The sequence below is a fragment of the Solanum stenotomum genome, chromosome 6 (genome assembly GCF_019186545.1).
Source record: "Solanum stenotomum isolate F172 chromosome 6, ASM1918654v1, whole genome shotgun sequence".
Taxonomy (NCBI): domain Eukaryota; kingdom Viridiplantae; phylum Streptophyta; class Magnoliopsida; order Solanales; family Solanaceae; genus Solanum; species Solanum stenotomum.
This window is the reverse complement of record NC_064287.1, coordinates 32,872,829-32,944,917: the sequence shown is the minus strand read 5'-3', so window position 1 is coordinate 32,944,917 and position 72,089 is coordinate 32,872,829. Positions and strand designations below refer to the sequence as shown.

The 72,089-nt window shown below is 36.5% G+C and overlaps 2 protein-coding genes across 2 annotated transcripts; one reads left to right on the top strand and one right to left on the bottom strand.

The window, feature by feature from the left end:
- The first annotated feature begins 12,357 nt into the window (after positions 1-12,357).
- LOC125868669 (uncharacterized) lies at positions 12,358-12,977 on the top strand. The gene is made up of 2 exons (XM_049549267.1): positions 12,358-12,602; positions 12,674-12,977. Exons 1-2 carry the CDS (start codon positions 12,358-12,360, stop codon positions 12,975-12,977), a joined length of 549 nt encoding a protein of 182 aa, XP_049405224.1.
- A 13,248-nt stretch (positions 12,978-26,225) lies between these two features.
- On the bottom strand, positions 26,226-41,295 carry LOC125868556 (NADH-cytochrome b5 reductase-like protein). Its single transcript, XM_049549191.1, has 13 exons — positions 41,125-41,295; positions 39,664-39,706; positions 39,012-39,087; positions 35,118-35,177; positions 34,894-34,944; positions 33,696-33,750; positions 33,509-33,579; positions 33,357-33,408; positions 31,830-31,907; positions 31,165-31,254; positions 30,967-31,080; positions 26,720-26,788; positions 26,226-26,626 (listed from the first exon to the last, which is right to left on the bottom strand). Exons 1-13 carry the CDS (start codon positions 41,278-41,280, stop codon positions 26,570-26,572), a joined length of 972 nt encoding a protein of 323 aa, XP_049405148.1. The 5' UTR covers positions 41,281-41,295; the 3' UTR covers positions 26,226-26,569.
- Positions 41,296-72,089: the final 30,794 nt, after the last annotated feature.

Below are 72,089 nucleotides of genomic sequence, written 5' to 3'. Positions count from 1 at the left end.
GTTTTGTTGAATTAAGTTGAATTCGAGCTCAAAAAATATTCAGTTTTGGTATCTAATTCGGAAGGAAATTACTTTTGAAATTTGAGGTGATTTCGTGAAGTATTGTAAATGTTTAAAATTTGTGAATTGATAATGTTCTTTATGTGTTCTTGGTGTTTTTAAGGAAGAAGAAACAAAAAAAAATATTTGATCTAAAAACTCTAATTGAAAAGTGTTAAAGTTGTGTGGGGTGTAAAAAGTAGTTTTGTAAAATCGGAGTTAAAAAAAACCATGGATGAGTGATGAGTCTTTTATTTAACAATAATGACATAAATAAACTAAATTTTTAACAGATGACATAAATTTTCAAAAGTTCAATGGCATATTTGAGCCTTTACCCACAATGATAGGAAATAATAGAAAATAGGATTGAAAGGATGTTTAGTAAAGTAATTTTTTTTTTAAAAAAAAAAATCTCTCTGAGAGAGCGAATAGGGGAAGTGGGGGAGTTGTGGTAGTTATCTAATCGTCTTCTATTTATTTTTTAATTGATTTTATTTTATTAATTTAATAATTAGTTTTTTTATTTTTTGCTTAGTAATTACATTATCCTATTTTTTAATTTTAATAATAAATAATTTTTTTATGATACTGACACGTTATAGTTTTTGTTTCTTTTTTTATACATAAAAGATATATAATAATTTGAATATTTTAAAACTAAAAGTTCAACAGTTTTTGTGGTATTGATACGTGACATTTTGGTCTTTCTTATTATATATAGATATAGATGCTACCACTTAACATATTTGTTTCTCTTGTTATATATAGATATACATATAGATTTTACGAAATCTATTTTTTTTATTAGTTAGCTGTTAATCAGTTATTGAGTGAGAATGTAATGGAAAATTTTATAATTGCCTATTTAAATTCTAATTGTAAGTAAAAACTTAATTTTGAAAAAAATAGTAATATTCAGTTAATAACTCAAGTTTTATATTCATGTTTTATTCAAATAAAGTATTTAAATTTTTTTAATTTTAAAAGAGAGAAGTATAAAAAAAACACCCCAGACTTAGACGCAGATTATTCGTTTCGTCTCCGAACTACTGGCGGGCTTAAAAACACCCTTACACTTGACGAACTAAGCTTAAATACACACTTATAACCAAACTTTTTTAATTAAATTAAAGAAATAGCAAAATTATATATATGCCACATCAGTAAAAAGAAAATCCACGTGTAGCGCGTGAATAACACATTTTGGTGTACGGAATGAGAGGGGTGTATTTAAGCTTAGTTCGTCAAGTATAGGTGTTATTTTAAGTCTATCAGATGAAACCAATAATCCACACCAAATTTAAGAGTGTTTTAAATATTTTTCTCATTTTAAAACAGATGATTCAAAATTTTAATTTCAAACTTTTTATGTTTATATAGATTTTAAAATTTCTGAATATTTGAAATGGTTAGTTTATACCTATGTAGTTATCCATTTTCTTAGAAAAATATAAATTTGAATTTTAAATTAATTATTTTCAAAAGTCTTATATTTACCTAAGAATATGTACTATTCATATTCATGATTGAATAATCCAATTAATTTACGAAATTTTAAATAAAACAAATTATTTATTTTGTGTATTTTTTAAAGCATTAATCTTAATTCAAATGTTTTCAATTTGAGTAGGAGTGAAATGAGAAGTTTTAAAACTGCCTATTTAGTTGGATACATGTTTTTTTTTTCAAAATAGATTAATTCATTTTATGAAATTTTTATCTTTATATAGATTTTTATTTTTAAAATTTAAAATGGTTATATTACTATTTTTTTTGTGATGTTGACATGTATTGCTATCATCTCTCCTATTATATACTAAGTGGTGTTGTCCGTATCAGCATGAGCCCAATATCATAAAAGTTAAAATTATTACTTTGTTTTGATATGAAATGATCGAGAAGTAAATCGATAACTCAAGCATGAGATCAATAATTGTGCACTTGATGACAATTGTTATAAGCTAAGCATGGTGAATTATATAAGAAATCAATGAGATTATCCAATTCTACAAGTATATGGCAAATAGTTTACAAGCTCAAAGTTATAGGTTCCATTCCTTAATACTATCAGATTGTTATTATTTCCACTACAATGGAATAATGATTCAAGTAACAAACAAAAATTGTCCACTACAAGTTGTGTAGAAACAAAAGAGAAATTTGCACTATTACATGTAATATTTGATGTGAGAATGTGCAGCTCATATTAATGGTATAGCTGAAAGATTTTATCTTGTGTCATCCAAGCAGACAACCATAATTGTTGATCTATGCCTACCCATTGATAATCAATTATTTGTAGCAATTGCATTTATCCACTATGTATAATTAGCATTCAATTATGCACACTCCTAAGATTCCTTTAATATTAGTGAAAACTTCTTTGTTCTAAGTTTGCTATTAACATCTTGTTAATCATCTCTAATATTTTAGTCAAAATCCCCACCCCCTCCAATTTACATATATGTCTAAAACGACTAAACCTACAAAATTCTAGTACTTAAGATTACATTATAAGGCGAATTCTTTTTTACCATTCCATGTGAGATCGACGCCAACTCTTCGTTGGGTTATATATTGCTAGCAACCGTTGATGTACCGCATATTTATGATACTTGTACAACTTTAAACTTGATATTTTACACATCGTTTAAGCACTTGCTAGTAGATTTGATGATGTTTTATAATAGGTTTCGGCAGTGTGAGTTGAAGAATATAGTGAAGCAACAAACTGTTTGGAGTCCTACGAGTCAACCTACTATCCGTAGACGTTTTTACGAGCCGTAGGAATGACCCATAGATGAGGACTAGAGTTTTTGGAGCTAAGTATGGGACCACGAGACTAGATTACGAACTGTAGGAACTTCTACAAGACATAGAAAAGATCAGTGATGTTGGGTTCCGGTACTTGGACTACGATCAACCAGAATAGGTCGTACAAAGTTCTATGAGTCGTAGAACATGTTCGTAGAAAAGTCTAGAGAAAAATTTAAGAAGTTGTATTCCATGAGATGTGTCTACGAGTCGTAGAACATGAACCGTAGAAATGAATGTCGAATCCTTCTTTTCCTATGTTTTTAATTTATTTTAATTAGGATTAGATGTCTATAAATATTTGTTTTTTATTTATTTTTTATGTGAGACAATTCGTACAGTTTGGAGCTTTGGTTTTGAGAATTAATTTGTGAAACATTTTTCCATTTTAATTCTTGAATCACTGGTTTATATTACATCTTTTGTTCATCAATTCAAGATTTTGGAAGTCAACTACTCTAATTGTAAGTGCATGATTTATCTTTTAAAATTAATATGAATCATGATCACCCAAGCATGAGTAGCTAAATCCACAATTAGGGTTGTGGAAACCATGAGAAATTAACAAAGTAGACTTAATAACTAGTCATTCTTGAATAGTGTTTATGCATGTATTGTTTTTCTCTTTGCTTTGATTGCTTTTTAACGGAGGCCTACACTAGAAATCACATTATTCCTACTTGTCTGACCAAGGGGGTAACAAATGGGAAAATGAATTATACTACAGAGATTTGAGGCTACCAACCCTCATCTAATAGCTTGAACAGACAAGGGATAGCTAATCTGGGGTCAAGGGTAAGAGATAGTAAAGCATACACCCGTAGACCAATCAAAGTTGTGTGGTCAAATTCACTTATTTAGGTGACCATCCACTTAGGTGATACCTAACTTACCGAATTTTCATGCTAGACACTAGTCAAGGTTACTACTATAAGGTTTACTACGTTAAAAATTTGTGGGGAACACAAATACCCTAGTCTTATTTTCTATTGATCTTACAAACATTCAATCATGTTGACTTGTTTACTTGCTACTACAATCCTTAATTCAAGCTTTTGTTTCACACCCTTCCTCTTTTTACGAAAATAACTTGACTAAAAGTACTACTAACAAACAATTAAGCTAACTCTAGATCTCATTTCTCGCGGGATCGACCCAAACCTCTGTTAGGTTCTTTATTTGAACGACTGCTTTACTTCTTGTGAGATTTGTAATTTGGGTGTATCAATTGCCTACACATTGATGTGTATGGTGTGTAGTTGAGCATTATCAGAGGCAACCCAAGTGTGTCGTTTTTCTTCTTTTTAATTGTCTCTTTCTAGATACATCATTAGCTTAGTATAGTATAGCTTAAAGTTGGGGAAAATACATGGTTAAACTAATGGTTGTAAACTGTGCACGAAATAGTAGAAAAAATTGGAAAAAATCAAGGTAAAGGAGTATCTTCGAGCAGGGTTTACGGATCATGATTCATTCCACGAGTTGTGAATCCTACTTGTAGAACTCAGAGAAAAATTACACCTTGCATGACTTTTTCTATGATCCCCATGCACGAGTCGTTGTTCACACTACGACCTGTAGATGGTGCTTGTAGAAATCAGAGCATATGACACTGCAGGTTTAGATCTATGAACCCCTCTCTACGAGCTCTATTATGGACTGTCGCGCTCCATTTTTCTCAAAACGGGTTTTGGTGCAAGACCTAACAACTCTTTTGGGCTTTGGGTGATTGAAGAGTCCCCATCTAACGAATTAAGGCGCGTTAGGGCACCTATATAACCTAGCTAATTTTAACTAAGGTCAACAAACTAGAGATCAGGGTAAGGGTTCAAATTACCTCGAGGGGAAGGTGTTAGGCATCCCTCGAGGTCCACAAATGTGGATCCCGACCGTATCTCATGCAATTTATGTGGGGGTTACAAGTAGCAATTATGGTCACTTCATTTATTATTTTATTTTAATTAACATGGTTACTAAGTGATAAATAATATTAAACAATTAGGGCCATTTCAATTATTTATTTAGTTAATTAAGCATGTGAAAAAATAGGTGATAACAATATTAAGCAATTAAGGGCACTTTAGTTATTTTTTTTATTAGTTAGGGCATGCAAGACTAAATGATAATATAATAACAAATAAATATTACGCAATTAATAAAAAGATGAGCGAGGGGACAGAAATTACACAAGTAAATAGAATAAACACTTTTATTTTTATTAAACTACCCCAAATAATTATAACAAATAAAGGGAGAAAAGGAAAGGGAGACTCTGAAGGACTTTAGGATCAGCACTCGACTTTTCTTATTTCGGTCGATTTCTCGTAGGGACAGACAAAACCAAGGTTTGTCATTTAGACCGAGTCGATGTCATCATCTCCATAGGGTCTAAACTACCCCTACCCCACCACCGTATGCTTTTCATCTCTAAAAGGTGTCTAGCGTCCCCACGTAAGGTCCAAGAGGCATTGGACTACTATTAGGATGAATTTAGACAAAGATAAAATATAATAGGCCCACCTAGACACCAAGTCAAACAATTTGGACGAGCATTTAGCACGTAGGGTTTCATATTGGCCTCTAGATTTTAATTTAAACATGTTAGCAAACACACATAAAGTGAAAGGTTTCATGCTTAGGTGTGTGACATACAAAACAATTAATATAACAGTAAAATTAATTAATTTAAGGGCAATAAATTATTACAAGACAAATCTTATTTAAATATTAGACATATTTAAATTAGCTAGAAAAATACGGGCAGAAACATGTTGAAGCAATGACAGGTTTGATTACTAATTCCAGAAATTTATATTTTTTGCAAAATGAAATTCGGGGCAGCAAGTAGCAGTTACAGAAAATTGACTTAGTAGCCGATTTTAACTGTCAAAACAGTATGCAAAAATAAGCAATTCAAACTGATATTACCTAGGGTAGAAAATAATTGAAGTTGCAGATCTTATGTAAGCATGCAGAAAAAGATTATTAGTTAATTTTAGACCACAAAATACAAGAAATATATATATTTATTTATTTTTACAAAGCATGTAGCAAATCAGAATGATTTATTAGCATATTTTTTTTAGTAGCAAATAGAGCAAAAATTAGTTATCTTAAGCCAGATTCAATTCAGGAAACAAATTTTATTTTAAAACAAAAATTCACTCTTTCATTTATAAATGCTGATTAACATCTCAACCTATTAATTATTTCCTATAGGCATGATTTCTAGATGTAAACATGCTGAAAACAGTTAGATTCATAAATTGCTATTCTAGAGCATGCTGAAAATTATTAGAAATTTATTCTAGTTGGCAGAAAACATGTATAATAATATTTTATTTCAGTTATTTAACATGCTAAAAAAATGACTTATAATCCTATATACATGATTTCTAAGTGATAGAAAGATTGAAATATTGTAACTCCTATAGGCATGATATCTACACACTAATGACATTAAGAAATATTTAAATCTTATAGGCATGCATTTTTTAGTACTGATTGTTCAAATAAACATATAGGCATGCTTTCCAAATGAAGTAAAAGGTGACAATTGTTCAACCTATTTGATTTCTACGCCAAGTAACATATGACGAGTAATTAATTAAAAATTTATTATTTTAGGGAAATGACTGAGTTAGAAATCAAGGAACAACCATGCAATATTTTAGTATAATTAATAGGATGATCCCACAAATCCAATAATTCATTATAATGATCAGTTAGGTATTTAAACTCATAAATAACTTCCAAATTATAATTAGGCAAGATAGAAATGAGTGATTAATGATGACGGTAACTTATTTTATATTTTTTTTTGGACAGATCTTGATTAAAAATTATTAGAAGGAACGATCAAAAACAAAATCACAATCCTATAAGCATGGTTTCTAACATAAATAAGTTATGATAAAAAAGTAAACAAGTAACACGTAAATCCCCTTCCCCCTTTAGACGATCCCCCAAATTATCATATATACATATAGGAGAGAGAGTTTACAAATTATTACACAACAATAATAAAATTCAATAGTATACAAAGACATAAATTAAAGGAACTCGATTCATCTATTGTTTCCCACTCATGGCGACTCTCCATATCTTGAACTTTTGTTCCAAACCTGCTAAAAGATAGCAAAAGATACAGACAAGTATATATAGGACGAGATTTGACAATTTCCAAGCCGCCTTAGTACGCATAAATTAAATCATGGGCATTCATACTAGAAATTAAACAAGTGAGGAACACACCCCATATAATGTCACACATAAAGAGTGAAGAGAATAATTAACCCGGATGCTTCCTTTTAATCATTTAAACACACGACGATAGTTAAACTAATGCAGAACGAGAAATAAACTAGGGGTGAAACAACTAACCACTTAAGCAGAGTATGTTTATCAGCAATGAAGTATTTAGCAAGACCTCTAAACCACAACAGCAACACAGCAAAAGAAAGCTCAAGTTTACCACAACATCAACACGGTAACAGAGGGTATATTTTTTTATTAAAGCCTGAAGTGAATTTTGAATTTAATTCAAGTGTCAGATGTGAGGAGAGAATGAGGGAAGGGGTCCTATTTATATTCACTAAAGTACGGGCAAACAAGGGAAGGAATAAAAGAGGGATCAATTAAAAATGGCTTCCTTATTTAAAAGAGCCCAAAATTAGATTTATTTTTATTTTATTTTTTACCAAATATAAAAAGCAAGAAATCTGCCTAATTTAGTTAAGGTAAAGGAATATCAATCAGAAGTGACCCGTAAATTTGCATCATACAAAATCAGTATCACAGCAATATCACACGCCTTACCTATTAATTCAAAGACTTACCATAAAGACACTAGCAAATCAATTTCAGCAATAGTAAAACTAATTCACAGTTTACACACTCAATCCAACAAATTAAGGAAATTAAAGATTTGATAAGTTTACTCTTTTTTAAGCAACGATTATGGCGAAGTCCGTACAGAATCACCCATATATTTCAACAATAATCAAGGAAATCCGTCTGACTAATTTGGGAAACAGAACAGAGTAATTCTCAATTAATTAAGGCTAAATTGATTTTACAAGTAAGAGATCAATCCAAAGAAATTCATCAAACAATGAAACTCACCAGCATGGTTTCAAACTTATTATAGCATGTATTATGAATAAACAAACTTAACACAAATATTATCACAGAAGCAAACGAGCACTAGTTTAGACAGAGAAAGTCATAACCTAGACTTGCTTTCTAAGAATCAACAAAAAGGATTAGTACTATGACTTTATACGATGCTATAATAACTCGTAATATTTTAAAAGTCACGAACAAAGTGTTGAATAAAATAAAACTTACCTGGACGGATCTGTTAAAGATCCGTCATTCATATACTCAAAACCTCGAGATGCTTGCCGAAATACGATGTTTGTCCTCGCAGAAAAATGAGAGGGACGTCAAATTGCTGCTGGTTGGCGATGGCTCTTGCGCTGGAGCTGCTGTTGGTTGCTGTCCGACTGGAGCTGCTATTGTTGCTGTCCGGCTGGAGCTGTTGCTGTTGTTGTTGGTTGCTGGCTGTTCGCCTGCTACTTGCTGGTAGAGACGGGAGGAGAAGCGGGGAGGGAGAAAGAGAGGTATCGCCGGAGCTCGCTGCTGCTGCTCCATCTCGCCAGAAAAATGTAGGGGATGAGCAAGTTGCTACTGCTGGTCGGAGAGAAGGAGAGGAAGAGGAGAGGTGGCTGCCTCCTCCTTGCTGGCTGGCGATTCTTGCCGGAAAACGAAGAGGACGAAGAGGAAGGGGAGGAGAAGAGGCGGCTGATTTTTTGAAAGGAAAGGAATGAAGAAAGTTTAGGGTTTTGGTTCTTTTAGGTGTAAAAATGGAAAAATATGAGGTTAGATATTGACCGTAGGATTAAATTGAGACGGAAGGCTAAGATTTGATCTAGGTTTTAACTTTAAGGATGAACGGTTGAGATTAGAATAAAATGGGTTTTGAGAGTTGAATTGGAATGGCCAAAATTGAAATAAAAATTTGCTAGAATTGAAATGAAAGGTGACTATAATTGAAATAAGATTGGGATTGAATAGGCTAAAATTGCAAGGAATTAGAATAAAAGTGGTTACAATTTAAATGATTTAGAGAAAATTTAAAAGAAATGCTATCCAATTTAAATACTACAAAATTATTATAATTAAAATTACTTAAATTTTAAATATTTGAAAAATATTTCGAGTTTTACTAATAATTTAAAATATTTTAATAGTATTTACGATAATTTTTATAACGCATGCATACTAAATATATAATTTTTTAGATAAAATCGATTAAAATTTTAAACTCGACATACTTCCAAAATTCGTATTTAATGGTATATCATTTTCAAAATTGCTAAAGGTCGATCAAAATTGGGTGTCAACATGGACCAATTTTGATCATGACATAAATATGTTCTTCCAAGGGTCTACAGTGCCTCACATTCACGTGTTACTATTGCAAAATAAATAACAACTACTGTAAAACCTCACTAAATTAGTACTCGGTTAATTAATAATCTCTCTAAGATAATAATTTCCTCCGGTCCCGACTTGGGCCAATGGAAAAAAATTGCTTATTTCAATAAGATAATATATTTTCAGAAGACCCTTATAGAAATATATGGTCCCATTAATATTATAAATTAATAATTCTTTAAAAGTACAAATATATCTAAGACAATTTAGTAAAATATGATTCTATTATGTTCTATTTTTTGTTAAAATTTGTAACATCTCAGATTCGAAAAGAGAGGAAAAATTTCAGTTTTTAGAAATCTGGTGCCAATTCCGACAGTGCCATCCACGGCCCGTAGTTCAGGTCCGTGGTTGGCCAGATAAGTCTTTCCAAAATGTCAAGTTTTCTGTAATTGTCAAGGTTCACTAGGACGGTCCATCGTCCAATGCACGAGTCGTAGATAGGTCTCGTAGGTGAGTTCCAGACTTAGTTGAATTCAGGATCAAACTGTTGTGACCTACGGTCGTGGTCCACAGTGCATCGTAAGACCCACAGTCTTTAGGTGGGGTCCATCGTTAGGAGTCCAAAAATCTTAGTTTCTGAACCAATCGACGGTGGACCTATACGTGGAACCACGGATTGTAGGTCCCCACCATCGATGGGATTGACAATTATTTTTAAGAGGGGCTTTTGGGAATTTTCCTAATTATTCTAGCCTAATACTATGTCGGTCAACCCTTCACCAAAACTCCTATATAAGTGTTTTTAACCCCAAAACTCCTCAATTGAGTTAGGATTTTTCTTCTATGTTATGAGTTCTTTTAATTATTGATGTAATTGATTGATCTATGTTCTTTTATGCATGAATTGAGTTAATCTCATGTTTTTATGATGATCCCCCATGAACCCATGTAATTCCCATGTTTTTCCAAGTTATGATCATATGATGTGGGTTTTGGATTATGAAAGAAGAGTTTATGAAATCAAGCATGTTCTCATGAAATTTATGTAAATGTTTTAAGGATGCTTTGAAAGTGAAGTATCAATGATGTTCTATTGTTGTGTTGTTGAAATGATTTCTCATATACACATGAAAGCTTGATTGTGAAAGGTTTTCTCACATAATAAGGGTTCTTAGGGTTGAAAGATCTTCTCACCTAAAATAAACCAATGTTAAGGAGCTATTCTAATGTTGAGGCAAGAGGCGATTACCCTGCTCTCTAATTGTAAGACAAGAGGTGATTACCCAAGTCTCATGATGTAAAGACAAGATGTGATTACCCATGTTCCCTGAAGAGCTAAGTTGAATATGATTAAGAACTATTCTGTGGAAATTAAGCTTAGTACCGAGTGGAAAAGTGGCGATTACCCGTGTCTCATAAACTATGTGCCAACATAGGATTGTCTAGATAGACATTAGCTAGTGGATCCACATAAGCTAGAAGTTCATGGTCCTTACCTTGGCAAGTAGGACACCCTTTCTCGGTGTGGGAGACACCAGATTCCACGTTGATAACTCACATGGTCTTATATGTCGGTTAAGGCTACTTCCCACAAGTAAGTTATGATGAACTGAGGTTACTTCAAGAAGTATCTTACATATGTTTTAAGATGATGTTCACTTGCATTAATCATGTTTAATGACTTGTGTTTTCTAACCTTTAAATTCATGTTTTAGCTTGATCATTGCATGTTCATGAAAATGTCCCTTTTTAGCATGACTTTATATGTTTTATGCATGGCTGTCATACTTGGTACATGTTTGTACTAACCCATACTCTTGCCTATATTTCCTTAAATGTAGGGTCCGACGGTCAGGGTTCCCAGTTTCGTGGCTAGAGTTCTTTGAGGAGCTTTTGAGCTTTAGTGAGTCCTCATGCTTCAAGGATCGGTCATTTATTGTTTTCAGTCTTTCCTTACTTTCAGTTTTGGAACATGATGTATGGGCTACATCCAGATTCATTCTTATGTACTAGATGGCTTTGATACGATGTTTAGACTTTTGTTTTTTTCTATAAAACTGTTATATGTTGAAACTATCTTTTAAATCTCTTTTATTTTACTATATTGTAAGATGAATGCTAAGTGGCTTGTATGGGACCTCTCGGGGTCTTATACGCCATGTTACGCCTAGGGGAATACCTTAGGTCATGAAAAACTTGGTAATCAGAGCACAAAGTTTAGAAAGGTCCTAGGAAGTCTCATAAGCCACGTCGAGTAGAGTCTTGTTCATGAGTGTGAAGCACGCCACACTATGAATGAGAGGCTACAAGATGTTTAGGAAACTCCATTTTTTTCACTACTTTAAAGTCATGCAATAGACTTTAACTCTATAAAGTATTTCTCCTAATCCTTATCCGATGCTCTACAGGGTATGACCACTCGAAGGGCTTATGCTAGAAGTAATATGAGGGAGAATGTGGAACAATAAGCTCCTTCTCAAGCTATCAAGCTCCGGTCGACCCTTTGGCCGAGCGAGTGACTAATGCGGAGTTCAGGGCTGCTTTTCAAGTATTGGCTCAAGCCATGTCGGTCCAAGACAATATGGAGGTTGTGGTCCCCGTGAACCCAAATGTGGGTACAACAACATCTAGTGTGAGGTACTTCACTAGAATGAATCCCCTGGAGTTTCATGATTCTAAGGTTGATGAAGATCCTCAAGAGTTCATTAGTGAGGTGTACAAGGTGTTGATGATCATGGGAGTGACGCCAGTGGAAAAAGCGGAGTTGGCCTCTTATCAACTTAAGGGTGTTGTTCAAGTTTGGTTTAACCAATGGAAAGAGGGGAGACCAGAAGATGCGGGTCCTCTCGATTGGGAAAAGTTCAAAGTTGCTTTCCTTATAGGTTCTTTCCCTTTGAGATGAGGGAGGCAAAGATTCTTAAGTTCATCAACCTTCGTCAAGGAAATATGAGTGTGAAGGAATATGCTTTGAAGTTCACACAATTTTCTCGATATTCTCTCACAATGGTTGCCGATCCTAAGGCAAAAATCAGTAAGTTCATTTCGGGCGTGTCCGAAATGGTGATTAAGGAAAGACGTACTGCCATGCTTATTAATGATATGGATATTCTCATCTCATGGTTCACGCTCAACAAATTGAAGAAGAGAAACTTAAGTAAACGTCTAGAGAGGCAAAGAGGGCTAAAACCGGTGATGGTAATTTCTCACATTCATGGTCCGATGGACATGGTCATTCCAAGTTATGACAAAGGTTTTTCGGTCAAGGTTCCTCCAATATGCGATCTAAGTTCAACAAAGAAAGGGTGTCTAACCCTAAGCCTCAAGGAGGAAGTGGTAGTGGGTCTTTATTGCCTACTTGTGCTATGTATGGAAGGAAGCATGAGGGCAAGTGTCTAGTGGGTTCCAATGCTTGCTTTGGTTGTGGTAAGATGGACCACAAGATAAGAGATTTTCCTTCTATTGCTAAGAATGATGGAGATAATCATCAACGGGCTCAACCTAATCCTTCATCCGGTCCTAGTGGTTCGGGTCCAAATGCTCCCAAGCAAAACAAATTTCATACACTTCATATTTGTCATGATCAAGAGGGTTCTCCAGATTTGGTTACCGGCATGTTGAAAGTCTTTCAACTTGATGTTTATGCTTTCTTGACCCCGGTGCTACCTTGTCTTTTGTGACACCATATGTGACTATGAGGTTTTATATTTATCCGGATCTGTTGTTAGATCCTTTTTATGTCTCTACTCCTGTTGGTGATCTATTGTGGCTAAGAGGCTCAATAGAAAGTGTCCCGTCTCCTTGTCCCATAGAGTTACTCTTGTTGATCTGGTAGAGCTTGATATGCTAGATTTTGATGTTATCCGTTGTATGGATTGACTGCATTCATGTTATGCTTCTATTGATTGTAGAACCCGTGTAGTCAAGTTTTAATTTCCGAATGAACCCATCCTAGAGTGGAAAGGGGGGAATTCTATGCCTAAGGGTCAGTTTGTTTTTTGTCTTAAAGCTAGAAGGATGATTTCTAAGGGTTGCATTTACCACTAGTTAGGGTGAGGGATATAGATTCGGAGACCCCTACTTTTGAGTCGGTCCCCGTTGTAAATGAGTTTCTAGAAGTGTTTCCAGATAATCTATCTAGTATTCCTCCCGAAAGAGAAATAGACTTCAGTATTGACCTTCTCCCAGATACGCAACCTATCTCTATTCCTCCTTACCGAATGGCTCTGGCAGAACTTAAGGAATTGAAAGAGTGATGAGTTCGAGATTTGGACTCATTTAGGGCTTTGTTTATATAGATTTAGTGTCCTCAAATGCTCATTTTGTGCCAATAACTTATGTAAAACCCTTGATTTTTAGGTTTATGGATTGGGGAACAAAGCAAGGACACTAACAAGCAAAAAGGAACAAAACAGGCTGAAAGGATGAATAAAGGCAGCCTAGTGATCGCCAAGTTGACTTGGCAAATCGCCAAATGGCTATCTGACCGCCTAAAGTTCCAGTGTGCCAAGCCTTGAGGGAAGAAATCAAGTCGGCGAGAGAAAGGAGCATTCGTTGGATCGCCAAGTAGTTTCGCGATGCAGTGCTAGATCGCCCAAAGTTATAGACCTTGAGGATGCTGAATACCAAGGCAGAAGGACGATGGAAGTGACCAAAGGGGGCTCGCCGAGCCCGACTTACTTCACCGAGTAACTCTTTGCAACACATTTTTGGCGGCTATAAATACATTTTTGAACATTTAGTTTAGTATCTTAGATCATATATTTTTAATATATTATTAAGTTTTTAGCTCTGGAGACAGTTTTCTCTAGTTTTTCCTAAGCTTTGAAGGATTGAAGTTTTTCACTTTTGAGAAATTGGAAGTGGGTCTTTGAGAATCTTCAAATTGGAGCATTGTAAGGCCGAAATCACTCTTACCCAGTTGATGGATAATCAATTTGGTAACGGCTTTTTACCTTTTTAAGATGTCTAGCTAAAACCCTAATTCTTGGGGTGTGATTATGGGCTGATTTAGTTGACGAGTATTGCTAATTGTTAGTTTAAATGCTATTTAGAAGTGAGTTCAATCATTAATTGTGGTTTAATTTAAGAATTGTAGTTGCAAATGTAATTCTAGCTTTGTGTTCGTGGCTTGCGAGAGAGAGAGGCTTTATAACTAAGGTGTTTGATCGATGGTTTGTGGGTATTGGGTTGACCTAGGTTCAGCTCGAGAGAGTGAATCCTAAACCCAATTCTACACATACAGCTCGAGAGAGTGAATGGACTAAGGTGTGGGCTATTCTTATTTTGCATGCTTTTTGATATTCGATAGAAATCAACTTGATTCAGGGTAAATTGTTCGAGAGAAAGTTTACCTCCACTATAGCCTAGCTTACTCACTAATATCTAGCTAATTACTAATAGTTGCAACTACCCATTTATCTATATTAGCCTATAATTGAATCACATCCCAAGAACCCGTCTCGTCTCATTATTGTTTGCCACTATTTGTAGTTGATAATCAAAACCAAAACCCTCTATTTGACATTCGTGTCACCCCCTGATTTTAATGATGTCTTTATTCGATAATTTTTATTCCTATGACTAATTTGATCATGTTCATACTTCCCAATTGACTCTTAAACATGTATCGCTCCCTGTAGGATTCGACCCCAACTAATTTAGTTGGGTTTTATACTGATTTACGATTGTTGAACACCTAGAATTGGATGAGGTGTGCTTGAAACGTTAAAATCAAAGAGAAATTGAAAGATTTGTTGGATAAGGGTTTCCTCCGACTGAGTATCCCCCCATGGCGTGCTCCAGTTTTGTTTGTTAGAAAGAAAGTTGGTTCTCTCCATATATGTATTGACTACCAGCAATTGAACAAGGTGACCATTAAGAATAAGTATCCCCTTCTAATGATAGATGATTTGTTTGACCAACTTCAAGGGGCAAGTTACTTTTCCAAGATTGACCTTCGGTCGGGTTATCACCAATTGAGGGTGAAAGAAGATGACATTCTGAAGATGGCTTTTCAAACTCGGTATGATTATTATGAGTTTTTGGTAATATCATTTGGTTTGACTAATGCTCTGGCGACATTTATAGATATGATGAATAGGGTGTTTAGACAATACCTTGACATGCTTGTGATTATGTTCATTGATGATATACTAATATATTCAAGGAGTGAGGATGAGCATATTAATCATTTGAGGGTTGTGTTGCAAATTCTCAAGGACCAACGACTCTTTGTGAAGTTTAATATATGCGAGTTTTGGTTAAGGTCCGTCGCTTTTCTTGGTCATATTATCTCAAGTAAGGGTATAGAGGTAGATCCTAAGAAGACGGATGCAATTAAGAGTTGGTCTAGACCTTTATCCCCTCCGTATATTAGAAGTTTCTTGGGTTTGGTTGGTTATTACAAAAGGTTTGTTGACAGCATTGACTCAAAAGAAGGCTAAGTTCATATGGTTCGAAACATGTGAAAAGAGTTTTCAGGAATTGAAGGATAGACTTACTTCTGCTCCGATGTTGACTTTACCGGAAGGGATTGATGGTTTTGTTGTTTATTGTGATGACTTGAGAATTGGTCTAGAATGTGTGCTTATGCAAAATGAGAAAGTCAATGCCTATGCTTCAAGGCAACTTAAGATTCATGAGAAGAATTATCCTACCCATGACCTCGAACTAGCGGCAATTTTGTTTGCTCTTAAGATCTGGAGACATTATTTGTATGGTGTTCATGTTGATGTTTTTACCAACCACAAGAGTTTGCAATATGTGTTTAATCAAAAGGATCTAAATCTTCGCCAAAGAAAGTGGCTTGAGTTACTGAAGGATTATGATATGAGTGTCCTCTATCACCCCGGTAAGGCGAATATGGTGGTGGATGCTCTTAGTCGGTTATCTATGGGTAATGTTGCTCACATCGAAGATGATAAAAAAAGAGTTGGTTCGAGATGTTCATAGATTGGCCTGATTGGGTATTCAGTTAGTGGACTACTAAAGGTGGCGTTATGGTTCACAATGGTTACGAATCATCTTTTGTGGCAGATGTGAAAGCCAAACAAGGTCTTGATCCGGCTTTGGTTGAATTAAAGGAAGCAATGCTTAAAAAGTTCGTTGAGGCTTTCTCTAAGGGGGAGATGGGGTGCTTTGATATCAAGGTTGTTTGTGTGTTCCCAATGTAAATGACTTGGGAGAGCAGATTTTAGCAGAAACCCATAGTTCTCAATAATCCATTCACCCGGGAGCCACCAAGATGTACCGTGATTTGCGGGAGATCTATTGGTGGAATATGATGAAAAAGGATATTACGAAATTTGTGGCTAAATGTCCCAATTGTCAACAAGTGAAAGTTAAGCATCAGAAATTGGGAGGTTTATCTCAAGATATTAGCATTCCTACTTGGAAGTGGGAAGATTTGAATATGGATTTCATCGCTGGCTTGCCTCGCACCCGGTGACAACGTTACTCGATTTGGTTTATAGTAGATCGAATGACGAAATCGGCTCATTTTATTCCCCTCAAGATTTCTTACTCGGTGGAGGACTATGCTAAGTTGTACTTGAGAGAAATGGTAAAGTTGCATGGAGTACCTTTATCCATTATCTCTGATCGTGGTACCCAATTCATCTCTCAGTTTTGGAAATCTTTCCAAAAGGACCTTCGTACTTGTGTTAAACTTAGTACAACCTTTTATCCACAAATCGATGGGCAAGCAGAGCGTACTATCCAAACTTTGGAAGATATGTTGAGAGCATGTGTAATTGACTTCAAGGGTAATTGTGATGATCATTTGGCTTTGATTGAGTTTGCCTACAACAATAGTTATCACTCAAGTATTGGTATGACTCCATTTGAGGCCATATATGGTAGGAGGTGTAGATCTTCAATAGGTTGGGTTGAGGTGGGTGAAGTTGCCCTAATAGGTCCTGAGTTGGTACATGAGGCTATAGAAAAAGTTTGGCTTATTAGAGAAAGGTTGAAAACAGCTCAAAGTCGACAATAGTCCTATGCCGATGTTAGAAGAATAGATCTCGAGTTTGATGTTAATGATTGAGTCTATTTGAAAATTTCACCCATGAAGGGTGTAATGAGATTTGGTAAGAAAGGGAAGCTTCGTCCCCGATATGTAGGCCCATATCAGATTTTGAGACGTATTGGTAAGGTTGCTTATGAACTTGAATTGGCATCGGTACATCTAATTTTCCATCTCTCCTTGTTGACGAAATGTGTTGGTGATACGACATTTATAGTTCCATTAGAAGGTTTGGGAGTTAAGGAGAATCTTTCTTATGAGGAAGTCCCGGTTGAGATTTTAGATCGGCAAGTCAAGAAGTTGAGAAAGAAAGAAGTTTCTTCCGTAAAAGTTTTATGGAAAAATCAGTTAGTTGAGGGTGCTACTTGGGAGGTCGAGGCGGATATGATGTCTCATTATCCTCATCTCTTTCCTTCTACCCCTACTCTAGCTTGAGGTATTGAGTTTCTCATGGTTTAGTCTTTTGGTGTCATGTGTCTTGGATATTTCCATGATTTCCTCATTTATACATGTTCATGAAAAAGCTTAAGTTTTGGGAAAATGAGTCAACTTGATTGACTTCTACATATTTATGTGCATTTGAATATGAGTTGCATATAGACTTCATGATATGATGTTTTGAACATGTTTTAACTTGAAATTGATGTTTCCTCCTCAGATATGTGCATTTACGTAATTGCATACATGTTGGGCTGTTAGGTTTAAGTTCCTACCCTCCTTATGATGTCTTGACTCTCATTCGTGGACGAATGATCCCAAGGGGAGATAATGTAACACCTCAGATTCAAAAAGATATGAAAAATTAAGTTCTTAGAAATCTGGTGCCAGTTTTGACAGTGTCATCCACGACCTGTGGAACGACCCCTAGACTGTAGGTCAGGTCTGTGGTTGGCTAGTTATAAGTCTTTCCAAAATGTCAAGTTTTCTATAAGTTTCAATGGTTCACCAGGACGGTCTGTCGTCCAATGCACGAGTCGTAGATATGTCTCATAGGTGAGTCCCAGACTTAGTTGAATTCAAGATCAAAATGTTGTGACCTACGGTCGTGGTCTACGGTCCATAGGTGAGGTTCGTAATTGGGAGTCCAAAAATCTTAGTTTATGAACTGATCGACGGTTCGTAGGTGGACCCACGGACCGTAGGTCCCCACTGTCGATAGGGTCGGCAATTATTTTTAAGAGGGGCTTTTGGGTATTTTTCTAATTATTCTAGCATAATATTATGTCGTTCTACCCTTCACCAAAAACCCCTATATAAGTGTTTTTAATCCCAAAATTCCCCAATTGAAATCATTCTCTCAAAATTCACAAAAGAAGAACAAGTCTTCCTCTCAAATATTTCTCTCTCTAGGAAGCTTGAAGAAGAAGGGTTCAACCTAGGGTTTCAAGTCAAGTCTCCTAATCCTCCATTGAAGTTAAGCATTTTCATTGAGGTATGATGGTTTTCATCCATGGATTCCTTTCCTCCATGGAGTTCCCAACTTCTCAAATTTTCAAAGTTAGAAATCCCCAATTGAGTTAGGGTTTTTCTTCTATGTTATGGGTTCTTTTAATTATTGATTTAATTGATTGATTTATGATCTTTTATGCATGAATTGAGTTAATATTATATTTTTATGATGATCCCCATGAACCCATGTAATTCCCATGTTTTTCCAAGTTACGATCATATGATGTGGGTTTTGGATTATGAAAGAAGAGTTTATGAAATCAAGCATGTTTTCATGAAATTTATGTAAATTCTTTAAGGATACTTTGAGAGTGAAGTATCAATGATGTTGTTATTGTTGTGTTGTTGAAAGTATTTATCATATACACACGAAAGCTTGATTGTGAAAGGTTTTCTCACATAGTAAGAGATCTTAGGGTTGAAAGGTCTTCTTACCTAAAATGAACCAATGTTAGGGAGCTATTCTAATGTTGAGGCAAGAGGCGATTACCCATGCCTACTAATTGTAAGACAAGAGGCGATTACCCATGTCACGTGATGTAAGGACATGAGACGGTTACCCATGTTCCTTTAAGAGGTAAGCTGAATATGATTAAGAACTATTCCGTGGAAGTTAAGCTTAGTACCGAGTGGATAAGTGGTGATTACCCATGTCCCATAAACTATGTGCCAACATAGGATTGTCTAGATAGACATTAGCTAGTGGATCCACATAAGCTAGAAGTTCATGGTCCTTACCTTGGCAAGTAGGACAACCTTTTTCGGTGTGGGAGACATTAGATTCCATGTTGATAGCTCACATGGTCTTATATGTCGATTAAGGCTACTTCCCACAAGTAAGTTATGATGAACTAAGGTTACTTCAAGAAAGTATCTTACATATGTTTTAAGATGTTGTTCACTTGCATTGATCATGTTTTATGACTTATGTTTTCTAACTCTTAAGTTCATGTTTTAGCTTGATCATTGCATACCCATGAAAATGTCCCTTTTAGTATGACTTTATATGTTTTATGCATGACTATCATACTTGGTACATGTTTGTACTAACGCATACTCTTGTATATATCTTTTATGGAAGAAGGATTTTGTACCTTTGGTAGGAGAGTGACATTTGTGCAATTGATTGCTCTAAACATCTTCTTCTGTTGAAATATTTCTTTCACTGCCCCTGTAATTTTCACCCCAATAGTCTTCCCGATCGTCTTCCAAGCTTTCTTGAAGAAATAAACATTGTATATGTCACATCCTGGAGCCTTAGTCATTGTACTCTAGACTTTTTTCGCATGATGCTTTCTTCCACCGGGACCCATTTTTCAAGCTTGAGTTTCATCCCTTTCTCTTTTCCAAATAGCTCAGCATCATCATAGTTATCCCTTAGTTTCATTTGAATCTCAGTGAGTCGTTTTCTAGCTAGTTGTATCTGAGCTTCAACCTTTGGGTAAGCATGCGTGCGTAGTTGTTTGAGCTTTATTTTAACATCTTCAGTCTTTTCCGTATTCTATTCATTTTGCCTCCTATTACTTGTTGTTTCCATATATGTCTTACTATCTCTTGGAAATCTTGGTGATCTGCCAAATGGTTGAAAAATTTGAATGGTCTGAGGCCATTCAATTGCTGAATTTCCATTCTGTCACACAACATGCAGTGATCTGAAAATTGTGGGTCAAGGATTTGTACATCCAAAAGAGGCCATTTGATCTTCTAGAGATGATTAATTACAACCCTGACAATTTTGAGTTGGTCCATGTGTAAGTCCTTCCACTTGTTCTCATCTCTATGAGCCCATTGTTGCTTAGGCATTGCTCAAAGTCCCTAGTTTCATTGTTTAGTACATGGCTGCCAATTCTGTCTTAACCTCTTAAAATAGCATTGAAGTCTCTCATCACAAGCCGTGGGTGTTTAACCATAGATGATAGTGTGTCAATCGCAGGCCACAATCCTTTTCTATCTTCTATTGTGTGTAGTCCATATGTTGTAATGAATTTGAACTCGGTACCATTCGATTCCACTAGGCAGTGTATCATTTGATTGTGGGTGTGTAGTACAATTATGTTGACTATACCTGGTTCCATAATATCCAGATTCTGCCTCTTTCAGTGCCCAAATAGTTCTGATGCAACAACTATCCAGGAGCAACCTTCTGTATTCTTTTAGTAGCATGTTTCCCACTAACTCTATGCTCAACAATAACAATAAGATCAATATGTTCCTTTTTATTATTTTGGGATATTCATTAGGGAAAATTGTGCAGAATAGCAAACATATAAATCATATTAAATGTTATAGTTATTGTTTAGGGAAATTCTAATTTGTAACCATAGTTTCCCTGATCTTGCTATTCGCCTGATTTGTATATATTTAGAACTTGTATAATTCAATTTCTGGTTGTATCTATTCAGAACTTTGTAAATATTTACCCTAGCTATTTGTATATGATTTATGAAAAAATCGTAATAAATTACTATGTTTGTATATAGGCAAGCGAAATATACAAACAGAGTTCTCAAAAATTCCTAAATATATAACTACAGAATTGTAGATACTCACCCTATTTTATATTCGCAAGTAAAATATACAAACACGCAAAAATATACAACCGCGACCTCTTTAGCTAACAAAACTATAGCTATAGAGCGCAATTATCGAAACTATAACTATAAAGTCTTATTATGTCTAATATATTTGCTATTTCTGAAATTTTCTCTCATTATTTATGCTTAAATAACTTATTGAATCCTCTTACATTCCATGTTGCAACCTTCATAAGGGATTGTTTGGTGGTTTGGGCTCTTCCCTTCACTATGTTGACCTCTATCAGCCTTATCAAAAGCTTGTTGAATGGCTTGTTGGAGAGTGTTATCCATAAGTGGATTAAATCCAGCTCGCGGGGCGCCTTACGATAAATACTATCGGGTGTCCCTTGTCCGAGGCTATTTCCGAGGCGGTTATTAAGGCCCAATTCCAAACGGAATTCAAAATCGAGGAAGCCCTTCGTTCGGACAGAGTGCAAGACACGTCTCTTTTTGAGAAAAGGCACCTGATTCGGGGGGAAGTCTTCTATCCCTTTCATTGTGGCAATATCCTCCTCATGTATAGCCTGTCTTTTCCCCTTCACAACTGATTTCCTTTTGTATTTGTCCATTTCGTCTCAGGCTTTATAGGGGTACAGACCTCTATGGGCACAACTTGTGAGCTTAGAAGGGGGGTTGTTGGTGTGCATGCTCCTTGTTGTCCTTGGCATTCCACACTTGTTTCACCTTCTTTTGTCCTGCCTTTGGGCCAGCTTGTTGAACTTTAGGTTGAGGTGGCTGGCATTTGTAGAGATGCCCAATTTGGCAGCAATTTGGGTAATACTGTGGTTTCCGGTCATAGCTAACCTTTTGTTTAAACATAGTATCGTTTAGATCCATTACTCTTACCACCTTTGGTAATAGTCCTATAACATTAATCTCCACCAGTACCCTAGCACAGGATATGTGTTCTAATTTCGTGGTGCATTCATCGACACATATGGGGTTTCTTAATACACTTGCGATCCTGCTAAGTGATTTAGGTCCCCAACAATTAAGAGGTAGATTAGGGAACCTTACCCATAGTGGGATTACCTTCAGTACCTCATATCTGAAGTTGAAACTAGTTGACCATGGTTTCACAATGACAAACTTGTAGTTTATCATTTGCGATCCCCCACCCCAACACCATGTTTCTAGTAGATTCTGTATGGAACTTCACTACAAAATAGTCTTCATTGTGATAGTAAAGCTTAGGCTTTCAGGTGTACTGGCCTTGCCCTTCCAAAAACCTTTTTACAACTGCAATGGTTGGTGAATCCCCAATTACATATAGTATGACAACATGCTATGTGTGCACCTTAGTGAAACGACTGTTAATGTGCGCCAAGAGAGTTCTAATAAAAAATTATTTACACATATGACTGTTTAATGTCAATTCTTTTAGACTTTTATTAACAAAATAATTATTTGGCTAAAACATGTCAATTCAATCTAAGAATTGCATGCATGTGTCAATTCCTCAATGGGTAAAGGGACAAATATACCCTGAACTTTTGTAAATGGTATGCATATACCCTTTGTTATATTTTTAGGACGTCAGTATCCTTGCCGTCCAAATTTTGGAGGATATATATCCTTTAAGTTAACGGTGGTACACGTGTCTCAATCTTAACCACGGACCTGATATTTGTTAAATTTCAGCCCAAAATTAAAAAAATCCATCTAAATTAATCTAGAAATCTGCCCCAATACATAATACCAGAACCCAAAAATATTAACCCAAATCCCCAAATCAATTCACTTAATTTCAAATTAAGCAACTTAAACACTTTTTAGCAGCATCTTTCCCCATCTTCATCCCCAATCAACATTTAATCCTCCAATTTCTTCTCAACTTTCTCATAGAAGAGGAAGACCCATCCAATCATCTTCATCCCCAGAATCATCCTCCATTTTCTCCTCAACGTCCTCACATGTGCCTTGACCCATTTAATCTTTCTTTTTAGCTAAATCAATTATTTACTCATCACCATCATTTACTTGATCAAATCTCATTGGAAGATCTGTCAAAAGACTTCACAAATTTTTGATATCTCAATGTAAATATCAAACATAAATAGAATAAGAAGAAGATATTAATGGCAAAGACATATGAATACTTATATGAGAACAAGAACAAAAAAGTCTCTTTCAAGAGATTATAAGAAAAACAGAGTAAAAAATTACATATAAGATATAGAAATACAGGAATATTCTCTATAATTTTTTAATTCTTGATTTTCATGTATCTGCTCATCTGTTGACTCATTTCTAGTTCCCTGCTTCAATTTTTGCATTGACAAACAGGCATATGCAAGTTAGTGGAAATTGCATTCGCAAATTGGGAAAATGTTGAAAAATCGGACAACGAGATTTCTATTAACGTATCACCTTCTCCGAGGATAGGGGGCATGAGCAGATGTCACCTAGGAAATTAAGTGAATTGATTTGGGGATTTGGGTTAATATTTTGAGCAACTTTTACATATAACAAACATAAAAATCATATTTGTATGTTATAACTATAGTTTGCATAATTGCGCCCATAACAAATTTTATGTTTGATATGGAGGTTTTGATTTGTATAATTCGCTACAAACATCTAATTTTATAAAAAATGTTCATTTTGTATAAATGCATTTATACATTGTAATTTGTATAATAAGATCTGTATTTGTATAATTATAAGTGTATAGGACGAAAATATATGTATTTGTATTTGTATATACACTTTTCTCTCGGTTTATACAAACACAAACGCATTTTATATATTTTATACCGAAATGTATAAAATTGTTAATTGTATACTGAAAATGGCTAATTGTATACCGAATCAGATGACAAAAAAAGGGGATGTTTGTTGCGAATTACAATTAAAATAAACTATAGCTATAACATTTAATTTGAATTAATAGTTTGCTATTTCATACAATTTTCCCTAATATTTTTGGGTTATGAGTATTATGTATTTAGGCGGGTTTGTAGATTAATTCGGGTGGACTTTTTTAATTTTGTGTAGAAATTTAACAAATATCAAGTCAATGATTAAGATCGAGACACGTGTACCACCGTTAACTTAAAGGGTATATATGCTTCAAAATTTGGACGACAAGGATACTGACGTCCTAAAAGTATAAAGAAGGGTATACGCATACCATTTACGAAAATTCGGGGGTATATTTGTCCTTTTTTCCTTCCTCAATCACTATTATTTTATGGAAAAAAAAATATACCCCTGAATTATCATAAATGGTATGCAGATACCCTCCGTCATACTTTTGGGACATTGGTGTCCCTGTCGTCCAAAAACTAGAGCATATATACCCTTTATACTAACAGACATACACGTATCATAATCTTATTCACCGATCTGACATTTATTAAATATCTGATAGAAGGATAAGATTGTGCCACATATCCCTATTTAGTCTTTTGTTACAGTGAAGGGCATATATGATCTAGTTTTTAGACGGCAGGGGCACCAATGTCCCAAAAGTTTGATGGAGGTATCTACATACCATTTACGATAGTTCGGGAGGTATACTTGTCCTTTTTCCCTTTAATATCCCCCAAGTTTTAGCCTATTTTTAATAGAGAAAATTTGTGGTTAAGTAAACTTATACTACTTAATTACTCATCATAGCTATAGTTTGCTATAATTATCACTCGCGACTAACATTATACATTAATTACGTGGGCTGACTTTGAGTTTGTATAATTAGCCACGTTTGTATATGTATAATTCGCCAGAATATACAAATACATATGTATAATATACAATTATCTAACCGATATACATATACAATTCATCTCTCTCCCACTCTCTGCCTTCTCTCGCTCGCCTCTCTCCTCCTTCTCCCAATCTCGCTTGTCATATATACAAATGCATATGTATAATGTACAATTATCTAACCGTTATGCATATACAATTCACTTCTCTCCCACTCTCTGCCCTCTCTCACTCACCTCTCTCCTCCCCCTCCCAATCTCGCTTGCCATATATACAAATACATATGTATAATATACAATTATCTAACCGATATACATATACAATTCACCTTTCTCCGACTCTTTTCCCTCTCTCTCCCAGTCTCACTCGCCTCTCTCCTCCCTATAACATGTAGTTACAAATTGTAATTATCAAACTGTAGCTATGAAGAGTAATTAGGCTATTTTTGAGTGGCTATATGTGAAAGTTCCTTTTTTTAATATTTATTTTATCCATAACTTAGTGGAATGTTTAGTCACCTTCCTCTATGTTAAGTAGAAACAATAAATTCATGAGAGAAAGGTGAAAAGAAGATTGATCATTGTCTTGTTCAGTCCAAACATCATCGTAGCTAAATCAAAATCTTTGTTTATTTTTCGAACTAAATCAATCTAATGAAAACAAATGACATTGCAAGAAAAGAATTTAATCTTGTCACATGTGAAATCGAACAAACTAAAAGATTGAAGACGAACCATAAACATGAAGGATTATTAGTGCTCCATGTAGAAAGAAGATTTTGAACGTAAACTCAAATATAAAGGATTATTTTGGACTTTTTCTCCTCATTATGGAGTGGAATCTGTACAACACACTAGAGTCGCACTAGAAGTTTTTATCAACCACCAACGAATGTAGTAGACATTGCTGAAGCTAATAAACTAGGACCACCAAGATAGAACTCTTTTGTTTACACATGTTTCTACTTTTGTAACTGCTCCCGCTAGTCTACTTCCCTTATCTAACACTACTAGTGAGATGAACTCGATGAAGTATCTTGATGACAGGAAAAAAAAACAGCTTGCGTCAATACAGAAAACATCAATCTGGTACTTTAAGTCCACCCATTTGTTCCTTTCAGCAGCTTTTCAAACCCAAAACAACAGAAAATGAAAGAGCATAATATGATCATACAGTATCAATAAGACGGTTTGTTGGAACATAAAACAGTACCATATTGCTTTCTGTCCACATGTTGCAATATAAATAATATAAAAGAGAAACTTACCTCCGCAAAATTCAGTTACTACTAGGTCAACAAGTGTGGACAGATATCAAGTTTTTCATTTTTTCCCAAGACGAGTATTTTCTAGAAGTTCCAAAAAATTTCTCACTTCACACAATCTATACAAGGACATACGGAAAACTTCATGAAGACTCATCCAAAGCCTTGCTTTATGTTGTAGTATTGTGCTTCTTCAAAACAAGCCTTTTATTCAATGAAAGGTAAGGGAACACAGAGTTAACAAACTGATTAAAATTTGTAAACCATGTTCTCTGTAAAGCCCACATCCTTGAGTAGTCCCGTTAGCTGTGACAAAGTAAACATAAATATCATTAGAGGCAACCACAGAATACTAACAAACAGAAAATTAAATTCTTTTCACTCTATGGAATAATGTACCTCGCCTTGCTCACGAGGATTTGGCTTTTCCCCAGATAAATGTCTTATCATCCCAGGAGGGCCACATACCTGGGAGATCAACAGAAAGTTCCAATTATTCCCATGATAAATCTCGAGTCATTTCAAAACAAATTCAGAAAATCAGTAATCCTTCTTGCACTGCATTATTCTTGTAGTGTACCACATATTGTTTGTCCTAATCCAGTTACTCAACGCCACCAACTATTCAATAGCAGTCCCCAACCCCACCCCGCAATTATCATGAACAGCAAAATGCTACAATACTAAACCAACTACCAGCTACAGTTATTCAAGTTACCACATATACTGGAGTACCTTGAGTGTTGCATGTGATTTCTGTTATAACAATCAAGCCACCAAATTAGTTTTTGAACATACAGTTTAGTTCAACCTTTATTTCTTCTTTGCATCAGCACCCTGTTTTAGTAGTTAGATATTACTGATGTCAGAATGTTAATTGCACGAGTCCTTTCCATAGAATTCTATGTTCTATATAATCTGTAATTAGTATCACTGGGAGTACAACAAAATGAATGAAATATCTATTTTCTCTTCATTCTTCTTTGCCAAATCCCTTCTTACTCTTCTCCATCTCTTCTGTAAGTTTAGCCCTGTTGAGGTGCAATCATGACAAATGGTATTAGTCGATGCACCTCAGCATTCACTCCGCTGCCCTGTACAATAAAGCTTCTGCTTCTAATTCTCTTCCTCTATTTCACCTTCATTGCTAGGCTTGGCAACAAATCGAGCCAACTTGGGGTTTGGCTCATCTCAGCTTACGTCAAAATTTGACTCGACTTGGCTCGGTTTGGTCAAAAGCTCGCTCTGATCAAGCTTAGGCTTGATTCAGCTCAGTTGGCTTGCTCTAGTCATATAATGATTATTTTAAAATAAAATATCATCCATTAAGCTTAAATAAATTAGCAATATGTCAATTTAATAATTATTAGTTAATTTAATAAATTTATAATTTTGTACTTCATTAATTCATTTTTATGCATATCGTTATATAAGCTACTATATGGGTGGTGCAAAGTGTAAAAAAAAATAGGAATTAAAATCAATGAGACTAAATATCATACAATTTTTTCTGAATTAATTGTTGCTTCTTTTTTTTTCTGCCTCAAAGTTCTATTCTATGTTCAATTTTTAAGTTAACCTCATTTGAATTTGAGTTCTAATTTAAACTAATAATGTACATAATTTAATGACACCTGAATGCAATTACCAATTTAAACTAGCTATATTATATTTCTTTTTTTTTTTTTAGAAAGTTAACATTTTATAGACAGCACTACACCAATGGTACAGCTCGGACTCAAGTGCAGGTATCCAAGACAGATGCGAATCCAAGAGTCGGATTCAGCAAAATCTAAATTTTAAGATTCGGGGGTACAAATCCGAGTATGGATACGGGTGCAGGGATTCGGCTAAAAGGATGTTATATATATATATATATATAAAAAAAAAACTGCATAAAATACCACTAAAAAAATTTGTGAAATATATATAATGATTAATTACATATTTTGGTACAATTGCATACAATATGAAAGGAGTGTAACTGTTAAAAGAAGAGAGAATATTTAGTGATTATTCAATTAATTTGGTTAATTAATGAAGTCAGTATTCTGCCGACCCAATTGTACACAGCTGTGGCATCTTTTATTTACTAATTAATCACAGTAGTTCTTTTTTTTTAAAGAAACCCTTCGTCTCTGAGTTCTTTTTCAAGAAAAAGCTCTGTACTTTTTCAACAAAAAACACCTCTTCCTCCTCTGTGCTTGAATCCTCTGTACTTTTTCAAGCTTCTCCTCTATACTTTTTCAAGAAGCTTCGCCAGCTCCACCTCCTCCAGATCTGAAGACGTTGCCGACAATTTTTTTCTCAACTCCGGTCAAAGTGTCCGAATCGGATTGACTGAATCCGACACCCCGCATCCGTCCCGGTGTCGCGTCGAGACGGGTTCGCCTCCGAAAATGAAGAGTCCGTGCAACTTAGCATGGGACTATACTTCCAATGTCCATACAACAACATACCCAGTGAAATTCCACTAAATGGTGTCTAGGGAGGGTAGAGTGTACGCATATCAAACAAGAGTCTTGGTTGATCACACCATCTTCTTGAATTCATCTAGTGGGTCTAGTTTTAGCTTTGAGGCATATGTGTACAACCAAATATAACCCTTAGCATATATAATTTTCTTAAGGTCTTAGCTCATTAGTCTATGAAAGATGTTGATGAAAACTTTGTGAATTATGAGAAAATTCTTATGTTTTCTATTGAACCTCTCTTGAATTTTTCAAATAATTCAAGTATGAGTTCAACATTTCTTCTCCCTTAGGTTGAATTGCTATTTCATAGGTCTAACGTTTGATACACTTGTGCTTGACTAGGAGCGATAGGATTAGGAGGATATCCGCCACTAGCCAAGATTCCGCCCCACACAACAAAACCGATTCAACCACCACTCTATAGAACTTACCTTTTAAGTTTTGATGGTACTCTCTTGTCACACAAGATGTCGGATGCAAGCCCCCATTTCATCCATGTTGCACCAATATGATCTGTGACATCATCAAATCTCCCCATTTCCTTGGATCAAGGAGCCCAGATACTAAAATCTTTCTCTCTTGGCGAGAATTTGTGTATCAAGTATCACTTCCACGCCTGCCTCATGCGTCACACTACTGAATTTACACTCCAAATACTGTCTTGTTCAACTCAACCTGAACTCTTTAAGACTCCAAAGTCTGTCTCCATAACTCATACAAGATCTTCATCAACAAAATCATCCCAAAAGGTAATGAACTAAAACCAAACGACTATGTATAGTAAGGGTTACATTGGGGTCTACAGAAATTACCCAAATTTCCCCCCAAAGCCAAACCTAGACATAAATAGAATTCAAGAAGATGATGCGAAAAGTCAAGGCTCTTGTGTGGTCGTCGTCTTCTCCTTTGGCAACCTACTTTACTCCTTTGTGCATATTTATTCTCTTAATTCTTGGTCTACTCATTGTATATATCCATTTAAGCATGTTAATGACTTTTGAAAGCTTTGTTCAATGCTCCTTTAATGCACTCCCAAGTTCTTGATGATCTATGTTGCGCAGACCCTTCAAAAATGTCAACCGGGGTATGTCAGATACTCCAAAAGTACTGCATTTTGAAGAATCTGACACAGGTGCGGCAAGAATTTTGGGATAGTCCAAGATAAGGCTGGGCACCAGACCGGGTTGTACCGATACCATTCCGGTCCAGTAGTGTTCAAGACGGAATGGGATACATTGAACCGGTACTCGGAACGGGACGGTATCATGATTTGGTACTGGTATGTTCATCCCGATTCTGGTCCGTGAAATTGGATTGGTTTTTTTAATTTTTGTCATTGTTTTATACTTTTATGAACATTTCTTTTTTGTTTATTTAATTTTTTAAAATTACAAACTTAATTCATCAACTTCAAATAATATAAATCTAAAAAACTTTAAAATTTATAAATTTAACAAATTACAAACTTAAGTATTTAAGTTACAAGTTATAACTTATAACTTATAACATATAAACTTCAAAAGATTCAAATCTTGAAAACTTATAATATAAACTCAAAAACTAAAAAACTTTATTAAACTCAACTTACAAACTATAAGTAAATTTTTTTAAAAAATATCTTAAAAATAAACTTAAGTAAAATTACAAATAAACATCATAAATTTCAAAACTTAAATACTTTATAAACTATTAAACTTAGAAAAATAAAAAAACATTCATATTTTCGTAATTCAAAATAACTCAAAAAAAATTATTATTTTTTGAAATAGCTATATGTGTCGCCCCGTTTATCCCTAACGGTCCATTCCGGTCCGTTCCGGTTCTATCCCGGTATATAGTGGGACGGGCCGGAACCGAGTTTCCATCCCTATAATTTCGGTCCGATTAATCCCGGTACCGGTCAACAACCCGGTTAAACCATTCCGGTCCGGTGCCCAGTCTTAGTCCAAGAAACATAGTTGATGATTAGAAGAAAGCTTCCAAGTCCATAATAGCCAGTTAGGGTGCAATCAATTGTGTTCTCAATGTTAAAGAAAAAAACTTGTTCAATCAGTACGTTGTCCTTGACCAGATAGCAAAAAAGCAAATGTCTAAGCATGAAAATGTCATACAAGAAATTGAACAGCTTGGCCTTAGAGGCACTGACAATTTAACCTCTTTCAGAAAACTTACAAGAATAAGTGTATCATCACCAGGCGGAGGTAATCCTTTCACAATCATGTCCTTTGATACGTAACCTATGCCGCCTCTCCAATCATTGGTTGGATTATCTACAGTGTAAAATACCTGGATATTCCATAGAGCACATGTTTGTTTAATCAGGAAAGAGAGGGTAGAAGAACAATATTTTGTATCAAACTTTGCAACTACCTTGAGATTCGGATGGGTGTCTGCAAGTACATCTAGTTTCTTCTTTAGCAGTATGTCATCAGGTGATAAATTAGCATAAACCAATGAGATCTGAAAAGTAAAAAAAGGTCCATGAGTGTTCGTTTACATGTTATTAAAGGAAAACTAGCTAAGACACATCAGGGGCAAATGCTTCCAGCAAAGTACATTTTGCCTGCTGGGTCGATTTTGGTCAGTTAAGTTAGATTTGGTCAGTTCAGTTGGCTTTCAATTAATCGAGTTCAATTTAATAAGGTCACTCAATAGATTACTGACCCGATATAGTATCGATTACTTTTCAGTTTGGCCTCTTTGGACATAATTGATTGCTTCATATTACAAACTTTATTTGCCTAAAATTTGTAGAAATTAACTGCCCCACCTTCACACTACTTAATTACAATATTTAAATGGTAGATCTAATAATTATTTAGAATATATAAATAGGAATGTTTTTGTAAAGCTAATGTTCTTCTCAAATTAGAACCCGAAAAATCAAAATCTTGAAAGTGAAAAATACAACAGAAACTGAAAGACTTTCAATCCGGTTGATTCACTTGGGTAAGTTCCAAAGTGATGCATAACCCTACCATACTGACTTGTGGTTGTGGATGACACAGCACAAAAATATTGGATCAAATCAATACCTGAGTATTATCATCGGGGTTTTTAAGAATGGCCTCTATCACCTGGAGCATAGGAGTGATGCCACTGCCCCCCGCAATCTGTCATTGGAAGAATGAGTTTCAATTCTATTATATTTAAGACCAAATACACATGAATAGATGCACAGAACAATTCCGCCCTAATCGATATCTGATAGAAATATCTACTGAGAATTGTAAGTAAACTGTACTAGGTAACCGAAATCTGATAAAGCTAAATAACACCTACATATTTCAATCAAAAGAACCTTAATGCTCATATTCATAACAAGAGCCTTATCAAGCAGAGATCCTAGATTTCTGGATATTGTCAAGTCATCAAACATGATGATTCACAGGTAAAGTTGAGTTCTGTTATCTACAAGCAGCGTATAACTAGACTTAACAAATAGTTCTTTAGAACAGGTTCTTACAAGCACCCCGTTGTCAAAAAAGATAAAAGGTTATTATCAGCAGGAATTGTTTTTTCTCAATTCTCATCAACAGCTCAATTTGTTAATAAGGTATAGTGATAACAAAATTAGCCCTTAAAGACATGATCTACCCAACCCGCCCAACTTTGGGCGGGTTAATGACCCACTAATTTATTAGCTTAGCCCATTGTGACCCGCTCAATTCAGCTGATCCAAACATTGGGCAGATACATAGCCTTGATCAACTGATGAGGAATCTGTCAACATTTTTATAGATTGTTCTTTTGTTTCATATGTTATATAAAGCCATAATAAAGGGGGGAAAAGATATTAAGCAAATAACAAGAAAACAAACAAAGAAATTAAAAAGCACAATGGATTACGACCCATTGTTCGGCCCATTTCAACCCAAGTAACCTTAGGGCGGGTTATTGACCAGCCCATTTATTAACTTAAGACCATTTGACCATGCCAAATTTAGCCCAATACATCCATTTGACACCCCTAATAAAGTAACATCACCAGTTAACAACTATGAGCAGATTAACTTGGTGTACATGTACCGTAGTTGCACCAAGCACATAAATCAATACGATCTAACCAATATAAAAGCTTCTGTTTCTTTTTTATTTTTTGGGTTTTATATTCACAGTTACGTTTTTCTGTTTGTATGGAAGATTAATTCCTCTTCTTCACAAGTTTCACATCTCTTGTAATCAGCATGAGTTCTATGTTTTGATGACATCATTTTTAATGAATGTGGCCTAAATGATGCCATTTATTCAAAGCTGGGCAGAATATGAACATGAACAATATGCCTTCCACCACTTTCAACTTTTATGAAGTACAGTATTTCTTTGGTGTTTTGCCTTTGTTAACAAGCATAATGAAGGGGAGGAAACAGCAGAAATGAGTGTTATCCAATTGAAAGCACTAAATCTGCCAAGTACTCTGCTTGCACAAAATTCATCCCAGCAAAGTGAGTTATATCTACATAACTTCCTAATTTTACCATGAATTAAGAGTTTCAACCTGATCATATTGTACTCTTTTTAAATAGCAGTGTCACAGAGAACACTTAGATGCAAGCTCTTACCATGCCTATATGTTTCTTCATGTTTGAACTGTAACGCAATTTCTCAATGGGCCTGCACAAATTAAACGCCATTATTGACTTGTAAACTACAAAGAACAATAAAGTAACAAAAGAAAGATCTCTGCTAGAATGTACTAAGTTGTATCACAGACCCTTTTACTTCAAGTACATCGCCCGGTTTTAGTCTAGCAAAATGCTGGCTCATTTTCCCTTCTGGATAAACCTACAATATTTACAAAGTTTCCAAAAAACATTGTAAAAGAAATGCAAGTTAATGAGCATGTTTTGCCAGTTAGATCAACAGTGAGGTAAACTAACGTAGAAAAACTAAAAGCATACCTTAATTAACAAATCAAAGTATCCCTTGGCTTCTGGATCAGATATAGGAGTATAACTGAAAACAGGAACATACTTCAGGAGATTTAGTACTGCTCAATTTAGAGCATCTTGTAATATTCCAAAAATATGAAGGGGCATTCAAGAGATGATTTTGCCCATTCAGGAGAAGAGATGAATTCTCTTGACACGGATTACTATGGAAAGTAGGTACACAAAAGAGGAGATAATGGAGTAGGGGAAAAGCATATGGATGTTTCTTTTTGGTTTTAATTAACTTGAAATTCATAATACACAAGGGTGGTGGCTTAGAAGTCAACAAAAAAGGAATTGATCATGGAAGACCAAGATTCAAATCCCAGCAGATGGAAAGAAGGCTTGGTGAATTTTTCCTATTTGTCTAACCCTTGGTGGTAAAAGTCACCCAGTACATCTATGGGTATAAGGTAGTAGATAATCAGTGAAACAGTGTAGGTGCAGGCAAGCTAGCCTAGACACTATTGCCATAGAAAGATTAAGTGGAAAGCATATTATCTGAACAGAGTTACTTCCTCTCCCAATCAAAGATGTAACCTTTTTCACTTTTTATTAGAGAAAAGGTATAATTTTGGTAATTAAAGTTATTATCCATATAAAAATGTAAGGAAGTAAAGACGGTTTTAAGTTCATACAGCTAAAAAGAAGTTAATTAGCATTCAAATGGATAAAATAGTAGAACTGTGAAAAGAAGAGAAAATGTTAGAAAAAACTGCTTGACTTTTCCCTCAAAAATTATTACGGTTTAAATAGTGGCGTCCACATGTTCTTTTTTCCTGATACTGTGGTGTGAGGGCCAGCTTGCGCGCACCTCGACTAATTCCACGGGATACCTACCACCAGCAACAAGAACCAGTTTACTCTATCCACCAATGCTAGCAAAAATGGGAAGAGATCACTTAGTGTTTTGTCTCTGCAGGGATTTGAACCTAAAGGCTAAAAACTCATGGTGCTCAACTCATTTCATTTACCACTAGGTCATACACTTGTGTGTTGACGTCCACATGTTCTAATTACATCATAATTACCGGAAGAGCAACAATCTAAATGATCCTAACTGATGTATACTATTACAAGATCCTAACCATATTCACAAGATGCTAACAAGAACTAAACATGAAAAGGAAAAAGGCTAAGAAAGAGAAATTATAAAAGTGAAACTTACGGCCGAATGGCATATTTTGGTTTTCCTTCAGCATTTTCACCCATTGGTGCCCTAAATGAAAAAGTGTATCAGTATGATAGAATGTCAGAGTAATGATAAGAAACCATATTCTCATAATTCTTTTGATGAAGCCTATATTCTCACAATTCTTGTAACACAGCTTCCAAACTTTCTTACGTTACAAGCACACGATGGAAATGATATTTAAATATAATGGAACTTACCTCGTAAGAATGCAAGATGCAATATCAAGACCTAACTTTGAAGAAGGATCAAATGAAAACCTAAAATATTGGAGGAAAGAAAGAATAGATCAATATCGTAATCAAACAATGCAGCATTGACTGCTCTCTGTATACCTGAAAATTACAAAACTTAAAAGGGGATTCTTAGTAATATAACCAAATAACAGACTCAACTTTGGAGGCTTAAGTCTAACTACCATCTAAATTGGATACAGGAGAACTTTATTAATAACTGCAGTGCAAAGTCTACCCAATTCTAACATAGAAGTCCAAAATGATCTATTTAGTAACTAACACAACAAATGGAAACGAAAGCAAAATTACATAGAAATCCACTTATCTCCAAAGCAGCAGAGACAAGCAATGGAAACCAAAGCAGAGGTTTTATTTTTCTAACCAAAGCACTAGCATGGTCTAAATATTAATTATAGTAATCCCCCTCCCATAAATCCAAAAAAAGACTAGAAAGGAATATTAAAGTTGACCAAATTGCCCTTAAAATGTTAAGTGACCTTAATACCCTTTCATTATATATACATTATTCCATCAACACATGATGAATATTATTTGTCTCATAATGTTGCTAAGTATTTTTCACTAATATTAATTATAATAATAACTACTTAATGTTTTGTTTTCTTGCAAACATTTAGTACTCTTTGAATTAGAATCTACATTCATTTAGTTGTTTACTTTGGGATATTCAAATGGAATACTAAAAGTTATATTTATAGATAAAAAGATCAAACCCACTAAACATGAAGCATCTCAAAATAGTAGTGAATGGAGGCAACAGAGCTAAAAGGAGAGACCTAATTCTTGATATGTTTATAATCCTATATTTAGTGATGCCAAACTCTTGCTCTCTATCATTTCATCTCTGTATATCTTTTGTGAGAGATGGACAACTGGAACATGAGAGCAGTATAAGAGCCCTTGAACCCATCAAAACAAGGTGCTTCAGTTATTACATGATAATATTTCAGTTGCAAAATGATTCAAACAAAGATCAGATTGAAAGTCATACGGTTAAAGAGTGAGGGTTCATGTAGATATATAGAAGAAGCTGTCAGAACCAACTCTATCACCAATGGGCTTAATTGTCTACTATTGAGTGGTCGTCATCAAATATAATTTCCACTTTGGAATCTGATTTTTCGTCAAATTGTTCAAATGAAGTTGGTCTATATTGATCAGATATCCATTCCAACTCCTTAAATACTCTCTTATAGCAACGAACATAAGAGCATCACTGCATTTGCTCTCAGTCCCTCCGCTCATAGTTCAAAAGTTAGAGATGGAATTACAATAGACGGAAGTTACTCTAGTGTTGATGAATCTATAAGCCTTTTACCATTGAAGTTATTTCCAGAAAGGTATTAGGATTAAGAGTTGTAACAGAGGAAGTAGGACTTATCTAAGGTAATTTTTTAATATGTGAAAGATAAATTGAGTTGAGGAAGAAATTCATGTGTCGTCCAATGCGTATTTTAGATTTTATCATATTATGCTATTAGTATATCTTTTATGGATGTCAATAAGCTAGCTTAAATGTCACCAGATATTTGTTTGTTTTGTTGCTTCTCTTTTAAACTTTCTTGAATCACAACCCAATGCGTAAAGAGCTCATGTAAACTTTGTCTAATTAAATTGGACATTTATTTTATCTCCCTTTAAGAAAATACCTCCGACTCTCCACAACATTTCACATAGTAAGTATTTGTTAGTCGAAGGAAGAAAGAACCATGAGCAAAACAGTATGGCCATGTTATATGCCACTTGAACAACATAAACATTTATTGCAAAGAAGCTTAAAACATTGCTTCACACTATCATAATTGTGGTGTTCCTCATGCTAAAGATTTTGTTCCATCTTTTTGTGTAGTCTTGTTACATTCAAGCTTTGCCATTCCAAGTTGTTTCGTCAAATGAATCTTCTGGTCATAGAGGATCAAAATACCAGTGGGAGAAATGTAAATCCATGTATCAGAATCACAACAAGACATCTGAGAACTTCTTTTGAAAAGAGTTTAACTAGATAAGTTGAATAGGATGTTAAAAATTGCTTGTTACTGCTGATTTACCAGAGTAATAAATAGTTTAGTTGTAGGAGTCGTCTTTGTTTAAATTCAAATTCAGTTAGAAAAGATTAGTTGAGATATTTTAGGTTTTGAATTTTAAAATATGCAGATCTTTTATTTTAAGTTGGCTATTTAAAGCCCTCTATGCTTAATAAAATTCTACAAAGATAATTTCAATCACATCATTTTTGCTGCTCCAACATCTTTGAAAAACAACAGCAGTATCAAGAGTCTCATTAGTCTTACCGCATCTATGAATTCATCTAAAGAACCATCTTCAAACTATTTTTAACCAATACCAGTTTTTAACCTATTTAACAAATATTAATTTTTAACTTATTTCTCAAACATGCCAAGCAGTGATCTCTTTCTGAATGCCTCATTAATTTTCACTGATGAGAACTATCAAATTTGGTCACCAAAATTGAAATCATATCCCGACACCTACGATTTATAGGATGTTGTGATGAAAAAAAAATTCTTCCAACAATTTTTTGCAAATCATATAATTGTCCAGATTAAAACACTTTCAGAAAAACTTTCAAACAAGATAAGGTTATTGAGGATTTTTGTGAACAAAACCAAAAGAAAAAAGAAGAAAGAGTCATGTTAAGAAAAGTGTGTTTAGAGTCATGGAATTGTATAATATCTTTCTTCTTTTGGTGTAAAGAAGTAGGTTTAGAGGATATAGATCAGTTTGTAGATTTATTAAGATCTCTGTAAGTATCTTGTTTTCTAGTTGCTGTTTTTTTTATCTAATACTTTTTGATGGTGTCCAGCATGTCCTTAATGCTGAGTAATACACATATACCAGTTTCAAAAAGAGAAAAGAAAAGTGTGCAAGTTCAAAAACAGTCAAAAAGAATTCATCATCAACAGCCAAAGTAGAAGTTGAAGAGAAACAATTCTTTTATAAATTGCAGCAAATAAAGCAAAGGAGTGTTGAAAATTGCTTCTGTTACTCTTGATTTACCCTAATAATAAGTAGTTTAGTTGTAGGAGGAGTCTTTGTTTAAATTCATTCAAATTAGTTAGATAAGATCAGTTGAGATATTTTAGGTTTTTGAATTTTAAAATATGCAGATTTTTTGTTTTTTAGTTGGCTATTTAAAGCCCTCTATGCTTATCAAAATTATAGAGTGACAATTTCAATCACTTATAATATATTTCCTGCTCAACATAGGACATACAGATATCAATTTTTGAAACTGACATTTTTATTTTATTTCATATATAAGCAACATTGGTTTTAATGATGTTTATATGATTACTAGTACTGCCTACACCCGTTGCCATAAATATTATGTTGCTTAGACTCTTCAAATTGGAGAATCCGATACAGGTGCGGCATCAAAATTGAAGAGTCAGCGAAACTTAGCAAAAATATATATCCACCACCTGGTTACCATGCATTTCTATGAGTCAGGATCTAGTTTATAATTAACGTCAGCAACCCAGAGCCAATCTAAAACATCATTTCATTGAGTTATATGTACCAGAACTTCAGAGGCAGAATTACCTTATCAATTCTATTTCCAAAAGCTGAACTCCACACATTCAACCACCTTCGGTAGATACAAATGGGCTAGAAAGTTTTATTTTCTATGAGGTAATCGGTGTAAGACCACTGATCCAATAGTAACAGTGGTAGAATAAACTCAACTTGCCGACAGAATTTTCAAACCAAACAGGCCAGGTTTAGTTCACAGGGAGGGTCATCATTGAATGAGTAGTGTCACTACTAAAGCGTTAAAGCCATAATTATAAAATAACAAAGAAAGAAAAAAATAACCTGAATAGATGACTATTGTGGCTAACTGGAGCTCGATCTTGCAGCTTAAATTCAATCCATTTATCAGGATTTAGAGCTGAAAATGAAGGAGGCAACAGTAAAATTGAGTTAGTTCCTTATTTTAACTTTAACAACTGTTACAATTAAACAAATCTTCCAATGTTCTCATGTTACTGAAGCACTTAAAATGGACATCAAAAAGCATGAACTCAAAGAGAAGTCTAAACGGGAGAGGGAATATACACAGATTCATGAAATAGAAGAACTCACATATATCAATAAATTAGCTTATAAGCAGAGAAACCATGCAAATTCTCAGACAAAAGTATATACAAGTCATTCCTTCAACCTGTTACACCCAAAGAAATTTTTATATCTTATCTCTGGTTTTCCTTCATTAACTCATTTCAAATGATAGGACTTATAATTCATACATCAAAGTCTATGAAAATGAAAGCCCGCATTTTCAACTTCCCACATAACTGCATCCACAACTGCATCCACAGAAAACTTATATCACAGACCCTAAATCAAAATCAACATTGTTGGCTTAAACAGAAAGAGAGTTTTGATTGAGTTGGTGTTCCAACCAACTCTATGAATCTCTTGACAAAAGCATAAGCTTCAGAGAGGCATGAATAGAAAAACTAACCAACTTTTTTACCAGAATCTTCATTGATTTGCTCCAAGTACACCTGTATATTGGAAAATTTTCAGCTTTCTAATGAATGAAGTATACAGTAGAACAGCTAACCTTGAAGATGCCAAAATTTCTAAAATTAATCAATTAATGTAGGCACTCTGAAGTCACAAAAATAAAAATCATAAAGAAACATCATCCAGTATCTAATGAGCAATAACATGATGGTTCAACATCTATTCACGAAAGGAAAATGAGAAACAAATAATCTAAAGGCGTAAAACTAGGAGAATCTAATGATTTAACTTTCATTTCCGAATCAATTAAGGCGGAAGGGAAAATGCTCTCAGGCACTAGTTTCAAAGCAACGCACTAAAGTTGCTTTTGAATTAGTGGTCTGACTCTGGTAGTCCTTCTGATCACCAGAAATCACTTCTCTTTATTTCTTTCTTGTGTTCAGATGTGTGTGTGTGTGGGGGGGGGGGNGGGAGGGGGGACTCTCTTTCATTCAGGAGGCAAATCTTTCGAGTTAATAGATAACAGTGAAGATAGTGACAGATGGTTCCTATGGTTCGAGCGAGGTATCACATTCACGAGAAGAATTAAAGGTTGATGAGGAAAATATCAGATGGATATGCAAACAGATGATCCTTCAGGCTTCCCGCTGTTCAGGGAAAATATTCAGGAAACAGGGGAGGCAGATCCAAGCTTATTTGTATACGATGTACCAAAACTACAATGTAATGGCAGATACATTAGAGTAATCACCTGGGTCGGAGACAAGAAATCTACTATTATTATTCCAGAACAATTACAAACAGAGGCTGGGGAATGTTCCCTAGCTGAATGTTTGTTCTGTTTGGATAGAAAGGAATAGAAGATGTTTGATGGGGTTTCAACTCCCATCTCAGTTCTTAAGGGTAGAGTCCGAGCAACATAGATATATTATTATCCATATGAGTCACATCTTTCAACTTTGAAAAGTGAAGCTTATTCTCTTCTCAATGTACTCTATCAAGTAGTAATATTTTTTTATAACAAGGAAATCCCGAGGACCTGTTGGAGAACAGTTTGAAACTCAATGTAAAATGAGTCTGTTCTTCTACCCTTCTCCACATTAATACTAGCCTTTTGTGAGTTGCAGGGTTCGAACTCGTGACACACATCTAATCCATACATCATACATTGTGAGCTTACCCCTCACTAGGGCAATTATTGTGTTAATAGTGACAAAAGAAGATAGTCTGCCAATCACATAAATAAACAGAAGTATCAAATCATCATGAAGATAAAAATCAGCGAAAACAGGAAAAGATCTGACACAACAATTGGGCATAAATAAAATCGGGAGAACTCCACAACGAAAACTGTCCTGAAACATCCATAAAATAAAAACACATTACGTTTAAGTAGAAAATAGACGCTCAGATCACAACACGTTAAAATGAAATGAAATATAGATGTGAAGAATACCAAATTCGCAGAAGAATGGCAGTAATAATAAGAGACGCATCCAGCAACGGCTGCAATAGCTCCAAAGGGGAAGCGAGGATCAGCAAAATTTGACTTGGAATCGCCTCGAAATGCTACGGGTGCAGCCTTGGCTAGCTTCCTCAACAACGCTGTCATTTTCACTCTCTCTCTCTAGTCTCTTCTCTACCACCTGGGGAAGAAAAGGTTTAGGATTTTATGAATTGTGAAATGAGTGTTGGTTCTTTATTATGCTGAATCTAGAAAATGTCATAAATGCTCCCCAACTATTTTGGAGTAGATGTAGCACTTAAAATATACTTATCGAATTTAGTCATTTTAACTATTTAAAATTTGATCAGATTTGATTTTTTAATTATAATTAGCAGTTTTAATCCCTTAACTATACATATGCTTATTGATTTTAGTCCTTTGTGCATTCAAAAACATATCAGGTTTAGTATATGTCTATTTTTTTTTATATAAATAGCTTAGGTTTATATTAATGAAATTCATGCCTCTGTGAAATTAAATCTTTAACCTATTTTAAGTTTTCTCTCTCCTCGCTATTTTTTCGTCAAATTACTTTTGGAAAAAGAACCTTAACCTCAACAATTCAAAATAGAATTATTGAGGAAAGAAGATATAAGTCCTGATTTTCTCGTAAATTTTATTTCGAATAGTTGAGGTAAGTCTTTTTTCATAAGAGTAATTTGAAGAAAAAGTAGCGGAGAGAGAGAAACAACTAAAAATATGGGATAAGAATTTAATTTCATGGATGCATGGGTTCCGTTAATATAAATCTAAGTTATTTGTATTAAAAATATAAACAAAGATCAAACTTGATGAGTATTTTTAATACTTAAAGGACTAAAATCGATAAGTGTATAGTTAAGGGACCAAACCTGATAAAACTTGGAATAGTTAAAGGACTAAATTCGGTAAGTGTATAGTTAAGGGGCTATTTTAGACCTACTACAATAGTTCAGGGACCATTTGTGGCATTTTCACATGTTGAAACCTTGATTATTTTGGTGCTTAATGTAACACCTCGAAAATCAGACTTGGACTTTGCAGCAGAAAACAACAGAATTTGGTGAACCACGACAAGGTTCACGGACCATGAAAGGAACCACGGTCCGTCGACCTGCCCGTGGTTCACACCCACCCAGAAGTGTTTGGATCACAGGACCCTTCATGGTCGTGGACCACCACATAAGACGTGGGAAGGCTCAGGGAGGCTAGGCAGAAACCACTTGAGCTCAGGCCTCAAACCACGGACACCACCACGGGCCATGGTCTTGATGACGGGCCATGGGAGGGTCCGTCGTCCTGAGCCAGCAGACCCCTAGCCCAAGTGAAGAACCATGGTGGCATTCACGGTCTATGGTCCTTCACACGGGTCTTGGTAGGGCTCGTGGATGGACTCCCCCAGAACCAGTAGCACTGGTCAAGAACCATGACCCACTTGACGGGTCGTGGTCCCCATGACGGATCGGCAGTGGCACCGTGGTAGGCCCTCGTCAACTTTTAAGTTAGGGTTATTTAGGTCTTTTTTCTATGCGTTAGAGCCCTTAAACTACGTCGTTTAATGCCTAAACTACGTTGTTTTACTCAGTCTAAGCCTAATAAATTAGTCAGACGTACCTAGAATCCTCATTCTCCAAAAATCATCCAAACTTGGAGCTAAAATAAGAGGAAAAGTCGACCGAACCTCCCAAGAACAAGCAACAATATTCTTCAAGGTTCAGCCCCGAAATCTAAAGGATTTCTCCATGAATTTCGTCACCGGGAATGTGAGATTTCACTAGTGGATTCCTTTCATCCACTAGGTCCCTAGAATGTCAGATTCTTGATTCTCCATATCTTGTATAGACCTAGGATTTCTAAAACCTTGGAGAAATATTGTGATTTAGCTATTATAGTACTCTTAATCGAAATATCATGTTTTCTTGGAAAGGTTGCTTAAAATCTTGCATGAAACTCAGAACCCTACTTTGTATGAATTCTTTTAGTTCATGAATTATACTTGCTAGGTCAGTTAAATAGATAACCATGCTTCAGTATTTGAATGTTACATTGTCAGTACCTAAATGTTGCATTCTCAGACTTGCATGTCAGAATATTAAGTTATCCAGTATTCCAGTTATGTTGTGTCAGATACATATTCAGTTGGGAGTAGGCTTAGTTGGGAGGTTCAACGTACCCTCATAGTCCCAGAACTATGTGCCCCGTAGGTTTATAAGTCCCCTCTATTGGGCATCATATTTAGTGATCATGCCAATCAGGACTTTATACCCATGGCAATGTATATTGGGTCCTCTCGTTGGGGCGTATACATCGGACTCCACGGTCATCTCACGTGGTTTTATGTCGGTTAATATAGCTCCCATAGTCAGACTCTTAGTGCATTTGACCATGTTTCAACTTTTATATCAGTTTACAGTTCAACATGTTTTCTTCATGATTAGCACTTGATCATTGCATTCAGTTTAGTTCATTTCAGTTATACTTCGGTACATATCTATATCTTGTTCCATTTTATATCATTGCTCAGTTATACTTTGTTTAGTTCACGTATATTTGTTCAGCTTAGTATCTATATCTGCATGTTCAATACATTCCAAGTACTGACGCATACTCAGCGCTACATCCTTTTATGACGTAGGTTCAGGTACTCACCATCCAGATCACACATAGATCATTCTTGGTCCATATTCACACAGCTTCAGTGGTGAGTCCTCATATTTCGAGGACAGCATACATGTTTTTCATTCGAGTCTTTACTTTTAGTCTTCAGTTTTGTTAGAGTTAGCTGGGGCATGTCCCAGCAACTCTAGTTAGAGGTTTTTCAGACATAGTAATAGAATCAACTTAACTTGTTAAGTTTATCTTTCAGCCGTATTGAACTCTTAGTAAGTTTTGATATATTCAGATTAATTAGGTATTCCCCACTTTCAGTCATCTACTGTTTTAGCTTTCGTATAGTATATGTTTTACTCAGATATGTTATAGTATGCTTATTATATGCCAGACACAGGGTTAGCTTGGGGTCATTCGTGATCCTATGTCCCGTGTTACGTCAAGGGGGCAACTTCGGAGTGTGACAAACTTGGTATCAGAGCATTAGAATCAAGAGTCCTAGGATGTCTGAAAGCCGCACTAAATAGAGTCTCTTTCATGAGTGCGAAGTGCGCCACACCTATGAGAGAGGCTATGTAGTGTTCTAAGAAAAACTTCTCTTCTTCTTTTCCAACTCGTGCTATAGAGTATGAACTCTATCTAACATCCTTCTAACTCGTACTCTTCACGTTTCGAAAAATGCCTCCCAGAAGAGTTTACGCAAGGAATTAGCTAGCAGCTCCAGCAGACCCATTGAATAAGTAAGTCACGCATGCCGAGTTCAGGGTGCTTGCTCAGTCTAGCTTCACCGCACACTAACACTGCTACAACAAGAATCTAGGACTTTAATCGGATGAACCCTTAGGAGTTTCATGGGTCTAAGTCGGAAATAAGAGTTTCTCAGCGACATCCAAAAGGTAACAGACATTATGGGTGTCACTCCAGCCGAGAGTGCAGATTTAGCTGCCTATCAGTTGAAGGGAGTGGCCTACACTTGGTACCAGTAGTGGGAGGATTACAAGTCTTCTTTTTAGATGCTTATTGATGCTTATAGTGAACAACGACACTAACCTACAGTACGAGTTTCTACGATCGTCGATAATATAGTAACCCAACCAAGGGTTGGGTACATGCTTTCGATAGAAAATTTGCAAGATAATAGTGACTAGGCTAAGCTTTAGATGGAAATAAGTTCCCTCTTGGGCAATTTACCCCACTCACTCTCTCGAGCTGAGTGTTGGGATATGGGACTAGGGCTCACCCTCTCAGGTTGAACCTCATGTTGACCCACTCCTTAGGCCATCAGTCTAGCGGTCTTGGTTTCGTGACCTCCCTTTCGGGCAAGTCGAAAACACATGGGTGGTTTTGTATTTGCAACTACAAACCCATTAAATTAAACCACAACCACTAGGTGAAATCACCATTAAAATACATCTATCCTATCAGCAAGCAAGACCCAACAACAATATCAACACATATTTGCTAAATCACACCCCAAGAATTGGGTTTTTTAGCCACACATCAAGACATAACAAAATACACCTAAAATGATACTAAAATCTAATGGGTATAAGGAATTAAACCTTGATTTAAGCAAAGGAAGAAGAATGGAGAAGACCCACTTCCAACTTGGGGAAGATGAAATCCTTCTTTCTTCAAGTTCGACTCTTAAAAATTAATAACAAGTTTAGTATTTATAGACTTCAGAAAATAGTGCTGGCGGATCTTTCAGCGAGGTTAGTCAGAATTGCTGATTAACTCAACGATTCGCCCTTTTGGTGTAGTTCATCCCCGTCTTGCTCTAGCCTTCAGCAGCGTCGTGCTCTGTGTCATTGGGCGACCTAGTACTACTTCGCGGAATTATTCGTAGAAACGCCGACTGCTCCTTTCATCGCCTTTTGGATCCTGCTCCTTCAGGGCTTTGTGTACTGGAACAAGGGGCGGAGTGCGTCCCTTCGGCGAATCGCCAAGTGTGCTTGGCGATGCGCAGGCTTTAGCTTCTTCGTTCTTTTCAGCCTTTTTGTTCCTTTTTGCGCCTAAGTGTCCATGCTTCCACTGAAACTTCAAATACATGAAACTTAAGAGTTTTCATCAGATATTGAGACAAACTAAGCATTTGAGGACATTATTCCTATCAAAATAAAACCCTATATGAGTCCAATTTGTGGACTCATCAACACCCCCAACTTAAATTTTTGTTTGTCCTCAAGCAAACTCAAGTTCAGCCGTTCAACAAGGTGTCTCAAATAGTGTTACACAAGACTAAATCATGAATGCACACAACCAGACTCAAATTTACTTATGCAAGGATCAATTGTGTACTCAAAGATTCAAGTTGTGACACACCATTACCAAAGATTCTCATGTTCGCAATACTTACTACTTGTACAATCAAGCTCAACATGAAGTATATAAATGCCCTCACATCAAGAATGATTCCATATTCACACACAGGTTAATCAATTCAAGATCAGGAATCAGATGCAACACTCACACTCAAAAAGAGGAACACAATACATGTTTTTACCTATAGGTTTGCCCTTATTTTCCAATCGACTTTCGATTCGGCTTACTCAAGATCAAAAAGGTCTTTCTAAGGCTTGTAATGGGGATGAGTGCAAATGTATGGTCATTTAGGCTCAGTGACTTTTTGCTCGTGAGATGTGGTATTCTCAAGGCATTCCCTTCTTTTCCTTTATCAATTCTTTTTCTAGTGCTTCTAAGTCATCTTTTTATTCACCTCTATGGATTGTTTGGAAACCCGATTTCCTTGGTACTTTATTTCACAAATATATATTTTTTTTCGAAGGGTTTCCATTGTTCTGCAACACCAGGGGTTAAGGGGGACTTTTTTTGCACTTGACTTCTCCTTTTCCTTTTTACCACACCCCCAACTTAGGCTTTTGGCTTAAGTTGGCTATTCGCTAAACCACAAATCAAGAGGATTATAGGTAATGAGTCAAGTAAGGTCTAAGGTTCATCAAGGTTTTTTCAAAGAAAGGAAAGGCTCAAAGGGTGTTCAAAAGAGTTTCACATGCTCATGGGTAGGCCACAAAAGAAGTATATGTCAAATTTGGCCCACACTCTTTAAAGTTGCCTAAGATCATTTCAAGAGCACACCTTTTCTAAATCAATCAGAATAACAGGGCAAATTCTAGGTTTATTCATGCAAGGTTCAAGGCAAGCTAATCACACACGACATCGACACTTAAGTCAAACAAGACTACACCCTTTCGCTAGTGTGCAATGGTCATTACAAGAGAATCAATTCGATAAATGGCTAATCACAACGAGATGCAAATAGTTCACATATTATCTATGCAATTTCATTTGGCCTCATCGTAGCCGTACATTCATGTTTGTTCGATTGAGAGCACTATTCAAGTCCTCGGTAATAGATCGAAATCAGGACTCAAAATTTTTGCAAAAGAATAGCCACATCAACTCATGAAGGGTGGCAAAAATGTGTGAAAAATTTAAAATTTTTCAAAAGGGTCAAAATCATTTTGCAAATAAAAATAAACGAAGCCACAAACTCAAACATCCACAGAAAGCAGATAAAACATAATTTTAAAGCAAAACAACCCAAATTTATACAAAACAGGAATCACAAATAGCACACACAAGTAGGTCTCACCCCACCACGAATAAAAATCATTTGTCCTCAAATGCAAATAAAATTAACCAAGATTTTGAAGATAGCAAAGGTTAGAGAGGGAGGTAAAGAGGGGATCCTGGCTAATAGGTCTCTTCATCTGTCTGGGCATCAGTACCCGGAGCATCTCCCTGAAGTGAAACAATGGTCCCCGTAGTATTGTTGTTTTGGTCCTCATTGTTTGCCTCTGCAGCAGTATTAGCTGCAATTATCTTATCTATCTCATGAGCTGCTCCGAAGGCCTGTATTGCATTAACTGAACTTCGAGCCTATGGAGGCACATTAGGGTCGATGGGAATTTGTCTTTTTACCCTGGCTTCCTTGGTATATTTCCTTTGTTTGGCTAGCTTTGCTTTCTTTTCATATCTTTTGAACTCTCGTGCTCTTATATGTCGGGGTGGCATGTCCCTTCCCGCAACTTTTGGTCTAGCCATTTCTGCAAAATTTTTTGAGGAAAGTTAGACAATAATATAAGCAGGGGTAGAGGAATTCTAGGTGTAGAATAGCTTCACCAAACCAGTTGGCGAAGTACTCATCCATTTAGGCCATTCACTGAAAATGATCCACAGAAGGTGCAGGGGTGCAGGCAAAGGGCGAACAAAGAGTCTTTTGGTGAGTCGCTGAGTGTGCTTAGAGGCATTAGGCTTACCGCCGAAATTTACAGATCGATTAGTGAATGTAGCATTCAGTTAAAGGTGGAATGGGGGCGTTAGGCGAACCGCTGAGCAATTTGACAAGTTTGTTCATCTCGCCGAACAGCCAAACGTGTCTATTTTCAACCCATTTCTTTCAAATTTCACCCCGCAACCTAGATAATGCAATTTAGGCTCAAATGACACAATTTCAACGATAACCCATAGAAGTTTCACCTTTTCACCCACGTAAAAAAAGGTTTTTAACTCAAAGCACAGTCGAATAGGAGTCCCTCAAATCACGCGAAAGCTACTTAATCATAATCCATAATACATGCAATCCCAGGAACTCAAAGACTCAACAGAGATTTTATACTATCAATCACTAAGAAAATGAGTACAAATTTTGATAAAATAACTGAGGGGTTCGATTACCAACCTTGGTACTGAATTAGATTTTACTGACGTGCTAGGCAGTAATGCGATCCAAATCCGTGCACAATTTGGCACTTAAAATACTTTAAAACTACAAGAAATAAAAGGCTATAGTGCGGGTGTGAGGTTGATAGGACGAAGCAGAGAGAGAAAGTGAATGAAATAGAACTTTTAAACATGTGGTTTGTAAAAACCGTCCAATTCCCGCTCATTCGGCGATGTTAGTCAAGTTCGCCCATTCACTCGGTGAACCGCCAAGTGTCTAGTTTCTTCGCCAACTGTAACAGGCTCTGCAGCTCATGTGAGGATTCTAATCGATGGTTTTCATCGAGATTGCCGACATGGTCGGTGATGTGCCACTAATTTTCTTCAGATTGCCGAGTTTTACAGGATTCAAGCTGACAGTGCCTTGGGTCAGACGGCGGAAAGAATTGTGTTCGCCGATCTTATCGGCGATCCGCCAACTGGACCTATTGATTGCCTCCATATACTATTTCAATCACCTCCCTTACTTTAACCTGTACAAACAACACACCATTATTCTACTAGTAATTAGGAAATACTTAAAGGGTTTTGGTTGCCTCCCAAACAGTGCCTTAGTTAACGTCGTGGCACGACGCAAGTCCACTTTCAGACCTCACTCTTAGGGTTAGCCATAGTATCACTAGGTAAACCCCTTTGTTGTCTTGGATTGAGATGAGGCGAGATATGACCCATTTGGGTCTCTAACTGCTTAATCGAAACAAAATGAGAGGTGACAGTCTGGCTGTGGATAGACACGTCTTCTTTCATGCCTTTCAGCATTTTGTCTGACCCTTCAACTTTGTTTAGGATACGCGCGAGCATATCCTCGGACCTACCACCTTCCGAATCCTTGGGCTTTTAACGCTCGTGGAGGGGCACATATCTATCCTTCTCTCCACCTTTCCAATTTGGATTACAGTTCCTCTATTTACGATCTCGATCCTTCCAGCCTTTGTCTCTAACCCATCCTTGATTACCACCTTGCCTTAGGTAGTTTGAACGATATCATCCGCCTTGGTTAGCTAGAAAATTTACTTTCTCGTCATACATGGCTTTAAACTTTATCTCTTTAGGATTCGCACCCGCGACTCCCACAACATTGACACCACGGGTACCAGCCCCCATGACATTTTTGGATAAAATGTCAAGCTGCGTCATGATTTTGGCCATGTTTTGGTCTCTCTCATTATCTTTCTCAACCTGCTCCTTGGATAGCTGAAATGTGACCGGTGGGACCTGGTCTTCGCGAGTGTACCACGCCCTGTTGATGGTTGTCATGCCATCGAGAAGTTGAGCTGCTACTGCATATGGTTGCTGCATTAATCCTCCAGGTAAGAGTGGTCAGCTACACTTTTGTTTACCGAGTGTAGACTCCAGTAAAAGTATTGAAGGAGCACATTATCAGGTAGACCAAGTGTTGGGCATTGTAGCACCAATTTCTTAAATCGGAGGCAAGTTTCATGAAGAGGCTCTCCATTCAGACGCTTAAAGCTTTGGATGTTATCTCGAATAGTCATCATCTTCGAGGGAGGGAAGAATCGCACATTAAATGCAGTGACCAACTCCTCCCACGAAGTGATCGAGTTACGTGGCAACTCAGCTAGCCACTTGCACGCTTCCCCCATCAATGAGAAAGGGAATAGTCTTAATCGAACTGATTCCTAAGAGATGTTCTTGAAGGAGAAAGGTTCACACACATCTACGAAGTTTCGAATATGCTTATGTGGGTCCTCATGAGCTAATCCACTGAAGAGTCCCTTTAGTTGCAAAAGGTGCAACATGGTGCTTGTTATGTGGGACACCGCATTTCCCTCTACTGGAGGTAGACGAATGGCTCCAACACCTCCCATGAGATGTGGATCATTGATGTTGGGCTCTTGGACATCGTTGAGGTTGCCAATGTCGTCCTGATGGCCCACTTGGCTTCCGTTACTACCGTTAACACTCATGTTTTCTGAAATGTTTACACAACCAACAGAACAAACTAAAAAATAAATTAGTAAACTACCACTAATAAGAAAAGAAACTCTATTATACTAAAAATTCTCAAACAACACCACTCCCCGGCAGCAATGCCATTTTGATGCTTATCGTGACCAACGACACTAACCTACAGTACGAGTGTCTACGATCGTCGATAATATAGTAACCCAACCAAGGGTTGGGGTCGTGTCCCAAGGGAGTGGTTTTGAGAATTAGTAGAAAAATAAAATTAAGTTCAAACTAGTCGTAGCTAAAGACATTAACGATTAAAAACATTATAAATTAAAAGGGGTGACACAAAGGTGTCAAATATCAACTGGGGGTTTTGTCACAAGTAGTAAAAAACAACAAAAATAATATGAAGATCAAGTATGGGGACAAGTTCTTGGGGTGTGACCGCAATACAAGTTGAAATAAATCGTTGGGTACATGCTTTCGGTAGGAAATTTGCAAAATAATAGTGACTAGGCTAAGCTTTAGATGGAAATAAGTTCCCTCTCGGGCAACTTACCCCGTTTCAAATGCGTTCTTCTCGTACACCCATTTGTCGCATGAAGGCCAGCCTACGCCTTACCCAACTCACTCTCTCGAGCTGAATGTTGGGATATGGGACTAGGGCTCACCCTCTCGGGTTGAACCTTATGTCGACCCACTCATTAGGCCATCAGTCTAGCGGTCTTGGTTTCGCGACCTCCCTCTTGGGCAAGCCGAAAACACATGAGTGGTTTTGTATTTGCAACTACAAACCCATTAAATTAAACCCCAACCACTAGGTGAAATCACCATTAAAATACATATATCCTATCAGCAAGCAAGACCCAACAGCAATATCAACACATATTTGCTAAATCACACCCTAAGAATGCGGGGTTTTAGCTACACATCAAGAAATAATAAAATACACCTAAAATGATTCTAAAATCAAATGGGTATAAGGAATTAAACCTTGATTTAAGAAAAGGAAGAAGAATGGAGAAGACCCACTTCCAACTTGAGGAAGATGAGATCCTTCTTTCTTCAAGTCTCCCAAAAACCCTCTCCAAACTTGAGAGAAAATATCCCAAAAAGTACTATTCTTATCTGGAAATTAAAATAACTAATCGTCTCTTAAAAATTAATAACAAGTTTATTATTGATAGACTTCAAAAAATAGTGTTGACGGATCTTTCAGCGAGGTTGATCGGAATCGCCGATTAACTCGACGATTCGCCATTTGGTGTAGTTCGTCGCAGTCTTGCACTAGCCTTCAACATCGTCGTGCTCTGTGTCATTTGGCGACCTAGTACTACTTTGCGGAATTATTCGGCAAAACACCGACTTCTCCTTTTATTGCCTTTTTGATCCTGCTCCTTCAAGGCTTTGCGTATTGGAACAAAGGGCGGAGTGCGTCCCTTATGCGTTGTTAGATCTTGGGGCTACATTGAATTTTGTAACTCTCTATATAGTAGTAAACTTTGGTGTAAATCCAGAAACTCTCTTAGTACCCTTCTTAGTCTCTACTCCAGTTGGTGACCTAGTTATTGCTAGACGGGTATTCAGAAATTTTCCTAGCACAGTCTCTCAGAAAGTCACCTCAGCAGATCATGTAGAGTCAGAAATGGTAGACTTCGATATCTTTCTAGGCATGAAGTGGTTACATTATTGTTATGCCTCAGTCTATTGTAGAAATAAGATCGTTTGGTTTCAATTTCCAAACGAGCCAGTCTTAAAGTAGAAGGGTAGTAGTTTAGTGCCTCTAGGTTGATTTATCTCTTACCTTAAGGCCAGAAAGATGATCTCCAAAGGGTATATCTATCATTTTGTTCACGTTAAGGATTCAAACTCCGAAACCCCAACTCTTGAATCAGCCCTAGTAGTAAATGAGTTTCCAGAAGTTTTCCAAGAAGATCTTCCCAGAGTCCCTCCCGAAAGGGAAATCTACTTCGAAAGAGATCGACACGAGGGATATACAAGAAAGACCTGCTCTAGTCTCTTTCCAGATACCTAGCCTATTTCGATTCCTCCTTACATAATGGATCTAGCTGAGCTTAAGGAATTGAAGAAACAGTTGAAAGACCTTGTAGATAAGGGCTTCATCAGACCCAGTATTTCTCCATGGGGTGCTCCAGTGTTATTCGTGAAAAAGAAAGATAGTGCTCACAAGATGTGCATTGACTATCATCAGTTGAACAAAGTCACAATCTAGAATAAGTATCCCATCCCCGGATTGATGACTTGTTCAACCAACTTCAGGGTTCTAGTTGCTTTTCTAAGATAGACCTCAAATCCGGCTATCATCAGCTCAGAGTTAAAGATAGTGACATCCCAAAAATAGCCTTCAGGACTCGGTATGGTCATTATGAATTTGTAGTTATGTCATTTGGACTAACAAATGCTCCTGCAGTTTTCATGGACTTAATGAACATGGTGTTCAAACAGTATTTAGACTTGTTGTTATCGTCTTTATTGATGATATCCTCATTTATTCTCAGAATTAGGTGGAGCATGCGACCCATTTGAGAGTTGTCTGCAAACTCTCAAAGGTTACCAGTTATTCGCTAAGTTCAGCAAATGTGAATTTTGGTTACAATCAGTCATTTTCCTTAGTCATGTGGTATCTAAAGAAGGAATCTGAGTGGATTCTCAGAAGATAGAGGCAATGAAGCAATGGACTAGACCCATCTCTCCTACTGACATCAGAAGTTTCTTGGGCTTGGACGATTATTACAGGAGATTTGTTGAAGGATTTTCATCCATAGCTTCCCCATCTACTAAGTTGACTTAGAAAAAGGTCAAGTTTCAGTGGTCAGATGAATATGAGAAAAACTTCTAAAAACTGAAGACTAGGTTGACTATAACTCATGTATTGGCTCTACAAGATGGTTCAGACGGTTATGTGATTTATTGTGATGCATCCAGGGTCGGCCTAGGTTGTGTGTTGATGTAGCGAGGTAAGGTTATAGCTTATGCTTCTAGACAACTTAAGGTACATAAGAAGAACTACCCGGCTCATGACCTCGACCTTGCAGCTATAGTATTTTCCCTAAATATTTGAAGACATTACTTGTATGGTGTTCATGTAGATGTGTTCACAAATCATAAGAGCCTCCAGTATGTGTTCAGCCAAAAAGAGTTGAATCTTCATCAGAGGAGATGACTTGAATTCCTCAAAGATTATGACATGAATGTGCTTTACCATCCTGGTAAGGCCAATATAGTGATTGATGCTCTCAACAGACTGTCTATGGGTAGTGTAGCACATGTTGAGGAAGGAAAGAAAGAGTTAGCCAAAGTGGTTTACCGATTTGCTTGCTTAGGAGTTTGCCTTACGAATACATTAGATGGTGGTGTGATAGTCCAGAATGGAATCTTCATTGGTAGCAGAGGTTAAGGAAAAACAAGATAGTGATCCTATATTACTCTAATTGAAGGGTGCAGTTCATCAACAGAAAGTTGAGGTTTTCTCCCAAGGGGGAGATGGTGTGATTCGTTACCAGGGTCGCTTATGTGTTCCTAAGGTGGATGAGTTGAGGCAGAAGATCCTTATAGAAGCCCATAACTTCAGGTATTCTATTCATCCAGGTGCCACTAAGATATACCGTGATCTACGGGAAGTCTTTTGGTGGAACGGTATGAAGAGGGACATAGCAGACTTTATGGCTAAATGTCCTAATTGTCAACAAGTTAAGGTAGAACATCAGAAACTAGGAGGTATGACTCAAGAGATTAACATTCCTATATGGAAGTGGGAAGTGATAAACATGTACTTCATTACAAGTTTACCTCATACTCGCAGACAACATGACTCCATTTGGGTGATAGTAGATAGAGTTACTAAGTTCGCTCACTTCTTGGCTGTAGAGACTACAGATTCAGCGGAGGACTACGCTAAACATTACATCAATGAGATAGTCAGTTTGCATGGGGTTCCCTTGTCTATCATCTCAGATAGATGTCCTCAGTTTACCTCTCATTTTTGGAAGTTATTTCAGAAAGGTCTTGGTACCCAGGTAAATCTCAGTATAGCATTTCATCCACAGATGGATGGGCAGGCAGAGTGTACCATTCAGAACTTAGAGGACATGTTGAGTGCTTGCGTGATTGATTTCAAGGGCAGTTTGGATGATCACCTACCTCTCATAGAGTGCGCCTACAATAACAGTTATCATTCTAGTATTTAGATGGCCCCTTATGAGGCACTATATGGGTGTAAATGTAGGTCCCCAATTAGTTGGTTCGAAGTAGGTGAAGTAGCCTTGATTGGGCCAGATTTGGTTCATGAAGCTATGGAAAAAGTTCAGCTCATCAGAGATAGACTTAAGACTGCCCAGAGTTATCAAAAGTCCTATGCAGATGTGAGGATAATGGACTTAGAGTTCCAAATCGATGATTTGGTTTTCCTGAAGGTGTCACCTATGAAGGGGGTGATGCGATTTGGCAAAAAAGGGAAGTGCAGTCCGAGATATGTAGGTTCTTACAGAATCCTAAGAGGGTTTGTAAGGTAGCTTACGAGTTCGAGTTGCCAACAGAACTATGAGTGGCTCATCTGGTCTTTCACATTTCCATTTTGAAGAAGTGTGTGGATGATCCGACATCAATAGTACCATTAGAGAGTGTGGTTGTGAATGATAGCCTCACCTATGAAGAAGTGTCAATTGAGATTCTTGACCGCTAGGTTCATAGGTTGAGAAATAAAGAAGTCGCTTCAGTGAAGGTTTTGTGGAGGAGTCAGTTCGTAGAGAGAGCTACTTGGGAAGCAGAAGCAACCATGAAGGCCAAGTATCCTCATCTCTTTCCTTCCTATTCCGTTTCAGCTCAGGTAATAGTTTCTCTCCAGCCTCTCAGTTTACTCTTGCGTAAATTATGTCTTAGTATCTTGTTCCTTCAATTGTTCTTGCATTTCAGCATATTTGCATGTTCTTAGAACTCAGTTCAATTCAATATCAGTTTCTAGTACTTAATGGTAGGGTTTGCAGCTCTTTCCCTTCATACTCAGCTAGTTTAGACTTCATTCGAGGATGAATATTCCCAAGGGGGAGATATTGTAACACCTCAGAAATCAGACTTTAGTGAACCACGACAATGTTCACGGACCATGAAAAAAACCACGGTCCGTCGACCTGCCCGTGGTTCACACCTACCCAGAAGTGGTGGACCACGGGACCCTTCACGGGCCGTGGACAACTACATGAGCCGTGGAAAGGCTAAGGGAGGCGAAGAAACCACCCGAGCTCAGGCCTGAGAAGATGGAGCCTACCATGGTTCGTGGTCTTGATGAAGGGCTATGGGAGGGTTCGTTGTCCTGAGCCAGCAGACCCCGGCCCAAGTGAAGAACCACGGTGGCCTTCACGGTCTGTGGTCCTTCACATGGGCCATGGTAGGGCTCGTGGATGGACTACCCCAAGAACCAGTAGCATTGGCTAAGAACCACGACCCAATTGATGGGTCGTGGTCCACACGATGGACCGTTAGTGGCGTCGTGGTAGGCCTATGTCAGCTCTTAAGTCAAGGTCATTTAGGTCTTTTTCCGATTCGTTGGGCCCCTTAAACTACGTCATTTAATGCCTACACTACATCGTTTTACTCGGTCTAAGCCTAATAACTTAGTCAGACGTACCCATAATCCTCATTCTCCAAAAATGATCCAAACTTGGAGCAAAAAGAAGAGGAAAAGTCAACCAAACCTCCCAAAAACAAGCAACAATGTTCTTCAAGGTTCAACCCTGAAATCTAAAGGATTTCTCCGTGAATTTTGTCAGCAGGCATGCGGGATTTCACTAGTGGACTCCTTTCATCCACTAGGTCTCTAGAATTCAGTCAAATTCTTGATTCTCCATATCTGTTTAGACCTGTGATTTAGCTGTTATAGTACTCTTAACCGAAATATCATGTTTTCTTGGAAACTTTGCGTAATTTCTTGCATGAAACTCAGAACCCTAGTTTGTATGAATTATTTTAGTTCATGAATTATAATTTCTAGGCCAGTTAAACATATAACCATGCTTCAGTTTTCGAATGTTACATTGTCAGTACCTAAATGTTGCATTCTCAAATTTACATGTCAGAATATTGAGCTATCCAGTATTTCAGTTTTGTTGTGTTAGATACATATTCAGTTGGGAGTAGGCTTAGCACCGAGTTGGACTAGGATTAGCGTACCCTTATAGTCCCAAAACTACGTGCCCTCGTAGGTTTATAGGTCCCCTCCATTAGGCATCATATTTAGTGATCACGCCAGTCAGGCCTTTATACCCTTTGCAAGGTATATTCGGTCCTCTCGATATGGCGTATACATCGAACTCCACAGTTAGCTCATGTGGTTTTATGTCAGTTAATAGTAGCTCTCACATTCAAACTCTTAGTGAATTTGACAAGGTTTCAACTTTTATATTAGTTTACAGTTCAACATGTTTTCTTCATGATTAGCACTTGGTCATTGCATTCAGTTCATTTCATTTCAGTTATACTCCAGTACATATCTATATCTTATTCCAGATTATATCATTGCTTAGTTATACTTTATTCAGTTCACATTTATTTGTTCAACTTAATATCTATATCCTGCATGCTCAGTACATTCCAAGTACTGACGTAGGTTCATGTACTCAGCATCCAGATCACACATAGATCGTTCTCGATCCGTATTCAGCAGCTTTAGTGGTGGGTGCTCATATTTCGAGGACAACATACATGTTTTTCATTTCAGTCTTTACTTTCAGTCTTCAGTTTTGTTAGAGTTAACTGGGGGCATGTCCCAACAACTCTAATCAGTTAGAGGATTTTCAGACGTATTAATAGAATCAACTTAACTTGTTAAGTTTATCTTTTAGCCGTATTGAACTCTTAGTAAGTTTTGATAAATTCAAATTAGTTGGGTATTCCCCACTTTCAGTCATCTACTGGTTTAGCTTCCGCATAGTATATGTTTTACTTAGATAATTTATAGTATGCTTATTATATGCCAGACACAGGGTTAGCATGGGGTCACTCGTGATCCTAGGTCCCGTGTTTCGTCAAGGGGGTAGCCTCGGGGCGTGACACTTAATATATTAGTCTCTACTTATATAATTCTTAGTTTGCATAAACATGTGGTTTTGGATGATAATTTTAAAGTTTAAATTATCTAAAAATAATTTTTTGAAAAAAATTTATGTAAAACTTGACTTATAAATTTATATTTTGTAAAAGAAAAAAACTCATCTTTTTAAATTTTATAAAAATGATTCATGCTCGGCATAAAGATATTATTTGTACCATTTAAAGAATTATATTGAGGAATAGTTAGTCACTACTGTTGTTGACTAGAGTATCTTTATAAAATTATGTGTATATATAAATTTGTAAACACAAATAAATTACCAATTTTCAAAAAAAAAAATTGTAAACACAAATATTTATTTATAAAAGAAACATGGAGATATGTGATTTATCAATGCGACGCCTTTTTTAGTTCAATACTGGAGCTACCAGCTCCTTTTTATTCCATGTCATAAGTTTGTATAAAATAGGCAATAAAGCCTAGAAAATGAAACAAACAACAAGACTAGAATGGCTTAATCCACTAAAAGACCCCACCTGCCTTTATAAGCAACACCCTAAAATATAGTGTTACCAAATTGATCTCCTTCATATTTTGGTCTATGTCTTCTCTTGGAGTGCTTTCCAATTCTACATTTCTCTTCCTTTTGCTATGGATCATCAACACTTTCCTCTTGAATGTCTTGATAACTATCTTTCTCGGTTCGTAGAGGATGTCTCCTTTTACATCTTGATCTTCTTTCGTTCTAGCTTTGAACTCTAACTTACTGTTTCTATTTTGTAGAGATATTATCTTGTGGATGCGGTGAATACCATGGTGGTTCTGATAGAGGTGTCTTGTTTGTTGATTGAGCTCGCAACTCTCTGTAAGTGGCGTTTCTCCTTCTCCGATTTTCCTTTTTTTGTTGTCACACCTCTAATTGCCTCTTCTTCAGCTAAAGTGGCAGTGGAGATTCCAAGATATTTGTGTTGTTTTTTCCTCGTAGAGTTCTTTCTCAACACTGATCTATGAATCTCAATTTGACTTTTTGGCCCTCGTTTTTTGCTAGAGAAACTTTTGTAAGCTAACATAGAGTTTAGTAGGTTAGTGCTCACAACTATGGATGCCTAGTAATGACAAAAAGACTTTATATATGTATCATAGTTGTGAGATTTGTCAATGGTTGTTCCTTTGTAATTATGCTTGCTCATATTGTTGTTACAGACTTCTAATCTTTCTTGTTTTAATCCTTAATGTTGATATCTCTGATTTGTCTCTGTTTAAAATCTTTTTGAACCCCACTGTAACTGTTAAAAACTGTGCCATTATGTTATCTCATGCTTTTCATATGTCTTATTTGCCAACTTGTTTGCAAATTGATTTGCTTCCCTGAAAATATGTTTAATTTTGCATGTAATTCCTCTAGTAGTTTATGAATTTCCTCCATCTCTTATGTGTGTTGTCATTGTAATCTCCATTCTCTTCTAATCATTTTTAAGCGTAGTGAATCTGTTTCTATAATCACATTAGTCACATTGGCTTTTTGGCAGTGCTGTAGCATTTTTAGTATAGTCCTAGTTTCAACCTCCATGCTATCTCATGCTCCTATTCTTTGTGCCTCTAGATATACTTAATTCCCCTGATCATTCCTCATACAAAAGTTGGATGTAGGGGTGTGTATCGGTCGGTTCGGTTCGGTTATAAGTATTATCAGTTCGATTTATCGGTTTTTGATTTTTAAATATGCTAAACCGATAACCAAACCAATAAGATATTTGTTATCGGTTTTCGGTTTATCGGTTTTAGGTCTTTAACGGTTCGGTGTTTGGTTTAACCAATAAGTTCAAAAACAAATATACGACTTATCCAATAATTTGACGCGATACGCATACATTGAAATAATCATTTCAAATGGGACAACAAGGACCAACTTGTTGTATTTTGGTCATCACAACAAAGACTTGGTCCCCTTTATGCAATAAAGAGAATCAAATAAAACAAATCATAGACAAAAGTCAAAACAGTAGCAAATGAGGCCATGCTTATGGTAACTAAATGAAGTTCTTACGTTATTTTTCTAAAAAAAAAACACAATCTGAATTCTTGACGTTAATCAAATTGCAGATATTTACAATTGTGCAAAAGCTAATATTAGTCAATTATAAACTAACTAAAGTAAATAAGTAATACTAAAAAGTAAAACCTAAAGGTTAAATAACTAAAAGTAGAGAGGAGAGTTAATTGTTAAGTAGTGCTAATTATTGCGTAGGGTTTTTATATTTTTAGTCTAATATACTACTAATTATATTAATATTTTTTGTTTAATATATTATATATATGTATAACTAAAAATTAAAATAGTAAATTATTATGTTCTTAATGGGTTATCGGTTAACCCAATAACCCAATATTAAAAACCAATAACGAACCGATAACCCAATAATTTTTTTTTGTAAAACCATTAAATAACCGTTAACCCAATAACCCAATAACAATAAACCAATAACACTTTTTTTGGTTTGGTTTATCGGTCGGTTCGGTTTTTGCACACCCCTAGTTGGATGCACTTTCCTCTAGATTGCCTCTACTTGCCCCCGTCAATGTTGCAATCTATCCAACCCGATTACAGTCTCTTCCATGCTATAGTATGATAATGCAACTTTGGTTTGTATCTCTTTAGCACCGCTAGAAATTTATCCAGTTTTACGAAAATCTAATCCATGGGTATATAGTCTTGACCAGTTTGATGACAGTGTCTTGATATTGTTGTTATAATGTCTCATAATATATCTCTTTCTCGTGTCTTCTAGCATTCTCTTCTTTTCCATAATTCCCAATTCAGTATAGACGAGATAGCCTGGTAGACAACTTTCAATTTCATCTTGGTCGAAGACTCCAACCACTTTGTGATTATATGTTGTAGTTAACCCTCTATTTTGATACATACTGTCACTCCCCAAGTCCCATTGAGACGGACATGCACACGATGCCCTAAAGGCCCGAGAGAACCAACTTATGACTTGTTGTTATCGTACATACAACTATGATAACTATAAATCTTTGATAAGTATAGGTCAAGTAACTTGATAAAAGACCAACATAGATAGGCCCAAAATAAATGTACATGCTAGGCCGTTGAAGCCTTAATTAATAGAAACAAGACATAACCACACTTTACTTTGACATTTAATCCTCAAAGCCTCTAAAATATAGACACTTAGCTTATAACATGACAGAACCCCATCATACCCCTTAACTAATATATAATTTAAAATATATACTAGATACTCAGCATAGCCCTGAAGCAACCTGGAGCTCACCAAAGGTCGTTGAGTATCCTATACTTATATTGAGAGATTCTATTAGCTTGAGTACATGTACCTGTGGCATGAAAACAACATCCCCTAGGAGGAACATCAGTACAAAAGAATGTACTTAATATGTAAGGCATAAAGTAACCATATGTAAAAAAGAGATCAAGTGAAATTAGGTACAAATGCACAAATATTATGTATAGATAAGGATAAAAGACCACATTTGATTATACTTGTGGAATGACATACCTTACATTCATCTCTGCTTATACTTGAGGAATCATGTACATTACATTCACCTTTGCTTATACTTATGGAATAATGTACATTACATTCTTTGGTTATATTTAGGTTATCATGTACATTACATTCTTGGCTTTAGTTTACTCATCTTTTCTTCATAGAATTGGTACCATGTGACACAATGACCAGCTAATCAGTGGTAGGAGAGGAAGACCCATGCTAGGCATTTTATCCCCTTGGATGCGGTCCTCATAAATATACAAATCGAAATCGACCCATGCTAGGTTTTAGCCCCTGGGCTTTAACACCTCGAAATCTAGTAGGCTAAGCTAGAGCTAAGTGGGGAGTCACGAACTAGAGAAGATAGCTTTGGCACCCTCCACGAAGGTCCACACGGCTCGTAAAGGGCACCACACCTCGTGGTGGTCCCTATGGACCTAGGCAGTGAGTGACCAAAGGATGAACACCTCCCACGAGAGCCAAGATGGCTCGTGGTGTTCACCACGGATCATGGTGCCACTCGTGGTGGTGAGGCAATAGATATCCCTAGGCTTCCCAAAATAGGACCCTCTCCACGAGCCACTAAATGACTCATGAAGGCCTTGACAGGACGTGGGAGGGGTCGTGAAGATGAGATAGACTCTTAGGGGTCAAGGAGTGGCTGCCAAGCTATTGGTCTAATACCACGATAGGGACCATGGCTCGTGGTAGGCACTAGGGCTCGTAGAGCCCCTTGTGGAGATGGACAATGCACTGTTTAGTTGAGGGGTAAATATGTCTTTCCGATTTGAATTAGATTAAAGATAGGTCATTTTAACCAAGCCTAAAACACCTATATAAGTGACTTTAACCCTTAAACTCACCCATTCAAGTCATTATTTCCCAAACCCCAAAAGAAATCCCAAGTTCTTCTCTCATATATCTCTCTCTCTAGAACTTGAATAAGAAGAAAGAGTTCAAGCTAGGATCAAGGTCAAGTCTCCAATTCTCAAGATTTTATGGGCTTTGTTATCAAGGTATGATGGTTTTCATCCATGGATCCCCTTAAGATTCCCCAATTGAGAAGTAGAAATTCCTTAATTGAGTTAGTGCTTCTTTTAATGTTGTGGGTATTGATGAATGTTGATCTAAATGAGTGGATTATGATTTTTTATGCTTGAATTGAGTAGATTCAATGATTTTAGTATTAATTTACATGTACCCATGCCTAACCCATGATTCTAAAATGAATTTGATGTAGATAGGTTCTACTCCATGAAAGGGGAAATTGAGGATTTAAATGTATTCATATAGGATTGATACGGTACATTATAGATTGCTTGAGAGTGAATCATATAGACATGAATTACTTGAGAGTGAAGCATATAGACATGAATTATGCTTATTAGGGCTTTGAGAGTAAATCTTATATGATGAATGTTGATCATTAGATAGAATTGATGTAGAAAGTTTTACCCACATGATTTACCCTATCAATGAATGAATATATGAATGTGAAAGGTTTTATCACATAGAATGATTCTAGGTTGAAAGGATTGCTCACCTAAAATGAATAAAAGAGTTTATGAACTATGATAGATAACACTTATCTTGGATTAGCATAATGTGATGCTTTATCTATGATAGCTTGACTTAGTAAGACAAGACCATTTCATGATAGCTTGACTTGGTAAGACAAGACCATTTCATGGTAGCTTGGGTTAGTAGAACTCGTGATAGCTTGGATTTAGCAATAGTACCCTTCCAATGGTTAGCTTGAACTAAGCATGATAATGTGATTTGCATGGTAGCTTGACTTGGTAAGGCCATACCATTTCATAGTAGCTTGGATTGAGAAATAGTACCCTTCTTTGGATAACTGGGACTTGCATGATAAAGTGCTTTCCATGATAGCTTGGACTAGCATAATGCGGTGATTCTCCTTGGTAGCATTGAATTGGTAAATAGTAACCATTCATGGTAGCTTGGATTAGCACGATGAGCTGCTTGTTTATGGTAGCTTGGATTAGTAAAGTAGTACTCTTCCATGGATAATGACTTAACTTGGATTGGTAAGATGATATGTCTTTCATGAATAGTAGGAATAACTAAGGATTGACTACTCCTCAATCAACTTAGCATAGTTATGATGAAACAAGGCTACTTCAAGGAAGTATCGTAAGTATGTTTTAAGATGAGATTTATTTACTATGATGTTTGATTTAGCTTGGATTGTTGCTTGAGTTGCCTTCCTTGATATGTATGACTAGAGGTGGATGACCCAAGTCTTGATGAAGGATAAGTGAGGTTACTTCAAAAAGTGTTCCTCTTATATTATGATGATTTATGTGCATTGATTATGCTTATGACTTATGTTGTTATCTCTTATGATTATGTTGATGTTTATGCAAGCTATCATATTTAGTACAGGTTTGTACTAACGCATAGTCTTGCCTACATTTCTTATCCAAATATTGGGTCCGGCAATATCGACTCTCATCACTATAGCTAGGATCATAATAGAGCAAGATTTGAAGATTGGTGAGTCCTTATAGCATTCGAAGATTTGACCACCATTTCCTTATGTTCTTTCATTATATATTTTGAACTATTATATGGGTTGTATCCCAAAGATATTCATGTTTTAGATGGTTTGAGACAAAGTGTATTAGACTTATGCTTCATTTTATAAAGACTATGATTATGTTGAAAATGTTTTAAATTTCCGCTAAATCCTATTATCTTATGTTATAAAAGCTAAGTGGCTTGTATGAGGCCTCTCGAGGTCTTGTACGCAATGTCACATCTAAGGGGTACCCCTGGGTCGTGACAAAATTTGTATCAAAGCTAGGTTTTGAATGTTTCTAGGATGTCTCAAAACCACGTCAAGTAGAGTCTTGTTCATAAGTGTGAAAGACGCCACATTTACGAATGAGAGGCTACTAGATGCTTAGGAAACTTCACTTATTCTTCACTCAAAAGTCATGCGATAGAGTTTAAATCTATAAGGTGTTTCTCCTAATCCTTACCCCATGGTCTTCAGGAAATGACTACTACAAGGGCTCATGCTAGAAGGAATGAGTAAGACAATGGGGATCAAGAAGCTCCTCCCCAAGCTCCTGAACCTCTAGTCGACCCTACGGCCGAGAATGTGACTAATGTGGAGTTTAGGTTGGCTTTTCAAGTGTTGGCTCAAGCCGTGATGGCCCAAGCCAATAGGGAGGTTGTAGTCCCTGTGAACCCAAATCTGGGTACGACGGCTTCTAGAGTGAGGGATTTCATAAGGATGAACCCTCCGAAATTTCATGGGTCAAAGGTTGAGGAAGATCCTTAAGAGTCCATAGATGAGGTCTATTAGGTGTTAGCTAGTATGGGAGTGACTCCGATGGATAAGGCAGAATTAGTTGCTTATCAAGTTAAGGGGGTTGCTCAGATTTGGTTCCACCAATGGAAAGAAGCAAGACCGGTAGAAGTGGGTCCTATGGAATGTGAAAGGTTCAAAAATGCTTTTCTTGATAGGTTCTTCCCTCTTGAGATGAGAGAGGCTATGGTACTTGAGTTTATAACCGTAGGTAAGGTAATATGAGTGTTAAGGAATATGCTTTGAGGTTCACTCAGTTATTAAAATATGATCCATCTATAGTAGCCGACCTTAGGTGGAGAATGAGTAAGTTTGTGTTGGGTGTGTCCGATTTAGTAGTGAAAGAATGTCGTACGGCTCTGCTTGTCCATGACGTGGATACTTCTCTTCTTATGGTTCATACCCAACAGATTGAAAAGGAGAAACTTAAAGGGAGATCTAAAGAGAAAAAAAGGTATAGAACTGATGATGATAATTCCTCTCATGCAAGGTCCGATGGACGTGGTCATCCTAAGAATCAACAAAGGTTTTTCGGACAAGGTTCCTCCAATTATCCTAGGTATAATTAAGATAAAGTGTTTGTAACACCCCGTAGTTAGTAGACCATCTAGGGCTAAGTGTGAGGGCATCAAGAGCCAAGGCAAAGGGCAAGGGGAAAGGCCCAAGCCAAGAGCCATGCCAAGGGCCAAGGCTGCCCCAAGCTTAGGATACACTACCTCAACTCCACAACCACCACCACAAACAGTGGTGAGGACCACAACTCATAGTATGGTCCGTAAAGGCAAGGTAGTAGCTCCCTTAAAGCTGCCTCGAAGTGGCTCACTTTCACGAGCCATTTCACGGCCAGTGGTCAAGACCACGACTCGTGGGAAGGCTCGTGAAGGTGCCTTCAACTTGTGGAGGCCAAGACCTCATGGCCAAGCTACTGGACCATGGACCACAAGCAGTACCATGACCAGTGGTGTGGACCACGACTCGTGAGCCTTGTCGTGGTACCTGGCACCATGCTGCCTAAGTGAGGGAAAAATGGGAAATTCCTTTTTAAGTTATTATTAAGTGGGGTCATTTTGTATGGTCTTAGTACACCTATATAAACTATTTTAAACCTTTAACCACCCCAAAATTAAGTCATTCATTCCAAAACCCTAAAAGATCCCAATGTTTTTCCTCTAAAAAATTCTCTCTCTAGAAAACTGAAGAAGAAGAAGAAGAGAGGGTCAAGCTAGGTCAAATTCCTCCAATCTTCCAAGCTTTGTGAGGGATTTTTATTCAAGGTATGATAGCTTATTCATTCATGGATTCTTCCATCCATGGAGCCCCCTAAAATTTCCCAATTTGATGATGATTTCCCCAAATCAAGTTAGGGTTTGTTCAATGTTGTGGGTTATGTTGTATATTGACCCAATTGAGTGGGTATTGATTGTTTATGATTGAATTAATAGTGAATCATGATATTATGATGAAATTACATGTTTTCCATGGCTAGCCATAGTCTAATTAATGAAATTGAAGTAATGTGGGTTTATGCCTTGTGAAGGGAAATTTAGGATTTATAGATGATCTAGAATTGATGATATGTAAGGTAATTGTTTAAGAATGAAATCATATAGGCATGAATTGAATTAGAAATAATGTATAAGTGATAGATCATGACTAGTAAGTCTTGAGATTTAACCTTTATGATGATATATGACTAGAATCACTTAAGAATGAAACATGTGATTAGAATTCCTTGGAATCTAGATATGTATGATGATTGTAAGAATTAAAGCTTTGAGAGTAAGGCTTGTAGTCATGAAATTAGAATTTTAGGGCTTTGAGAGTAAAGCTAACATGTTGAATTATACTTGTGATGGCTTTGAGAGTGAAGCCTACATGAGAATGGTAGACTAGTAGATGTCATTACCCACCTCATCTACCTTATGAATGTTTGAATGTATAAAGTGATAGAATCACTTGAAACATGGATTGGTTGTCAAGGACATCCCTCCATGAGTTATGAGTTAAGTAAGGCTTAATAACTAGTCTAAGAGGTATATGATTGGCCCTAATGGATATTGACAATGAGAAGGAAGTTCACACATAGTCGGGTCTGGATCTCCAAGAAGAGAAGATGCTCACACCTAGTTGAGTCTGGGCTTCCAAAGTAAAAGGGGAACTCTCACATAGTAGAGTTCGGGTTTTCCCATAGGTCTCATGAGATGGAAGACATAGAGAAGTTGGGGTTTCTAGTAACAATCTACTTATCCAATGAACTAAGACATACTTGAAAGGGTATCTCCAAGTGTTCAAAAGCATAATGAACTTAGACATGCTTAACGAAGTATCTCATAGCGTTCAAGATAATAAAGAATAGGAACTAAGATGGACTTAAAAAAGTACCTCCTAGTGTTCCAATGTCTTAAAAGCGGGATTAGTCCCTAACCAAGAAGTAAGAATATGGGGACCTAAAATTGATACTTAGTATGGATAGGATTATGGGGTCTTATTCATGCATTGCACAAGTATGACTTAAGGTTGCCTAGAAAGTGTTTCTCTTACATGATGTATGTTTAGATAGGATTGTGCTATAGTTGCCTTCCTTGTTATGGTTGACTAAAGGTGAGAGATTCCATTGTTTATGAGAAGTAAGCTAATGATGGGATCCTAATATGATAATTATGATTATGATGACTTAAAAGTTGTACTTAGTATGGGTGGAATTATGGGGTCTCATCCATGCATTGCACAAGTATGCTTTGAGGTTACTTGAAAAGTAGTTCTCTGATGGTATGCATGACTAAGGGTTGACTAATGTTTATATGATGCCTATGTTGGAGACTTGGCTTATGATTATGATATTGTCTATTATGCTTATAGGTTATGTTTCTTGAAGTATCTCTTATGATTATGGCATATGGCTTATGTTGACTAACTCTTATGTTATACTCTTATAATGTTATGCTAGCTATCATATTTAGTACTTTTGTACTAACGCATACTCTTGCCTACATTCTTATCAAATGTAAGGTCTGGTGATTTTGAGTTAGGATAGGTTTCTAGAAGAGCAAAGAGTTGAAGACTTGGTGAGTCCTCATAGCATCGAGGATAAAGTCACCATTTCTTTATGTATTTCTTTTATGTTTTGAGACTATTGTATGGGTTGTGTTCTAAGAGTTATTCAAAGTTGTATTAGATGGTTTGAGACGAGTCTAGTAAGACTTCTGCTTCTTTTATAAAGACTTCGATTGTATGTAAAATGTTTTAAAATTTCTACACTTTTCTATTATCTTCTGTTATGATATGCTAAGGGTTTGTATGAGACCCCTTCGAGGTCAAGTACGACATGTTACATCTAGGGTGTACCCCTGGGTCATGACAGTGTCTAACGCTAAACAACAAGAAATTAGTCGTGGATCTGTATTGCCTACTTGTGCTAGGTGTGGAAAGAGGCACAAAGGTAAGTGTCTATACGGCACAGAGGGTTGCTTCAATTGTGGTGAAAGTGGTCTTAAAATAAGGTATTGTCCAATGATTAAGGCTAAGAGAAGAGAGGGTAAGCAAGCTCCTCCTAGTGGTTCAGGTGCAAATGCTCCAAAGGAAAATAAGTTATATGCTCTTCAGGATCAAGGTGAACAAGAGTGTTCTCCAGATGTGGTTACCGGTATGTTGAAAGTTTTCTAAAGGTATGTTTATGCTTTATTAGATCCCGGTGCTACCTTATCTTTTGTGACACCAATTATGGCTATGTGACTTGATAGGACTTGATATGCTAGACTTTAATGTTAGTCTCAGTATGGATTGGTTGCACTCTTGTTATGTTCCTAATGATTGTAAAACTCATGTAGTCAAGTTTCAGTTCTCGAATGAGCCTATCCTAGAGTGGAAGGGGGAAATTCTATGCCTATAGGTCAATTTGTTTCTTATATGAAAGCTAGATAGATGAATTTTAGGTTGCCCTTACCACCTAGTTAGTGTGAGGAAAATAGACTTTAGTGTTGACCAACTCTAAGAAACTAGTTACTTTTCTAAGGTTGACCTTAGGTCGGGTTACCACCAATCGAGGGTGAAGGATGATGATTTCCCGATAATGGATTTTATAACCCGATATTGTCATTATGAGTTTTGGTTATGTCTCTTGGTTTGACTAATGCCTCGGAGGCATGTAGGAATTTCATGAATAGGCTGTTTAGATAATGCCTAGATATGCTCAGTTAGTAGACTCCTCCAAGGGTGGTGTTATAGTTCACCATGTTTTAGAATCATCTTGATTCGACCTTAGTTATATTGGAAGAAGCGGTACTTAGAAAGTCTGTTGAGGCTTTTTCCCAAGGGGTAAATGGTGTCTTTAGATAGCAAGGTCGTTGTGTGTTCCTAATGTTCATGATTTTGGTTTACTTGAAAATCTCACCCATGAAGGGTGTAATGAGGTTTGGTAAGTAAGGGAAACTTAGTCCCCATTTTGTAGGCCTATATTAGATCTTGAGACGTGTTGGGAAGGTTGCCTATGAGCTTGAGGTGCCTAGTGAGTTGGCATCGGTTCATCTGGTTTTCCATGTATCTATGTTAAAGAAGTGTGTTGGAGATCCGACATCTATAGTTCCCTTAGAAGGGTTGGGAGTTAATGAGAATCTCTCTTATTAAGAAGTACCAGTTGAGAATTAGTTGATGGTGCTACTTGGGAGGGTGAGGCTGATATGATGTCCCGATATCCTCATCTTTTTCCTTCTACTCCTCCTCTAGCCTGAGGTAATGAGTTCCTCATGGTTTGTTCTTTGTTTTGGTGTCGTGTGTTTTAGATATTCCAATGATTTCCTTTTTTATGCATATTCATGAAAAACTTGTGTTTTGAAAGAAAGTGAGTTTATATGATTGATTTTCCTCATGTTGTAGTGCATTGAGTATGAGTTGCCTATAGACTTCATAAGATGAATTGATGAAAATTCCTTAGCTTGGAGTTGAGAATTACTTTTTGGATGTATGCTTTTGAGTAGAGATTGCATATAGGGTCCATGAGATTGTGTTGAGCATGTTTTTAGCTTGGAGATGATTATTCCTCCTTGAACATGAGAGATGTTGAAATTTCATGTTCCTACCTCCCTTTGGATGCATTGAGTATGTTTTGCTTGTAATTGATGTTTCCTCTTTGGTTGTGTGCATTTAGATGAGTTGCATGCATAATGGGTTGCTAGTCTTGAGTTGTTTCCTTAAGAGGTGTCTAGAATTCCATTCGAGGACGAATGTTCCAAAGGGGGAGATACTGTAACACATCAAAATCTAATAGGCTAAGCTAGGGCTAAGTAGGAATTCAAGAACTAGAGAAGATAGCTTTGGCACCCTCCACAAAGGTCCACACGACTTGTGAAGGGCACCATGGCTCGTGGTGGTGCCCATGGACCTAGACAGTGAGTGACCAAAGGCTGATCACCTCTCACGAGATCCAAGATGGCTCGTGGTGACCCTCCCCACGAGCCACTAGACGGCTCGTGAAGGCTTTGATGGGTCATGGGAGAGGACGTGAAAATGAGATAGACTCTTAGGGGGTCAAGGAGTGGCTACCAAGCTACTGGTCCAAGACCACAATAGGGACCACGACTCATGGTAGGGACCACGACTCATGGAGATGGGCAGTGCACTGTTTAGTTGAGAGGTAAATGGGTCTTTCCAGTTTTAATTAGGTTAAATCTAGGCCGTTTTACCCAAGCTTAGAACACCTATATAAGTTATTTTAACCCTTAAACTCACCCATTCAAGTCATTATTTCCAAAACCCCAAAAGAAATCCCAAGTTCTTCTCTCAAATATTTTTCTCTCTAGAGCTTGAAGAAGAAGAAATAGTTCAAGCTAGAATCAAAGTCAAGTCTCCAATCCTCAAGGATTTGTGGGCTTTGTTATAAAGGTATGATGGCTTTTCGTTCATGTAATCCTTTTACCCGTGGATCCCCTTATGATTCCCTAATTAAGAAGTAGAAATTCCTAAATTGAGTTAGGGTTTCTTCTAATGTTATGGGTATTGATGAATGTTGATACAAATGAGTGGATTATGACTGTTTATGCTTGAATTGAGTAGATTCAATAATTTTAGTATGAATTTACATGTACCAATGCCTAACCCATGATTCTAAGATGAATTTCATATAGATGGGTTCTATTCCATGAAAGGGGAGATTGAGGATTCAGATGTATTCATATAGGAATGATATGGTACATTATAGATTGCTTGAGAGTGAAGCATATAGACATAAATTACTTGAGAGTGAAGCATATAGACATGAATTATGATTATTTGGGCTTTGAGAGTAAAGCTTATATGATGAATGTTGATTATTAGATAGAATTGTTGTGGAAGGATTTACCCAAATGATTTACCCTATGAATGTATGAATGTGAAAGGTTTTCTCAAATAGAATGATTCTAGGTTGAAAGGCTTGCTCACCTAAAATGAATCAAAGAGTTTATTAACTATGATAGATAAGACTTAGCTTGGATTAGCATAATGAGATGCTTTATCCATGATAGCTTGACTTGGTAAGAGAATACCATTTCATGGTAGCTTGGTTAGTAGAACTCATGATAGTTTGGGTTAGTAGAACTCATGATTGCTTGGATTGAGCAATAGTACCCTTCTAATGGTTACGTTGAACTAAGCATGATAAGGTACTTTACATGGTAGCTTGACTTAGTAAGGCCATACCATTTCATGGTAGCTTGAATTGAGAAATAACACCCTTCCTTGGATAGCTTGGACTTGCATGATAAGGTGCTTTCCATGATAGCTTGGACTAGCATAATGAGGTGCTTTTCCTTGGTAACATTGCATTGGTAAATAGTAACCATTCATGGTAGCTTGGATTGGCATGATGAGGTGCTTCTTCATGGTAGCTTGGATTAGTAAATTAGTACTCTTCCATGGATAATGACTTTGCTTGGATTGGAAAGATGATATGCCTTCCATGAATAGCAGGAATAACCAAGGATTGACTACTCCTCAATCAACTTGGCATAGTTATGATGAAACAAGGTTACTTCAAGGAAGTATCGTAAGTATGTTTTAAGATGAGATTTATTTGCTACGATGTTTTATTTAGCTTGGATTGTTGTTTGAGTTGCCTTCCCTTATATGTATGACTAGAGGTTGATGACCCAAGTCTTGATTAAGGATACGTGAGATTACTTGAAGAAGTGTTCCTCTTATATTATGATGATTTATGTGCATTGATTATGCTTATGAGTTATGTTGTTATCTCTTATGCTTATGTTGATGTTTATGCAATCTATCATATTTAGTACATGTTTTTACTAACACATACTCTTGCCAACATTTATTATCCAAATGTAGGATACGGTAATAACGACTCCCATCCCTGTGGGTAGGATCATAGTAGAGCAAGATTTGAAGATTAGTAAGTCCTCATAGCATTCGAGGATTTGACCATCATTTCCTTATGTTCTTTCATTTTATGTTTTGAACTATTGTATGGGATGTGTCCCAAATATATTCTTGTTTTAGATGGTTTGAGACAAAGTGTATTAGACTTTCGCTTTGTTTTATAAGGACTTTGATTATGTTAAAAATGTTTTAAATTTCCGTTAAATTCTATTATCTTATGTTATGAAAGCTGAGTGGCTTGTATGTGCCTTTCGGGGTCTTGTATGCCATGTCATATCTAGGGGGTACCCCTGGGTCGTGACAAACTTGGTATCAGAGCAAGGTTTAGAATGGTTTTAGGATGTCTCAAACCACG

Coding starts and splice junctions, on each gene's coding strand:
- LOC125868669 (XM_049549267.1), top strand. CDS start 12,358: ATGGTGATTAAGGAAAGACGTACTGCCATGCTTATTAATGATATGGAT. Junction 12,603..12,673: donor CTAAGTTCAACAAAGAAAGG/GTGTCTAACCCT, acceptor TATGTATGGAAG/GAAGCATGAGGGCAAGTGTC.
- LOC125868556 (XM_049549191.1), bottom strand. CDS start 41,280: ATGACAGCGTTGTTGAGGAAGCTAGCCAAGGCTGCACCCGTAGCATTT. Junction 33,751..34,893: donor CCAAAATATGCCATTCGGCC/GTAAGTTTCACT, acceptor TCCTGTTTTCAG/TTATACTCCTATATCTGATC. Junction 26,627..26,719: donor ATCCTCGTGAGCAAGGCGAG/GTACATTATTCC, acceptor ACTTTGTCACAG/CTAACGGGACTACTCAAGGA.